The 71,732-nt window shown below is 36.5% G+C and overlaps 5 protein-coding genes across 12 annotated transcripts; 4 read left to right on the top strand and 1 right to left on the bottom strand.

Moving 5' to 3' along the window:
- Positions 1 to 8,484: 8,484 nt before the first annotated feature.
- Positions 8,485 to 12,245, top strand: LOC140830878 (3-ketoacyl CoA thiolase 1, peroxisomal-like). 6 transcript variants are annotated; one of them, XM_073194461.1, is made up of 15 exons: positions 8,485 to 8,671; positions 8,763 to 8,865; positions 9,429 to 9,487; positions 9,565 to 9,649; positions 9,734 to 9,860; positions 9,976 to 10,074; positions 10,152 to 10,219; positions 10,303 to 10,410; positions 10,492 to 10,569; positions 10,652 to 10,784; positions 10,879 to 10,975; positions 11,404 to 11,527; positions 11,609 to 11,717; positions 11,813 to 11,896; positions 11,974 to 12,245. In XM_073194461.1, the coding sequence occupies exons 2-15, from the start codon at positions 8,770 to 8,772 to the stop codon at positions 12,081 to 12,083; spliced, it is 1,377 nt and encodes a 458-aa protein (XP_073050562.1). In that variant the 5' UTR covers positions 8,485 to 8,671; positions 8,763 to 8,769; the 3' UTR covers positions 12,084 to 12,245. The 6 variants fall into 6 exon arrangements, with proteins under 6 accessions (XP_073050562.1, XP_073050555.1, XP_073050527.1 ...); XM_073194454.1 differs by having other exon boundaries at positions 8,760 to 8,865; XM_073194426.1 differs by having other exon boundaries at positions 8,743 to 8,865.
- A 110-nt stretch (positions 12,246 to 12,355) lies between these two features.
- LOC140830904 (uncharacterized) lies at positions 12,356 to 14,156 on the top strand. Of its 2 annotated transcripts, none has more exons than XM_073194479.1 (4): positions 12,356 to 12,876; positions 12,966 to 13,376; positions 13,448 to 13,670; positions 13,946 to 14,156. In XM_073194479.1, exons 2-4 carry the CDS (start codon positions 13,083 to 13,085, stop codon positions 13,963 to 13,965), a joined length of 537 nt encoding a protein of 178 aa, XP_073050580.1. In that variant the 5' UTR covers positions 12,356 to 12,876; positions 12,966 to 13,082; the 3' UTR covers positions 13,966 to 14,156. The 2 variants fall into 2 exon arrangements, with proteins under 2 accessions (XP_073050580.1, XP_073050569.1); XM_073194468.1 differs by having other exon boundaries at positions 12,957 to 13,376.
- A 23,251-nt stretch (positions 14,157 to 37,407) lies between these two features.
- Positions 37,408 to 39,978, top strand: LOC140812432 (uncharacterized). The gene is made up of 8 exons (XM_073170696.1): positions 37,408 to 37,664; positions 38,176 to 38,256; positions 38,355 to 38,443; positions 38,582 to 38,656; positions 38,982 to 39,094; positions 39,179 to 39,256; positions 39,351 to 39,410; positions 39,498 to 39,978. The coding sequence occupies exons 1-8, from the start codon at positions 37,542 to 37,544 to the stop codon at positions 39,599 to 39,601; spliced, it is 723 nt and encodes a 240-aa protein (XP_073026797.1). The 5' UTR covers positions 37,408 to 37,541; the 3' UTR covers positions 39,602 to 39,978.
- A 1,599-nt stretch (positions 39,979 to 41,577) lies between these two features.
- LOC140812419 (protein SULFUR DEFICIENCY-INDUCED 1-like) lies at positions 41,578 to 52,737 on the top strand. 2 transcript variants are annotated; one of them, XM_073170679.1, is made up of 4 exons: positions 41,580 to 41,813; positions 42,218 to 42,430; positions 51,709 to 51,864; positions 52,125 to 52,733. In XM_073170679.1, exons 1-4 carry the CDS (start codon positions 41,694 to 41,696, stop codon positions 52,518 to 52,520), a joined length of 885 nt encoding a protein of 294 aa, XP_073026780.1. In that variant the 5' UTR covers positions 41,580 to 41,693; the 3' UTR covers positions 52,521 to 52,733. The 2 variants fall into 2 exon arrangements, with proteins under 2 accessions (XP_073026786.1, XP_073026780.1); XM_073170685.1 differs by lacking the exon at positions 51,709 to 51,864 and having other exon boundaries at positions 41,578 to 41,813; positions 52,125 to 52,737.
- Positions 52,738 to 54,869: 2,132 nt separating this feature from the next.
- LOC140830869 (vesicle-associated membrane protein 721-like) lies at positions 54,870 to 57,237 on the bottom strand. The gene is made up of 5 exons (XM_073194406.1): positions 56,896 to 57,237; positions 55,734 to 55,875; positions 55,509 to 55,629; positions 55,309 to 55,371; positions 54,870 to 55,227 (listed from the first exon to the last, which is right to left on the bottom strand). The coding sequence occupies exons 1-5, from the start codon at positions 57,083 to 57,085 to the stop codon at positions 55,081 to 55,083; spliced, it is 663 nt and encodes a 220-aa protein (XP_073050507.1). The 5' UTR covers positions 57,086 to 57,237; the 3' UTR covers positions 54,870 to 55,080.
- Between the last annotated feature and the right edge of the window lie 14,495 nt (positions 57,238 to 71,732).

Raw genomic sequence — 71,732 nt, 5'->3', positions numbered from 1 at the left:
TTTGAAATATCTGTGGTGAATTAGCCAATCCCATTGGTAATACCTCCCAGATATAATGTCCTTGAGGTGTGGAGAAAGTTGTGAATTTCTTGCTTCCTTCCTCCATCCGAATCTGATAAAATCCGGACTTACAATCAAATTTAGAGAATATCTTTGCATTGCGTATGCAACTGATTAGATGTTCTCTACTTGGTATAAAATACCCATCAAACTCCAGGATTTTATTAATTTCTTGATAATTAATAACCAATCTGGGTTTTCCTCGTTTTATTTCACCATGATTTCTTACCAAGAAACCTGGACTGCTATATGGTGACATACCTGCCTTAATCAAACCAAGGTCCAAATGTTCCTTGATTATAATCTGCATATCCCTTTGATCAATAATGTTCATTGGGATGGGTTTACAACGGACAAATTCATACTCTTTGCCTTCCTTGAACTTAAGGCAAGCCCTGAGTTGATTTCTGTCCCACCATGCCAAGGGATCTTCATTGTAATTCTCTTTGATCCTCTTCTTGACATCTTCCAATGATACCTTTGATTCAAACTCTACTTCATTTGTTTGTAGAGTTATCTTAAGGCATTCTATATCATCTGGTTGAAGTTTTTTATCTGCTCTCAACTGGAGCATTGTTTCTCCAAACCGTCTAGAATCCTTCATTTTTGGGTTCAGAAGTTGTCCTGAATCACCACGCTTGCTGCGAAAGTGGATCGGCAATTTTCTGTAAAATGCCTCCCGAAGTCTCTGGACTATGATTTTGTGAGCACATGGTGTTGTGAACCCTAATCTTCTAGTCTCATTTTCTTGTGTATAGGACTTGAACATTTGTAGGAAATTATTTCCTAACAATATGTCAGCTCCTGTATCATGAAAATAAATTGGTGGTGTCTTCACCTTATACCAAGGTGTTTGTCCAGCACCGCCAATCATGATTTCAGTCATCTTAATCCCTTTACATAATATTAAGATTCTTCTGGAAAAATATCTTCCAGCAATCTTGGGTAATTCTTCTTCCAATTCATTTGGAAAAACTCCTCGTTTTGCTGTACAGATTCCAGCACCTGAATCAATATAAGCAGCAAAGTATTCTGCCTTATATTGTTCATATAACATTCCTATTGGAATGTATATGGAGAATGGACTTGTGGTCATTGGATTTTCCACATTTTATCCTCTGCCATAAACTCCATTCCAAACTCTAGACGTTTCCAAGGTTTGTGTTCCTCGAGAAACTCTAATCCAAGAATCAGTCGATCTGATTCTTTCCCTGGAATTCCTTGAATGTGAACCTCCAATTCTCCGATATTAATCAGACCTTGGTAAGTTCCTATCGTAGGCTGTTCCAAATAGTATATTGAATTACAAGGAAATTGATTCATTTGCTTTGTAATGTCAAATACTATTTCTACCTCCTTCCACCCTTCTGGGCATCTAAGCTTTCCTATCGTAGAAAAACTTTTCAATTCCTGTTGGGTTTCTATGATAGGCTTTTTATCCCATCTATAGCTTGTGATTCTATCCCCTTGAAAAGATAGTCTTCTTGATTCCAATCTAAGACTCTGATTCCTTTGTAGAATCGGTTTGTCTTGGATCTGGATATCTGTTTCCTGTATTAAAGGAAACTCGACTCTTTCTGGATAAATTGCCTGAGCAACTTTTCCAAATATCTCAGGGATTTCAATAAACTCATTTCTAATAAACAGTTCAGAATGATGTGTATTAGATAGAGCATATGAAATTTGTTAGGTAATAGAGTATGGCCTATTACCTTCTTTCATCAGCCTTTTTTCCTTGAAGTTCTGATGCAAGGTCAAGGCTCGGCTGAAATCTCGATCTGCCAGATTGTAGGCTATCCTTGGATAGATTACTCCTACAATTTTTCCTGCACAGAGGTTTCCTGAGATGGTTCCCAGTATTGAATCTTGTAGATTCCCCATTCTTTTATCGCATATAGCAATATCGATTGGTGAATCTATCCCTTCTTTGAAAGTAGCCTTTATCATAATTTGGATTGCCCCGATATGAATCCAGGACATGGTCCTTGCTACTTCTATCTTGAGTTTTTGTAATTCCTCCTTGATTTCTTCGGAAGGAATTAACTGCATCTCCATTCTATTTCCTGTAAGTTCCATCGGGATTGCCATTTCCCTTCGAGAAACTTTATAGATTAGATGATGCTTTCTATTTCTTAGGCCAAGACTTCCTAAGAACTTTTCTACCTGCCCTGCAGAGAAACCTTGATATCTCTGTAGACTTGGATTTTCTCTCATGATTCTTTGAACCATGTTATGAGATATAGTTGTCTGGCTGAAAAATCCAGACAGATCTTCATGTGTTTCGTGTCGAAACACCTCGTCTTCAGTCAGATTCCGATTCTGTTCCATCAGATTCTTCTTGACTTAAGACTTCTTCTTCTTCATATATACTTTCATCTGAGGCGATATCCTCAAATCGGTATACTTGAATAAGATCTTGGTAATAAACTGCTTCTTCAATATCTGGAGTAGGATCAAAGCGTTTAATACCTCTTTTCTCGTTTTCTGGACAATTGGTCGAGATATGACCTCTTGCTCCACATGTCCAGCAATTACAATCCTTGAAACTTTCATTGGCTCTAGTATGAGCTCTTCTGAAAGTTTTCTTTGTAGGTGTTCTTCCTGTGCTTCGAGATGAACTCGATGCTTGGGATGATATCCTACTTCTTGATGGTCTACTTCTTTGTCCAGATTTATAAGATCTGGCTTTCTGTCTAGACCATATTGTTCTTGGTTTCCAAGAACTCTTGCCACTTCTAGCATAATGATGAGTTCTTCTCCTTTTATGCTTTTGTGGTTTACTTCCAATAATTGTTGGAAGATCATTTTCTTTACAACACAAAGGAGTTCTTTTGTTGATACCCCTTAAGCGTTTGTAATTCTTTTGTAATGCTGCCATGTGACACCATTCTGCCAATTTTCCTTTGAGGAAAGAGGCTCTTCTTGCCAATGTATCTGGATTACCAGGTACGTATTCCCTTATGAGCATTTCTCTCCAAGGACTTGGCATTTTTGCGAAGAAAAGCTGCATAGCTATATCTTCTTCGACTCCTGAATTCCATCTATATTTGGTGAATAACATAATGTATTCATCTACCAAACATATATCATGTAATTCAAGACTATACAGAGCTTGAGTATATTTTTTCTTCTTCTCTGTGTCTTGACTATTGAAATAGTCTACCCCTATAAAGTGTGCTTTGAATAGGGTAGCCATCTTTCCAGCGATCTCACTAAGAGATTACCCAACTAGGACTGACTCTTTCATGTCTGATGAAGTCATGTCCCAAGCAATTTTCACTGATCCCATGAGACTCATTTCCAAAAGTTTAATGAATCCTTCTTTGTTGAGATCAAGTGTTCCTGCTGCAATCCTCATAGCAGATGTCCAATCGTCTATGAGATCTTCTCTGTTTTTGAAGTCCAATACATCAAGGTTAAGCATAACCCCGTAAGGATGTATAGGATCTAAAACAGTTTTTCCATAGGGTGTTTGGTGCAAAGGAATTTGAGTTCTCCTTGCCCTTGTTCCCGCTGGGTGTGATCCTCCACCAGTATGGAAATCAGTTTGAGATTCTCTCATATTTACATTATGAGATCCCATACTTTCCCTTGGTGGTTCCTGAGAAGATGACCAGGTTATTGCAGGTGGTGTTTCACCTACTGCTGTGTTCATCTTTAGATCTACTACCTTGAGATTTGCGAAAGATTCCGCAAGCTCTTGTAGATCCTCCAAACCAATCCTTTCTAAAGTTGTCATCAGATGAATTTCTTTTCTGAGACAGACTTAATTAGATTGATCATCTTTTCTTCTTCAGTCAAAGGTTTTGACACCACTCTGGCCTTCCCTTGTTGATGTAACAAAGGTTCAGTACCAAAAGATGGTGGTAACCAACCTCCTGAAGTTCTTCTACTAGAACTCGGTTGTTGTTCTAGTTTCTGAATTCTTGTTTGAATATCCTTTATTAATCCCAGAATTTCTTCTTGGGTTTCAAGGATTTTCTCAACTCGTTGCGGTACAAAATATAGCATATTGCCATAATTTTGGACTGTCTTTTGAATTTCTCTAAGATCTAAAGAGAGCTTAGAGGAGTCTGGAACTATTTCCAGAAACTTATTATTTTGAATCATAAGTTTACCTGAGATTTTACCTGAGGGTATAGTAGCTTCCCTTCGTAAATCTTCTGTTTATACAGATCCATTGTTCTCTGAAGAATTTCTTCTGAGTAGATTTTGAAGTATGTTTTTCCGGTTTTTTAGACCTTGTAAACGCATACCTTTTGTGCTGAGTTCAGTGAAGCATGTACTTCGCTGTAATTCTTGCTCTAATTGAATTATTTCTAGCGAAATAAGTTCAATTTCGAACTGGATGGTAGTTCCTGGCATATTTAACAGATCGATGAAGATCTGGTTTTTTCGGCCCGTAAGAGTCTACCCTTTGTGTATGCAAGGTTTTGCAAACACTGCTGTCTTTCATCAGGAGATGAGTTTCCTCTGTTCTCCCGTTTCTGATATCTAACAATAGTTAGATAAATTTGTGTATATTCCAAAATATTGGAATATTTCTTGTGAATTATTTTTCTCGAACTAAAGTTCGGATTCATAATTTTCGAAATTCTCCTTCTCATACATTTAGTTGCTAGTAATAATAAAATTTGTGTTTGAAATAAATCAACCTAAGGCTCTGATACCATTTTCGGAGCGCGATGATCATTTTAAATAAAATAGGGAATAAGGGTAATATGGGTATTAGGATAAGCATTTTCTCTCACCAGGGAGTTGAGACTAAAATGGGTTTGATTGGGGACTGTCCTCCAATTCTCCCTTGATGGAAACACTTCTGTCTCAGACATTATTTGTGAAAGAAATCATGATGGAGCAATCGTTGACTCAAATATTTTCAGGCTACGTTTGGTTGGAAAGATAAGATAAACTAATGATTAGTATGTAAATGATAAAGAAAATGATTGTGGTAGGATTGTAATATATGGTGTAAAATAATATTATGTTTGGTACGATTTTTAAGTGTAGGATAATTTTGAATTTTTTGATGAAAAGACAAAATTGCCCTTTCCCTTCGCGGCGGCGGCGACAGTGGCGGCGGCGACCGGCCGGAAAAATCGACCGGCGTCGGCGCCGGTGGTCGGACAGTGGCGGCGGCGGCGGTCGGTGACGGGAAGTGGTGGTGAGTTTGAATATAAGAGAAGGGTAAAATTGGAAAAATAGGAGGTATTAAGAGTGGGATAAATAATCCTAGGGGGTGAGGAAGTATTATTTTAACCTACCTAATATAACCTAATCATTCATAGGAGGGATTGACTTGGTTTAATAAAAATCGAACCAAACGAGTGATTAGGTGGGTTTAAAAAAAATAAACACACCTAATCAAGCAAACCAAACACTCCCTAAATATATAAATGATCTGAAAGCATGTCAATTTTGGAAGATCTAGATCAATTCATAAAACTAGAGATTACTTGTGTCAATCGATCATTAAAAAAATATGAGCTAAAAATATTATATAAACGAGTTTATGCCTTGTTCTTTAAAAGCATATTCAGGTGAAATTGTTTTGATCAGAAAATGGTTGTTCTGGAATATGTGCGACAAAAAATCGAATTACAGACATATTCACTAAGACGCTTGATTCTATGAGGTTTGAAATATTTAGAAAAGTCTCGAGTGTATGTGTCATATAAATCTCTCTTGTGATACAATTGCTACATTTTTGAGTATTTGAGCTTACAAAATTAGAAAATTGATATTTGACTTTAATTGAGCTAGGTTGTGAGGTGATACATACAGCATACTATTGACTATTGAGGATTGTGACTAGGCATCCTTGACTTAGATAAACTGCATAAATATATTCTGACTCGAGATTTAGCCTTGGCCAAAGTTTGATTTAATTTTGATGTACGGAAGAAATTTTGATTTTAAAAAATATGAGAAGGAACTTAAAGATGTTAATATGTTGAGTAATATAAGATATGATAATGAATTAATGTAAGTATTTTAGTATTTTAAAAATAAATCTATTTTATAGTAATGTTTAGAAAAAATTATGTTCTTTGGAGAAAAATATTTAATATTATTTTAAATATTTTTTGGTTAATAATTTACTCAATAAAGTATTAACACTTTTGTTTTTCATATTATAATAAAAAGATATAACAAAATTGTATTTTAAATTTGATTTAAAAAATGATAAACTGGGGATTAAAGAATAGTATAATACGGGTATTTAAGAAGACATACAAGGTTGGAAAAGAGAAATATAAAAATAAGATATTTTTGAGAAAAAGTGAGGCATCCCAATTCTTTTAAAATAACTTATAAGCTTTCAAACCGCTTATTTTGACAGTTTAAATAAGTTCTTTGTAATTTTTTTTATAAAATAAATTATGAGAACTTATAAGCTATTTTTAGGAACTTATAAACTTTGTCAAACACCCTCTAAGATGATATGAAGCCTAGATGAGGCTTGAATTTTTTCGGTTGAATATATTGGAAAAACAACATACAAGAAATATAATATAAAGTAAATTAAGAACAAATGATGCAAGGAAAAATTACAACATAAAAAAATAGTTTTAAAAAAATAAAATTTAAAATTTGAAAAAAGGGTGAATTTTTTGAAAATCCTTTTATCAATGTTTGAATTAAGATTCAGTATGTAACAACAATTTTTTTTAAAATTTTGTACCTGAAAATACAATAATTTTATTTTTAACTCTATATAAACCCAAATTTATATTTTTGTCCTTTTATTATTTAAATAAATATATAATTTTATTCACAAAATGACACATGTCTTCTCCATCTAAAATATAATTTTAAAAAAAAATGTTGTTTCTAAATTATCATGGAATAATGGTAAATACTTATTTTAATATACAAAGAACCTATTATGAGTTTTATATATTTAATTTCGCTATTTGAATACTCTAAATGTATAAGAAAATATTATATTTTCAAGTAATCACCACAAATTCAGTCGTTGTTAGTCTTTTCATAAAAAAAAATGCATTATGATAACTTATTCATGTCAATTTTATTTTTAAAAAAACATAGTTTATCTCTCATCTTGAAATAAGATTAAATATTTATTTTGACCTACAAAGTACCTATTTTGGAGATCCAGATGCTTGATTTAGCTATTTGAATACTTCAAATGTGTAAGAAAATACTAGATTTTCGAGTGATCACCCGAAACTCAGTAATTGTTGGTCTTTCATTGAAAATACATTAAGATGACTTATTCATGTCATATAATTTTTGGAAAAAAAAAACCAATTTTTCACTCATCATGAAATTAGAAAAAATACTAATTTTGACCCCATAACTCATAAAGTGATTTTGCTATTTGGATACTTCAAATGTGTAGGAAAATACTTGTGTTTCAAGTAATATTAAGTGACTTTGATGATGTCATTTGTGAAGTTAAAATGCGATACTTAAATTAGTACATAAGTTGTTTCAAGAACTTGTAAGCTATTTTAGGAGCTTATAAGATGTGATGCCTTATTTTATATTGTTTGAATGAACTTATTTTAAACATTTTAAAGATGTTAATGTGTTGAGTATTATATGATCTTTTTATTGTCAAAATTACCCAAAATATATAAAACTATGAGTTAATGTAAGTAGTTATATATACGAAAATAGTTTTATAATTTTAAAAGATAAATCTATTTTATATTTATGTATAGAAAAAATAATGTTTTTGGAGAAAAAATATTTAATATTATTTTTAATGTTTATAAATATTATAAAATAAAATGTTGATTAAAAAAAATTGTAGTTAAAAATATACTCAATAAAGTATTAACAATTTGTTTTTTTATATTATAATAAAAAGATAGAATAAAATCGTATTTTAAATTAATAAAAAAGAAAATTATAAAGTTGAGATTTAAAGAGTGATCATAAAATGGATATTTAAGAAGATGTGTAAAAATAATTTGGAGAAGTGAAATATAAAAATAAGATACTGACAGCTTCAATAAACTGTTTGCAATTTTTTACCAAATAAATTATGAGAGATTATACGCTCTGAAATAATTTTTAAGATATTCTTTAGAACTTATAATTTTGTCAAACCCCTTCCAAGATTGATATTAAATTTGATAGCCTAGATAAGGCTTGAAAGTTTTTGATTGAATCCGGTGAAAAAACTGGATAGAATAAATATAATATAAAAATATAAATTATATCAAGAAAAATTAATACAAGGAAAAATGATTTATAAAAAATAGTTTTTTAAAAAAGAAAATAAAGAATTAAAATATGAAAAAAAAACAATTCTTTTTTAAAAAAGAATTAAAAAATAAAAAAATTATATATAAAAAAATTGCTTGTGAATCAAAAAGAAAAACAAAACTAAAAAAATAAATGAAAGAAAAAGCCAAAAATATATATTTAAAAAAAAAAAACAAAAAAATTGATTGTGTACCCGACAGCAGGGGATCCGTTCGGGGACGGAGAGGATGATATCATCAATTGTCCCTACTGCACCACACTCCCACTGGTGAAAATCGTGGAAGGGAAGTTTCTCAGCAATCGTTGCCCACTTTCACCGGCCAAAAGCGTGGCACAATAATTCAATTTGATTTCCTTTAAATTTCCTCGAGTAAATTTCTCGGTATTTCTTCTTGGAATTACTGAAAAGTTTCTCGATAATCCCTTTAAATTCTCGTTCAGGTTTGGTTTGATTACAGCAGGTCGAAAATGGAGAAAGCTGTGAACAGACAGAGGGTTTTGCTGGAACACCTACGACCCACAGTCACTTCTTTTTCTCATCAGTCCCCTGAATCTTCTCTATACGTGAGTGTTTTCTTTTATTTTCTCTGGTGCTTTCATTTCGTTAGCACTCGTGATTTCATTCATGTTTGGACATCACTGCTTGCTAGCCTTGTAGCATCTTCAAAAAAATATTAAATTATAGCTGGCTGTGAATGATGTTTTACACTATAAAGCCTGGTGACAAATCTAATTCCTCTGCTTCATTTGTGGTGGATTCATTTTTTTGCCCAAATTTGGTTGAGAGATGATTCAATGATCCACCTCGGTATCTTGGTCAAAATAATTATTTGTTCTGTTTTTTCAGTCTGGATCTCCAACTTTTTTTATTGTTGTTCCGCTTATCTTTCACCAGCATGCATGAAAAAGATACGGGAGGCATCGATTTAAGAAATCTATGAGTCAACTCTGTCTTGTTGTTTCAGGTTATAGCATTTTGCCAAACCAGCATAAATACTTGCCCATGATGAGGCTCCCACGATCCTTTGCTTTTTAGAATTCCTCGCAAAAAATAAATTCTTTAAACTTTTGATATTGGTTGTTTTTATCCTTATCATTTATTTATTGCTTATTGATTTCATTGATAGCGTTCGCTTTGCTTGTCTGGGGAAAATTCTGCTTTCGGAGATGACATAGTCATTGTAGCGTGAGTCACCTCAAGCACTCATTTCTTCGTTTGCAAACAATACAATTGAATTGTACAATTATGTATGTGCCTTGCAGAGCTTATCGAACCGCCATTTGCAAATCTAAACGAGGGGGATTCAAGGACACCCTTCCAGATGATTTACTCGCTTCCGTGCTAAAGGTTAGTTTTTCAGTCCCAAATTCCACAGAACAGTTCTGTTGGCGATATTTGCTTATTTTTTATTGTATCATTACCCAATTTCAGGCTTTGATGGAGAAAACAAACCTAAATCCTGCTGAGGTTGGAGATATAGTTGTAGGCACAGTTCTTGCTCCAGGTTCACTGAGAGGTATTGAGTGCCGGATGGCTGCCTTATATGCCGGTTTTCCTGGTAGTCATTGATTCTCTAGTTTCTTTTTATTTAAACATTTGGAGGGCTTTATTCGTTTACACGTTCTGGTTTTGTAGCTTGTACCTTACCCATCCAAATTCTCCACTCTCATCAGATACTGTACCTATCAGAACAGTGAATAGACAATGTTCCTCTGGTCTCCAGGCTGTGGCTGATGTCGCTGCCTTCATAAGAGCCGGATATTATGATATCGGTAAGTGTGAATTTTGCTAACATATCACGATGATAAATTTTTTGCCTCTGCCCTTGATTATTATAACGTTGACAAAGGTGTTGCGGCTGGATTGGAGTCCATGACTGTCGACCGTATGGACAAACTGGAGACAGTAAACCCAAAAGTAAGATAATTTTGAAATTTCTTTCATTGTCCACAAACAATGTTTGTATGGTCACAATTTCAACATGGTCATGTTCTTAACAGGTGGAGAGTTTTGCTCAGGCTCGTGATTGTCTTCTTCCAATGGGTATTACTTCTGAAAATGTTGCAGAAAGCTATGGAATTACCCGGAAAGAACAAGATAATGCTGCTGTGAGTTTTTTCCTTTGTTATTACATTCGCCCTGATATGGAATTTAAGGAAAATAATTTCTCCTTGGAATTGTATCAATAGGTTATCTCTCATCGACGTGCAGCTGCTGCAAGTGCATCAGGAAAATTTAAAGATGAAATAATTCCTGTTTTCACGAAGGTAAGGAATATACCTTAAACAACTCCATGTCTATTATTGTGGCTGAATCTTGTTATGGTTCTGGAATTAACACTCTCTGAAGATTGTGGATCCCAAAAGTGGCGAGACGAAGCCTGTTACGATCTCTGTTGATGATGGTATTCGGCCTAACACCAATATGAATGATCTGGCAAAGTTGAAGCCTGCATTCAAGAAGAATGGATCGACAACTGCCGGTAGTAAATAAAACAACAGCATCGTGTAAAATACTCTGATGGACGAGGACAACAATTATTTAGGGACTTATGAGTGAAACTTTCATTTATTTAGGTAATGCGAGCCAAATAAGTGATGGTGCTGCAGCTGTTCTTCTCATGAAAAGAAGTTTAGCTATGCAAAAGGGACTTCCAATTCTTGGCGTATTCAGGTAAAGAAAACATACTCGAAATGTTTTTGCATGCATGTTGTGAAGGAAATTTAATTTCTAGTTCTCATTTACTTGGAGTCGTTTTTTATTCTTGGAGAGGCATTGGTTCAAAATAGGAACATTTATGAGAAACACCATTCCAGTAACATTGGTTGCTTAATCTATTATGCCCCTACCACCTGGGTTCTTGCAAGCGAGACTGCAAAAAATAGACCATTGTTATAATTGTCGTATGTCATCCTAAAAACATTAACTCAAATTGCCAGATAAATCAGTAAATTTTAATCTTACTAACATTTATAAACTAGGCATACAATCTGATGTGGTAGAGGAGTATAACAACATTCTAGTTGACAAATATGTAGCCTAATAATGTGAGACAAGGATATTACACAATCTTACTCATCTTTTGTATGAAACACATGCAGGAGTTTTGCTGCAGTAGGGGTGGATCCTCGTGTTATGGGTATCGGTCCCGCTGTTGCCATACCAGCTGCAGTGAACTCAGCTAATCTCAATCTCAAAGACATTAACTTGTTTGAAATAAACGAGGTGATGAGTAAAGATATCATGGATGTTCAACTTGTTTAGACCAACTATTGAAACATGCAAACTTTGGTATCCTACTTTCAGGCCTTTGCTTCCCAGTATGTATATTGCTGCAAGAAATTGGACCTTGATCCTGAAAAAGTGAATGTGAATGGAGGAGCAATGGCACTCGGGCATCCCTTGGGAGCTACAGGTGAATGACTCACAGTTCTCCTTACCCTTGAATTATTATGAATGAATCTCATGTATTCACGAGTCATTAAGCTCGCTTCCTTAACATCAATATAGGCGCCCGTTGTATTGCCACGCTACTTCATGAGATGAAACGTCGTGGAAGAGACTGTCGTTTTGGTGTCATATCTATGTGCATCGGTATATCTACTTGCTATATACCGGTACCATATGATGTCCTTGAAAATAAACATCTGCTATGTATCTTGTATTTGCAGGCTCGGGCATGGGTGCAGCCGCTGTTCTCGAGCGAGGGGATTGTGCAGACGACTTGTGTAATGCACGAGTGGCCAGTGAAAACAATTTCTTATCTAAAGACCCAATGTAACTATACTTACATACTACACCGGCAATAAATGGCCAGTTTGCTTGTTAAAATTGCATTGAATGAGTTGAACACATTGGAGTTTTAGCTTGTCAAAATAAACAAATAACTCTATGATTAGCAACGTTATTGTATGTTAATCGATTTACTGGTTGGCTTTGGATTTCTCAATTATTCACTAGACTTGACCTCCGGTTAGTGTCGGCTTTGGCTTTGTCTGATCCACAAAAGTAAAATACATAATTAATGGACCCAATAAATATATAGAACCAAAATATTTAACATCTTCAAACATATGTATGTGTATGTATGTGTGTGAATTAAAATCCAAGACGCTGACATATTCTACCTTCAACGTGGAACTGACAACTAAACAAGTTACAAATTATGAATAAAACTATTTATTTTTTTGATAGAATTTTGATGTAAATTTTCACGTCCAGGTCCAGATAATTTGCTTATAAAGCAAACCATTTTGATCTCATCGCCTTGTTGTCTTACGATTTTGTAGATTCAGTCTCAGTACCCCACATGCAAATATTCCTAGCCGAGGATTAAGAATCTTTAAAGAAATTGGGTGGTTGTCCATTTGACCAAGAACATATTCTCTCGTGTTCGAATAATATACACAGGGATAACATGCAGGTGAGCTAGCCATGTAATTTCATCCAATAACAAATTAATCATTTCACATGAAAATAGAGTGGTCCCTCGTTTGCTTTCAGTTTATAATTTGACAGATTCTTCAGTGGCTCTCCAAAGGCAGATCGATCAGTGATGTGCTACAAGTAAGATGGTATGGCCCATTAAAACTCTATCTGGGATCTATTTGTTTCTTCATCGTGTACTGAATTTGAAGTTTTTGTTTCTTGTAAGATAAAACAGTGAAGCGTGCGGTGATATCCAGTCAAGTTTGCAGATTGTGCCGCAAGAAATTGAATCTTTTCTGTTTTTTCACGAAAAAAATACACAATTCTGTTACTGTCTCGCCTTGACTCTACAATGAATTCTATCCAATCGACGAAGAAAAAAGGAGAAGACATCATCATCGTTAAGGGATTAGGCATTACGCATGACGCGGATACTTCAATTCATGTGGGAAACAAGGTGTTACCTATTACTGATACGACTCATCAATCATCGATAGCAAACGAAATGGATCTATTAACAAGTTTAGACATGAAAGAAAAGACAAAGGGCGATAAAACGAAGGCCGTTTCAAGGATGAAAGAGTTGCTGAGATGGGCAGCAGCAGCAGCCAAGGCTGAGAAAGGAGGAAAATACATTGGTAGAAAGGTAATGTATGCACAGTAACTCTCACCCTTTAATTTTTGTGTATATATTCGTATGACCTTTTCCCCCCTCAGGTGTTACATTTTAGGAGTAAATCAGCTTCAAAAGCAATAGCAGATGATGATAAACTCAGCAATGAGTCTCCCAAAATCAGTTTTAGGTGGGAAGAGGAGAGCTGCTCCACCATTTCGTCCACATATTTCGCTATCTCTGTGGCCTCTGTGAACTCTACTCCTTTCCATGTTAGAGACCATTGTGTTGCAAGAACAGGAAACTGGATCACCACAGATTCAGAATGTAAGATAACTTTGCACTCACACACACATACACACTTATATATATATATATATATATATATATATATATATATATATATATATATATATATATATATTTTAATTACTTAGACACCATTTGTTGCGAAGGACGAAACATTCGTTCACTTCACATCTTTGTTTCATGACGTATTTGTCTTAAATTCTACAAAAGATTATAATAATAAATAATTATGTTATCCATATACATCCCACGAGCCAAACAATCTCTAATGCTTGGTTATGATAATTTGACAGTTGTGGTGCTGGAGTTGTGAAGATTGTAGTCAAGAATGTCAAAGTGGGACGAAACAATTACTATGATGAGCCAAATGTATGAGTGATATTTGTGACACTTGAGGATGAAAATTAAGATGATTGAAACTAATGAATTTGATTATATTGTTTGTGTTGATGGCACATTAGTGGTGTACTAATCAAGTTTCTTTAACCCTCTGATATATAGTATGATGCGGTAATTACATTTATCTGAACATATTCAAGAAATCACTAAAATTATATATTGAATGATCTAAAAAAAAACAAGGAACTTTTCAACTTTATATTTTATATAACAACCGTAAATGTGTAATAATGTAAATAGTTCAACATATATGTTGTATGTGTAAAAATAGACCGAGTATATATATTGATTTAATATTGGGAAAATTTGAAATCACTCTCCTTTTCCAAACTCAACTTTCTCCTTACTCCCAACCCCTCTAAATCTTTGTTTTAACTCCCCCTTTTCCCATAATTTTCAAATACATCCTTAATTCTTATGATTTTGATACGTGAAATTATTATACCTATCGAGTCTGTTCTTGAAAGCATATAGCCCCAAGACATGCAGCTACACAAAGTTTCCAGCCTATATACTATTCTCAAATGATAGATTTTTTTTAAAGGTCCATCATGCTTCCGTATAATAACTTGAACAGTTTACCTTTTTGACCATAATGCCGTCGGGTTATATCTACCGGGTTTTACAGACTACTCCTCACAACCTAATCACGCAGTCGCAACAGATGGTTCCTGATGCAGATTCTTTCAACAACATTTAGCACAACCCTATTTTGTTTCCTACCTTAGGGTGTATAGTAAAATGTTCAAATTGAAACTAATACACGAGAAGGTCAAAAGCTTTAGTTCTTTTATTCAAACATACGAAATATTATTACATAGTAACCTCCTGTAGAGGAGGAGAAACTTGTTTTGATACTAATAGTAACTGAACTTACAGCACACATAAACTTGAAAGAAAATATTACAAATATTTTGAAGAAAAACGAAGAGGTTGAGTGATGCCTTCATCTTCCTTCTGTCTTCTTATTTATAGAAGCCCTTTGCAGATTTGATTCGCGGACTTCCACTCTTGCCATAGCTTTTCTTTTTTGCCATCCACCTGTGTTTGACATTATCTTTTGAGTGGGTGTGTAACGTACCGTATTTTCATACTTAAAAATTTGCGGAAAAATTAAAAATTTTCTTAAATGTAAACATCCATACGGTCGTCACTCAACATTCATAAAAATAAATCTCAAAATCAACCGTCACAAATAAAATTTGCTAAAAGCAAAGCTGTCTCAAAAGGTCTCACATCCAAATCATAAAATCAGAGTATAAATGTTTTCATGCTTAAAATCTTAAAATAACGTGGGCGGTCCTCGGGTCTAGCCTCCCGCTCAGTCCAATCCTGCCCCTTGGTCGCCACCTCCTGTCTCCTCAACAACATAGTCACCTGCATCGATCAAGTCTAGTGAGTCTAAAGACTCAACACGTATAAATTGGGATAACGAGTACTACGTAATAAAATCACATGCAACTTTAAAAATAGGACATACATAACTTGAGGCTTGAACTTGCATAATAAACTTGGACATACGTACGTACATAACTAGACGTGCCATCAACATAAACTTTCATAAACATACTGCATACTTGAACATACGTAACTTCATCATTTTCGTAGGGGAAGTTTCAAAGCAAGTGACCCATACATAATAAACGCCTGATCAGACAAACCACAGTACTGGGTTGACAGGGACGTATCCACTGCCACATACATGAGATCCCCGTTCATAATTTAACGGGCTGGTTGGTCCCCGTTCATAATTTAACGCTTTCCAACCATGATCTAACCCGTTCATAATTTAACGGGGTTGAGAGGTCCTCGGCCACGTTCACCGACTTCCAAACCCATTCATAATTTGGTCACGAGACATTTAGCATACCCCAAAAACTTAAAATATTTTCTTGCACGTCATACATACTTACTTGGTGTTGAGGGATTCGTTGGACTTCGATCGGGGCCGTCGCTGCGACATACTAACATGAAATTGCATACTTAACTTGCATAACTTAGACGTAGGTAATCATGCTTACTTACGAGTTCGTTCAATTACCTAGAACGTTCTAAAATTCCCATGGCTCGACCTTTTAAATCGTTGTACTAAACCATGACATCGAACCTCAAACATGTTATAATATTTTTCCCAAAATATGAAGGACACCCCGTGCCTACCTCCGTGTAGGGGTCCATGTAGACTCTGGTGAAAGGTTCGGACAGAAGGGTGGACACGGACCCCGTGTCAGGGTCCGTGTGGGGATCCGTGTAGACTCTGGAAAAATGCACTCCGGAAGGAACAAAGGCACGGACCCTGTGCCAGGGCCCGTCCGTGGGTCCGTGTACCTGCGGGACAAGTAAAGTTCGGAAATTCTAAACAGGTTTCCTTAACAGTCTAGATTCGATTGCACGGACCACAATTCGACACCCCAAGACTCATCCTAGCATGCCATAGCATCAAACCATATTCGTACAAAATCCCAAAGCGACGATGTTTACCCTACGACACATACCATTCAAAACGTAGCAATTGCCACCAATTCGTTTCCTACGACTTCTAATGCATTCTAGTGCCTATCGACGCTAAACGACGTATCAATTAACATCCCAACATCATACTAATCATACCTAGACGCAGCAACGATCACCCGTCGATCCCCACGAAGCCTGCAACATAAAAACTTCAAGAACACAATTTTCGTAAAAGTCGCAGTTTGAGCAGTTCCACGAAAAACGCCATAACTCACTCAATTTTCATCCAAAAATCTCGAATTTTATATCAAATCGAAGGCGTCGAAAAGTTCTACAATTTGCTTGTTTAAAGTATTCTCAAAATCTCGACCACAAATTCGCAGATTCAACCAGAACAGTAAAAACGTGATTTTTAGATCTAAAAAGGGCTCCAAAAGCGATTTAAACATGATTGCTCAAACTTCTACACAACATACACATGATTTTACGTATAAATAACAACGCACGCATAATATGACATGATCGATGCATCAAGAAGAATATACGTGCCTTTTGATATCAAACGTTACCGAAACGGCGTTACCGAAGCGGAGATGGAAGCGAGGTTGATCCAGGACGATCGTGGCACCGTTTTCTTGCAATAAAATCCACCAAAAACTCAATGGAAAGATAAGGGGAAGGGGGCGGCTACTTTCTACATTAGAACCCTAGGTTTTCTTTCTCTTAAAATTTGAAAATGAGATGTGTAGGGTGTGTTGTGTGTTTAAAAATGTGTAAGTGTGTGTGAGTGTGTGTAACGTGTGTGGATTTTTAATTAGGAGAAATTGGTGCTCAATTAACTAATTAAAGTACTAATTAAAATTAACACACACTAATCCAATCAAACTCCTCATTTAGAATAATTACCCACTAATTTTAAAATTTTCAAACTCTTACATTACTAAAGACATAAATAAGGTTTTAAAATGCTTAAAACTAAATAAATCATCTAAAACGCCCCGTCCTTAATTTAAAATAAAATACCATCTTTTGAAATTGCCAAAAAATCGTCACCGGGTCTTTTCCTCAATCCCGCCTCGAATAAACGCCTGAAACATGAAACTCGAAAAAGCCATTTTAACGTGCATCACCTAAACATGAATAATTTAAAATAATACATTTAAATAAATTATGCACTACTAAGACTCATTTTAAAATTAACTACATGCTTCAATAATCAAATAAATGCATGGGTTATACGTGTACTGAATTTGGGCACTATAGTTCCTCCCCCACTTATAAAAATTTCGTCCTCGAAATTAAGTCTTACCAAACAACTCCGGGTATCGAAGTCTCATATCTGCTTCTGACTCCTATGTGGCTTCTCCCACTGATTGGTTTAGCCACCTAACTTTGACTAGCTTAGTCACTTTGTTCCGAAGCCTACGCTCTTGCCTGTCTAGGATTTGGACTGGTTTCTCCTCATAAGACAGGTCTGGAGCCAGCTGCAACGGCTCATAACTCAGAATATGCGAAGGATTCGCCAGATATTTCGTCAGCATCGAGACGTGGAACACATTGTGTACCCCGGCCAGATTCGGCGGAAGGGCAACACGATAGGCTAGTGTCCCAACTCTGTCCAAAATCTCAAAAGGTCCAATAAACCTCGGACTCAGCTTGCCTCTTTTCCCAAATCTCATAACACCCTTCATGGGTGCTATCTTCACAAAGACGTGGTCACCAACGGCAAACTCGAGATCTCTCCTCTTCTTATCTGCATAGCTCTTCTGACGGCTTTGGGCGGTCTTCATTCTGTCACGAATCTTGGCCACCACGTCTGCAGTCTATTGAACTATCTCTGGACCAAGTTCTGTTCTCTCACCAACTTCATCCCAATGAACTGGTGATCTGCACTTCCTCCCGTACAACGCCTCATAGGGAGCCATACCAATAGATGCTTGGAAGCTGTTGTTGTATGTGAACTCCACTAGAGGTAGTCTAGACTCCTAAGTTCCTTGAAAATCAATCATGCACGCTCTCAGCAAATCCTCTAAAATCTGAATCACTCGCTCAGACTAACCATCTGTCTGCGGGTGAAAAGATGTACTGAAAAGCAACTTCGTCCCCATGGCCGCATGTAAGCTCTTCCAGAAGGACGACGTAAACCTTGGGTCCCTGTCGGATACAATTGAAACTGGAAATCCATGTAAACGAACTATCTCTCCGAGATAAAGCTCCGCATACTGCGTCATGGAGAAATTCGTCTTCACTGGTAGAAAATGCGCTGATTTAGTGAGTCGGTCCACTATAACCCAAATGGAATTCGATCCTCTGACTGATCTCAGCAACCCAACCACAAAATCCATAGTAATGTTCTCCCACTTCCACTCGAGAATGGGGAGTGGTTTAACCAATCATGCTGGTCTCTGATGTTCAGCTTTCACTTGCTGACAAGTGAGACATTCTCATACAAATCTACGGATGTCTCGCTTCATCCCTGGCCACCAATACAATAACTGTAGGTCTTTGTACATCTTGGTGCCTCCTGGGTGAATGGAATACAGAGATGCGTGTGCCTCTGTCAAAATATCCTGTCTGATCGAACCAACACTAGGCACCCACATTCTGCCTCTGTATCTCACAATGCCGTCTGAAACTGTGTACAACACGCTGCCCTTGGCTTCATCTTTCAGTCTCCATTTCTGTAACTGCTCATCTGAAGACTGACCTGCTCGGATACGGTCTAGCAAACCAGATTTGACTATCAGATTAGACAGTCTAGGATCTCTGCCCTCTCGATAAATCTCTAGACCAAATCTCTGAATCTCCGACTGAAGCGGTGTCTGAGCTGACAACCGAGCGACAACTGCCACTTTTCTATTCAAAGCATATGCGACAACATTAGCCTTCCCCGGATGATAGCTAATTTCGCAGTCGTAATCTTTCACAAGTTCCAATCACCGCCTGTGTCTCATATTCAACTCTTTCTGCGTGAAGAAATATTTGAAACTCTTGTGGTCGGTGAAAATCTGACATTTCTCTCCGTATAGATAGTGTCTCCAAATCTTCAGTGTGAAGACAACGGCGGCTAACTCAAGGTCATGCGTTGGGTAGTTCTTCTCGTGCACTTTCAACTGCCTGGAGGCATAAGCTATGACCCGACTTTGCTGCATCAACACTGCGCCTAATCCGAGCTTAGATGAATCGGTATAAAGCACAAACTCACCTTGCCCTGACGGCATGGCTAACACTGGCGCTGAAATAAGAGCTTGCTTCAAGGTGTCGAAGCTCCTCTGGCATTCCTCACTCCACACAAACTTAGCATTTTTCTTGATTAGTGAAGTGAGCGGCACTGCTATGGACGAAAATCCCTTAATGAACTTACGGTAGTAACCGGCTAAACCCAAAAAGCTGCGGATTTCTGATGCGTTCTTTGGCTCAACCCATTCCTTAACGGCTGCTACCTTCGCTGGGTCCACCTCAATACCACAGCTGGATACTATATGCCCCAAAAATGCAACTTTCTGCAGCCAAAATTCACACTTACTGAACTTCGCAAATAGCTTGCGACTCTGCAAGGTCTGCAAAACTGTCCTCAAATGCTGGTTGTGCTCCTCATGGCTCTTCGAGTATATGAGAATGTCGTCAATAAACACTATGACAAACTGATCAAGGTAGGGCTGAAACACTCGATTCATGAGGTCCATGAAAATTGCTGGAGCATTCGTCAAACCGAATGGCATTACTAAGAACTCGAAATGCCCATACTTGGTTCTGAAGGCCGTCTTGTGGACATCTGCATCCTTCACTTTCAGCTGATGATACCCTGATCGAAGATCTATCTTAGAGAACACGGTAGCTCCCTGCAACTGATCGAACAAGTCTTCGATTCTAGGCAACGGGTACTTATTCTTGATCGTTACCTTGTTCAGCTCACGGTAATCGATGCACAGTCTCATGCTTCCGTATTTCTTTTTCACAAAGAACAATGGTGCGCCCCACGGTGACCAACTCGGGCGGATAAACTCCTTGTCTAAGAGCTCCTGAATCTGCTGCTTAAGTTCTAACATCTCTGCTGGAGCTAATCTATACAGTGCCTTAGAGATTGGCACTGTACCTGGCATGAGATCGATTGCAAACTCCACCTCTCTATTTGGTGGAAGGCCTGTGACGTCATCCGGGAAGACGTCTGGAAATTCTTTGACTACAGCTACCTCTGATATAGAAGGAGTGGGCACGTCAGGTGCTGAGATAATACTGACCAAGAAAGCCTGACACCCCTTGGAAATCAACCTCCTGTCCTGCATGCACGAAATCATGCGAGGGAAACTCCTCCATCTAGCTGGTTCAAATAGAAACTGCACCATGCCCAACGGTCTGACCAACACTGATCTCTTCTGAAAATCTATCAGAACTCTATTCTTAGTCAGCCAGTCCATGCCCAAGATAATGTCGAATTCTGGCATCGGCAATAGGATTAAATCTGCATATACCAGGTGGCCATGTAGTTCTAGATCAATGTCTCTGATCACACTGGTAGCCAACAGCTCTTCCTCTGACGGGACTGTCACCGAAAAGTTCACGTCTAGGCCAATGGACTTAAGGTCCAAATGATTAGCAAACGTCTCCGAATGAAGGAGTGAGTGGCTCCTGAGTCTATCAGTGCAGTTGTGGATAATCTCTTAATAAAAATGTTTCCTGAGAGACGTTAGCACACAAACTAACTTGTATCCCCAAAATTACTAACATAAACCTTAAGCACAATAGAACTCAATAACCCTAGGCACACAAAATATTACTAGTACGCTAATAATCCCAAGTAAAAATTCCACATACAAGGCAAAATAATATTGAGCTTAGGTAGAAAAGTTTACTAGTCAGTAAGGTGGTGTCTGGGTCCGCCTCCTGTGCATGCATGGCGAATATCCTGCCCTGGGTTGGCTGCTTCCACTGTGGGCACTCTTTCAGCACGTGATCTGTAGCACCACATTTAAAACATTTCCTGGATCCCCATAGGCAATGTCCGGGATGCTGGCGATTGCACTTCTGGCACACTGGGAAGTTACCGGGCTTCTGAGGCGTCCCTTGCTGCTGAATTGGACCCTTGCCCTTTGGCGGTCCTGGATATGGCTTTTTCCCAGGCAGCCCCTGAAACGGCCTCTTAAACTGGGGTCTCTGCTGTTGTTGCAGCTGGTGTTGCGGTGGTGCCTGATAGGGCCTCTTGCCCTGCCCGTCCATCTCGATATCTCTCAGATCTTGCTCTGCAGCCAATGCTCTAGATACTGCGACCATCGGGTCAGTGGTACCCGAAAACTACTTAGGACTCATCCTCCTAAACCTTTCATATACCGCCTCTGGTTGGGGCCTCGCCCCTGCAACTACCGCTGCAGCCTGGTTCCCCGCAAACTGTGCGAAGAACTGCGTCATACCCGCAAGCATCTGCGCCTGCATATCTGGAGGTGGTGGTGGTGGAGGATTGGCCCTCTCCTCAACTCGAGGCTCTCTGTCCTCCTCCCTTGTTTCACGGTCGATCACACGTCTAGGAGGCATACTGTTCTAATAAATTACCCAACACGTAAACCCAATATGCATGAACATATATCAATATTTTATGATGCACGTAAATCAAACTTAAAACATGCACATACTGAAATCATAACTTGATGCTTACTACATAACCTAATGCAAAACTTTAAACTTACAGACTTGAGGTGTGACTTCGTGAGCTTCTTGCGACTGGCAGTAGGCGTGACCCTTAACAAGAACACGGCTCTGATACCAACTGTAAATGTAGGGACCCGGACGCTGATCTTTTTCTTAATCTTCTTTTGGGATTTAATTATAAATTAAGATAAAACAGGGTCTAAAAATTTTTCTTTTAAAATACAAGTGCGGAAGGTAATGGCATCTAAATAATATACATATCTGTATAAAAGTACAATAACGTACAACAGTCTTTCAATTAATCTAAGGTTCAACTACTAAAGTTCCAGTAATGACACCTATCTATATCCAAGTCCGGAATCACCACGCTAACTCGTCTTCTCTCATCATCTTCTGACCCCGATCATGTCCCACCTGTTGTCATGCACACATACAAAACAAGACAACAGCCGGATAACTCCGGTGAGAATAAATCCCAGTATAAAACATGGTAAACATGCATATACATGAAGTAAATCATGAAATATTCTATCATAAATAAACTTAAAAACAATAGATTTCATGATCTGTGAAATCAACTCAAAATAAGCATGCAACTCAACTCAGATAAACATGCTATTCAAATCAAATCATAAAAACATGCTATCACGACTGAAAGCAATACCAATGGGTTTCATAGTCTATGAAACCACATCCATAAACACATGCAGTTCTAGTCAAATCATGTCTAGACTCGACTCAACTATAACTCTAGGGATCCCGGTGTGAATAAGACGTCACTGATCTGCCACCTACCCTCCCAATCGGGGTGTCGTATGTCTTATTCCTAGACTTCGGTCTGATCTATATCGACATCTACAATAGGAGAGGTGATCTTCCCCTAAGCTGCGATATCACCGAACGTCTAGAAGTTTGACTGTTCTGTCAAGACTCCCTATCTTAAATGCAATGAATAACAATCTGTAAACAAAGCATAATCATCTCAAAAGATATGAATATATCATCTATAAACATATCATACAATAAACAACAATAATTCTAGTATGTGATTTTGTCGGGAAACTCAAATAGGATCTTATTTGAGTTTTATCTTCCCGAATATCACATGAATTATACCTTTGTCGTCCCTGTCTGACGAAGACGAGGTCTGGTATTCCAATCTGTCCATACCTGATCTGGCAATGACAATATCGAATACACTGTATCAGTGAATAACTCAATACACAATCTGTTCTGATCAATACTCAAAGCAGTACATAATCTGATCAATGTCTGAACAAAATACAATTCAATTCATATCATAGACATCACAATATAATCGAAGTCATATCTGAATCTGATTAATCTAAATCAACTGATGTTTCGACGGCATAACAATACAATCTGAATAACCCCGTCAGTGTCAACATCACAGATATAATTACTAGAACTCATAATCAATACTGATATAACTCATAATCTCAACGATAACATAATCTGATATCGAATCTCCGTCAATATCTTTTAAAAATCATAACAATTACAGAAACAGTCTTTTCTTCAATCCGACTTCAATTCTACCCTGTCTACGGTAGTAGAAACACCATATCTAAATCATATTCAGTTCTGACAACATCTTATTTTCAAAACATCTCAAAACGTAACAAAACTTACGTCTTTGTGTAGCTCGTGTCAAGAGGAACTCAGAACTGAAGTCGGATTTGAATTCTGACGGGCGGATTTCTCACAATCGCAACTTTAAAAGGCGTAAGGATTTTTCTCTCAAAAGCCTCGCCTCTTTCTGAATTTTCTGAGAAATTAATGTGTCCTTCGTCTATATATATTGCATGCAAAAGCTGGGAAACGTGGCTTATTTTTCAGCAACCACGCATGACCGCGGGTGCGGTGTGTTCAGCAGCGCGGGTGCGCTCATGCTTCGGCATGCTTATCATTTTCTAAAATGCCCGACCGCGGGTGCGGTACATCTTAGACCGTGGGTGCGGTAACACCACCGCGGGTGCGGTCTTGTTCTTACCGCAGGTGCGGTGTGGCTTCTGTAAAATTCCCCAACTTTCTGTCCATGCAACGCGGGTGCGGTAACACCACCGCTGGTGCGGTCTTGTTCTTACCGCAGGTGCGGTGTGGCTTCTGTAAAATTCCCAAACTTTCTGTCCATGCACCGCGGGTGCGGTCTTGGTTGCACCGCAGGTGCGGTGATGCTTCGGCCTCACCTTCAAAATTCCATAATTGCGTGACCGCGGGTGCACTCTTGTTCTGAGCGCGGGTGTGGTCTTGCAAACCCTATTTTCTCATGTCTTCTCTGCCCTCATTGCATGTCATGCATTCCCATATCTTCCGAGTCTCATATTAATGAAGATTAATAATCTTGATTTATCAATTCTATAATTCTTGGGCCTTACAGTAACGTACCGTATTTTCATACTTAAAAATTTGCGGAAAAATTAAAAATTTTCTTAAATGTAAACATCCATACGGTCGTCACTCAACATTCATAAAAATAAATCTCAAAATCAACCGTCACAAATAAAATTTGCTAAAAGCAAAGCTGTCTCAAAAGGTTCACATCCAAATCATAAAATCAGAGTATAAATGTTTTCATGCTTAAAATCTTAAAATAACATGGGCGGTCCTCGGGTCTAGCCTACCGCTCAGTCCAAGCCTGCCCCTTGGTCGCCACCTCCTGTCTCCTCAACAACATAGTCACCTGCATCGATCAAGTCTAGTGAGTCTAAAGACTCAACACGTATAAATTGGGATAACGAGTACTACGTAATAAAATCACATGCAACTTTAAAAATAGGACATACATAACTTGAGGCTTGAACTTGCATAATAAACTTGGACATACGTACGTACATAACTAGACGTGCCATCAACATAAACTTTCATAAACATACTGCATACTTGAACATACGTAACTTCATCATTTTCGTAGGGGATGTTTCAAAGCAAGTGACCCATACATAATAAACGCCTGATCAGACAAACCACAGTACTAGGCTGACAGGGACGTATCCACTGCCACATACATGAGATCCCCGTTCATAATTTAACGGGCTGGTTGGTCCCCGTTCATAATTTAACGCTTTCCAACCATGATCTAACCCGTTCATAATTTAATGGGGTGGAGAGGTCCTCGGCCACGTTCACCGACTTCCATACCCATTCATAATTTGGTCACGAGACATTTAGCATACCCCAAAAACTTAAAATATTTTCTTGCACGTCATACATACTTACTTGGTGTTGAGGGATTCGTTGGACTTCGATCGGGGCCGTCGCTGCGACATACTAACATGAAATTGCATACTTAACTTGCATAACTTAGACGTAGGTAATCATGCTTACTTACGAGTTCGTTCAATTACCTAGAACGTTCTAAAATTCCCATGGCTCGACCTTGTAAATCGTTGTACTAAACCATGACATCGAACCTCAAACATGTTATAATATTTTTCCCAAAATATGAAGGACACCCCGTGCCTACCTCCGTGTAGGGGTCCATGTAGACTCTGGTGAAAGGTTCGGACAGAAGGGTGCACACGGACCCCGTGTCAGGGTCCGTGTGGGGATCCGTGTAGACTCTGGAAAAATGCACTCCGGAAGGAACAAAGGCACGGACCCTGTGCCAGGGCCCGTCCGTGGGTCCGTGTACCTGCGGGACAAGTAAAGTTCGGAAATTCTAAACAGGTTTCCTTAACAGTCTAGATTCGATTGCACGGACCACAATTCGACACCCCAAGACTCATCCTAGCATGCCATAGCATCAAACCATATTCGTACAAAATCCCAAAGCGATGATGTTCACCCTACGACACATACCATTCAAAACGTAGCAATTGCCACCAATTCGTTTCCTACGACTTCTAATGCATTCTAGTGCCTATCGACGCTAAACGACGTATCAATTAACATCCCAACATCATACTAATCATACCTAGATGCAGCAACGATCACCCGTCGATCCACACGAAGCCTGCAACATAAAAACATCAAGAACACAATTTTCGTAAAAGTCGCAGTTTGAGCAGTCCCACGAAAAACGCCATAACTCACTCAATTTTCATCCAAAAATCTCGAATTTTAAATTAAATCGAAGGCGTCAAAAAGTTCTACAATTTTCTAGTTGAAAGTTTTCTCAAAATCTCGATCAAAAATTTGAAGTTTCAACCAGAACAGTAAAAACGTGATTTTTAAATCTAAAATGGGCTCCAAAAGCGATTTAAACATGATTGCTCAATCTTCTACACAACATGCACATGGTTTTACGCATAAATAACAACGCACACATAATATGACATGATCGATGCATCAAGAACAGAATATACGTGCCTTTAGATATCAAACGTTACCGAAACGGCGTTACCGAAGCGGAGATGGAAGCGAGGTTGATCCGGGACGATCGTGGCACCGTTTTCTTGCAATAAAATCCACCAAAAACTCGATGGAAAGATAAGGGGAAGGGGGCGGCTGCTTTATACCTTAGAACCCTAGGTTTTCTTTCTCTTAAAATCTGAAAATGAGACGTGTAGGGTGTGTTGTGTGTTTAAAAACATGTAAGTGTGTGTGAGCGTGTGTAACGTGTGTGTGGATTTTTAATTAGGAGAAATTGGTGCTCAATTAACTAATTAAAGTACTAATTAAAATTAACACACACTAATCCAATCAAACTCCTCATTTAGAATAATTACCCACTAATTTTAAAAGTTTCAAACTCTTACATTACTAAAGACATAAATAAGGTTTTAAAATGCTTAAAACTAAATAAATCATCTAAAACGCCCCGTCCTTAATTTAAAATAAAATACCATCTTTTGAAATTGCCCAAAAATCGTCACCGGGTCTTTTCCTCAATCTCGCCTCGAATAAACGCCTGAAACATGAAACTCGAAAAAGCCATTTTAACGCGCATCACCTAAACATGAATAATTTAAAATAATGCATTTAAATAAATTATGCACTACTAAGACTCGTTTTAAAATTAACTACATGCTTCAATAATCAAATAAATGCATGGGTTATACGTGTACTGAATTTGGGCACTACAGAGTGGTTGAATGGTCCCTCCACCTTTTCATGATTTTTCCCTTTCTAGATCATTAATCTAGCAATTGCTTGTTCTTCTAATTTTATCTCCTGGCATAACTAATGGATATGCCTCTGTATTATATTAGTTGAGATCTCGTTCTCTTCTTCTTTTAATAGTTTGCAGAGATCTTTAAAATATTTCAGCTGCTTTCTTATTTATTTAATCCGTCTTTTGGAAACCTTAAGATATGTAGCATACATTTTTTTTGGTTCCAAATTTCGGTTTAACTCTTGTGTGAATTTTCTTGTTCTCATTTACTCTTTATTTATAGTCATTTGGGTCCAAGTTTTCTTGGTCATTTAGTGGGTTTATCACATGCCCACTACTTCCTGTCGGTGAATTTTTTAGCTTTTGTTATTCCCAAGTAAAAGTGATGGTAGTCACATGTCAACTTATTTTTGTCGAAGAATCTTAAACTTTTGGCTTCCTCGAAAAAAAATGTGGTTGTGGTCCTTCACCACTTGGTCCTTTCTCTGCAAGATGCTTCTTGTCTGATCGAGGTCTGAACCCCTTGCCAAATTCTGGCTCCTTTTGATTTGGGCATTCTAGGCATATCTGTTCTGACCATCTTCCCAGATGAGCCATATTGCAGAATTTCCGACGAGTTCCGGCAGCTTGTTATTCCACAGAAGATTTCTTTTCTTTTCAGTAGATCTTCTGCAAAACTTGTGGTTTTTCCTGTCATAATATTTACAGGAATGATCCGTTTATCGAATTATGATAAAATTTAAACGGAAACTTGACTTTGTCCATCTCAGTTAGACAGACCCATAAACCTCATGTTCTTCTGGAAGAAATATCGTCTTCAGTAATTGAAACAATAAGGGATGTTTCTTCTGACAGAGGATTCTTGATAAATTTCTGAACATTTGTATCTGGCCTCCTTAACTTGATAAAATGAAAGGCTTCGTGAGAGCCTTTTCCTGCTGGTTCTGGTGATGTACTGAAAATTATAGTTCCAAAATGTCTCCTCTGGACAAATAATCATTATTTGCCCAAGTTTCATGAACAACTTCCTGGATCCATTTTGGTAGACCTGAGATTTCTGGGAAGCTTGGGATATGGTATAAACTGCGGCAAAAGCCCCGAATTCATACCAGCTTTGACCAATTTTAGATATGAATTTGGTTTCATCCATACCCTAGGATATTTTCCTACAACATCAACCCTGCTAGTAGCTGGGTTAATGCCTACTCTGTTTTTCAATTTCTCCCAATTTTGTTGGTAAATCTGAAATGGAGAAATTATAGCTTCATTAGTATCAATCTTATATTTACCCTTGTCAGTATTAGGTCTAAAGTTGATCTTTCCCTTTTCAATATCCGAAATGAAGGGTTGACTTGAGGACTCGAGATAAAGATCTGGAGTCTCAATTTTTGTTTCAGCTGACTCATCTGGAAATGATTCCGATTTAACACTTGTGCTAGGGATATTAGAATTCTATGCTCCAGGTATAGAGTCCTGTACTCAAAAACTTTCCATTCGGGAAACCAATGGCTTCTCAATGCCTTGGAGGATATGCCTTTGCATTACAAACCATAACTGAGTATAAGCCTGTAAACATCATATGATTCGATCAGAAACAATTCTCTTATTGACTTGTATGTAGTCTTCTTGCAACTTCTGCGTTTAAGACCAACTTGTTAAACTCGTTTTGAAGCATTTCAAGGTGTTCCCTCAAAATGTCTCTGAATCTTGAAGATGTCATCCATGATCCATATCACCGATGTTCATCTCTTGTTAAAAAATCTGTAAGAATATTTCATGAGATTTAATTATCACAATATCAAAAATATAATTCTGACATACTGCTTGTCATCTTAATAATCTGGCATTCTCATGTTTAGACTCAATTCTATTCCTTAAAAAAGCTTTAACATGTGTATTATCAATTTTTAAAGTGAATTTCTTTGCGAATAAAAATAATGACCATTTTTCAAAAGCCTTTTTTACTGCATAGAATTCCTTTTTGTCGATATGTCATCTTATGGCTTCTGCATCTGAGAATAGTCTACTGCAATATCGACATGGTTGTTCTCCTTCTGGTGTGAGCTTGGTTAAAACTGCCGCCACCAATGATTACCGGCATTTGTATACAATACCAGATCATCTTTATCCTGAGGAATTAGCCATTTTTGGAATATTTTTACAAATCTCCTTTAATTGGCTAAGTTCATGTGTGTGTTCTTCCGTCCATATAAATTTTGCATCTTTTTTCAGTAATGGACTAAACATTTTGCTGTGTTTTGCTAGGTTTTTAATAAACATCCCAGCAAAATTAACAACTTCTAGAAAACTTTGAAGTTGTTTCTTTTCTTTTATTTCATTTGGAAAAATTTGCACTTTTCTACTATATGATCCTGCAAAATTATTCATGACTCATCGATTTCTATTCCAAGGAATTCAATCTTTCTTGTGGCAATGAGTGCTTTCTTTTCTAATAGAACCAGTCTTTTTTTGCAAACATCAAATAAAATCTCTAAATGTTTAATATGTTCCTCCAAATTTTTAGATGCAATTAACACATCGCCAATATAAACAAACATAAACTTAAAATAATCTTTAAATAGATTATTCATTTTCCTTTGAAATATCTGGGGTGAATTATCCAATCTCATTGGTAATACTTCCCAAATATAGTGTCTTTGTAGTGTAGAGAAAGCTGTGAATTTCTTGCTTTCTTCCTGCATTCAAATCTGGTAAAACACAGACTTACAATCGAATTTATAGAATAACTTTGCGTTGCGTATGAAACTGATTATATGTTCTCTGCTAGGTATAAATACCCTACAAACTCCAGAATCTTATTAATTTATTGATAATTAATAACTAATTTGGGTTTGTTTCTTTTTATTTTACAATGATTTCTTACCAGGAATCATGTGCTGCTGTATGGTGAAATTCATGTTTTGATCAAACCAAGGTCCAAATGTTCTTTGATTATAATATGCATATCTCTTTGATCAATTATATTCATTGGGATAGATTTGCAACGGAAAAATTCATACTCTTTGTCTTTCTTAATTTTAATGCAAGCTTTGAGTTGATTTTTGTCCCACCATGCCAAGAAATCTTCATTGTATTTTTCTTTGATCCTTTTCTTGACATCTTCTAATGATACCTTAGATTCAAACTCTACCTCATTCTTATGTAGAGCTATCTTAAGGCATTCTATTTCTTCAGGTTGGAGCTATTTATCTGCTCTTAGTTGGAGTATTGTTTCTCCAAACCGTCTAGAATCCTTCATTTTTGGGTTCAGATGTTTTCCTTCATCACCACGCTTGCGGCGAAATTGAATAGGCAATTTTCTGTAAAATGCCTCTCTTAATCGATGGGCTATGATTTTGTGATCATAGGGTGTTGTGAACACTAATCGTCTAGTCTCATTTTCTTGAGTATAGGACTTGAACATTTGCAGGAAATTATTTCCTAGCAAAATGTCAGCTCATGTATAATGAAAATAAATTGGTGGTGTTTTTACTTTGTACCAAGGTGTTTTTCCAGTCCTCCAATGACGATTTCAGTCATCTTAATCCCTTTGCATAAGATTAAGATTCTTCTAGAGAAATCCCTTCCAGCAAATTTTTGGTAGGTTTTCTTCCAAATTATTTGGAAAAACTTCTCTTTTTGTTGTACAGATTCTAGCTTCTGAATCGATATAAGCAACAAAATATTATGTCTTATATTGTTCGTATAACATTCCTACTGGAATGTATATCGAGAAAGGACTTGTGGTCATTGGATTTTCCACATCCTATCTTCCGCCATAAACTTCATTCCATATTCTAGACGTTCCCAAGGTTTATGTTCCTCGAAAAACTCTAGTCCAAGAACCAATCGATCTGGTTCTTTCCCTGGAATTCATTGGATATGAACTTCTAATTCTTCGATATTGATCATACATCGGTAAGTTCCTATCATAGGTTGTTCTAAATAGTATATGGTATTACAAGTAAATTGATTTATTTGTTTCGTAATATCAAATATTATTTCTACTTTCTTCCACCCTTCTGGGCATCTAAGCTTTCCTATGGTAGAAAAGATTTTTAGTTCATGTTGGGTTTCTTGGACAAGCGCTTTTCCCTATATGTAGCTTGTAATTCTATCTCCCTGAAAAGATAGTCTCCTTGATTCCAAATCGAAGACTTTGATTCCTTTGTAGAATCGGTTTGTCTTGTATTTGGATATATGTTTCATGTATTAAAGAAAACTTAATTCTTTCTGGATAAATTGTTTGGGCAACTTTTTCTAATATATCAGGTATTCAATGAACTCATTTCTAATAAATAATTCTGAATGATGTGTAATTAGATAGTGCATATGAAATCTGATAGGTAATAGAATATAGTCTATTACCTTCTTTCATCAGCCTTTTTTCTTTGAAATTATGATGTAATGTCAAAGCTCGGCTAAAATCTCGATATGTCAGGTTGTAGGCTATTCTTGGATAGATTACTCCTACAATATTTCCTGCGCAGAGATTTCCTGAGATAGTTCCCAATACTGAATCTTGAAGGTTCCCCCTTCTTTTATCACATATTGCAATATCAATGGGTGAATATATTCTTTATTTGAAAGTAGCTTTTATCATAATCTGGATTGCTCCGATATGAATCCAAGACATATTCCTTGCTACTTCTATCTTGAGTTTTTGTAATTCCTCCTTAATTTCTTCAGAAGGAATTAATTGCATCTCTATGCTATTTCCTGTAAGTTCCATAGGAATTGTCATTTCTCTCCTGGAAACTTTATAGATTAGATGATGCTTTAAGTTTCTAGGCTAAGACTTCCTAAAAACTTTTCTACATGTCCTGCAGAGACTCCTTGAGATCTCTGAAGACTAGGATTTTCTCTCATGATCCTTTGGACCATGTTATGAGATATTTTTGTCTGACTAAAGAAACTGAAACGTCTGCTTATTCGTTTTCTTAAAATGTGCTATAATTTTTTTCCTCTTATATATATATATATATATATATATATATATATATATATATATATATATATATATATATATATATATATATATATATATAGTTTAGCATAAAATCGTCAAATGTTAAACCAACCTAAACGCAATAAATTTTAAAAGTATCATCCTCTCAAAAACCACTCAAAAGTTTAAATAAAAAATCGTAAAAGTCTTTTAGCATAATCGTAAACTTAAATGCGGAAAGTAAAAGCGCTGGTCCTCGGGTTATGTGCATCTTCAGTCCAGTCAGGTCAACCATCAAGACCTCCATGAAACTCATCTGCATCAAACACACTTAGTGAGTCTAAAGACTCAACACATCATATCCTTGATAACGAGTAATACCTAATACAGTTCTATATAACATTGAAAAATACTTGTACTTGAAATAACATTTTCATAATAATGCATAAACTTTAAACTTAAACATTTTTATAAACATAATCATATCAATATAAACATATTCATATTCGTATTCATATTCATGTTCGTGTTTGTTGAGTTCAGATCGTGATCGTGACGTATTCTTAATCGTATTGGGCGATGGATCCATCTAGAGAAAACCACAGTACTGGGCAGCGGGGACACCAGCGACACTCTCACCGGTCAACTGGGCCTTGGCCAACGTATATATTCGTATTCGTATTCGTATCTGTATCTAAAGAAACACGATCGTCGGGCTCCCACTGGGACCATAACCCTCACGACATTTCCAACATATTTAGTCACAATCCCTTCACGTCCTTCAACATTGCGTATTTCCATCACTTAATAAAAACATGCCTAATAATATTGTTTTATTTTGAAACCAAGCATGCAACATGTCTTTTAAATGCCCATTTTTAAAATCATAGACATTTAAAAATCTTACTTTAACATATAAAATTTTATAAACATTCATAACCATTGAAAATAATCATATTAACATATAAAACAGCATTTAGGACACTGCCATGACGTTTACTAGTTTTTAGGTGTAAAAAGATCATTTTACCGCTAGACGTAAAATTTCACGCTTTTGACTTTTTCGTAATTTTTTTGACTCTAACATATCCCAAATATTTATTTAAGCCTAAATTAAAATTCTCATAATTTTATTTTGCTTAAAACTAGGCTTTTTAATTAACTCGTAATTAGTCGTTTTGATGGCATTTTAATCCCGAAAAAATCTCAAACTTTACTATAAAATTCTTAAATTCAAAACTTAGTCGTTTTATATTATTTTAGTCCTTTTGAAACAAGATTCGACCCCGTGAGCGGTGTTTCGATTTATTTTAGCAATTAAAATCCTAACTTGACCCTTGAAGGTTACACCCGAGCCGTGTCTCGAATTCCTCGAGCCACCCTCAAGCCATACTAAACCAAACCATGACCAACACCCTTAGACACCCTACTGGACCCTTGGAACCATCCCAAACCAAAAGCCGAAACCCCAACCCCAGCTCCTATGCATGGCCGAGAACTTCACTTAGGTGTAGGACTCTTCTTGCTTCTTTAGGATTTAGCCAACCGACCTAGCCCCTGAACCAAAATATTGTGCACTCACATAGGACCCTAACGACGCACCCTAGCCCAGCCTAATCCCATTTGGCCGAGCCCACAACCCCTGCACAAGCGCTGAACTTGTGCGCAACTTGACACTTTTCTCGGGTAGGAGTCCTTGATGGATAGGACTCCTCCCAGCCCACTTGTTTCGAATCCTAGCATGGCTAGGACCCTGCCCTTGACTCCCCCATGTCCCTGGCTAGCCCTAGAACCAAGCCAAGACCAAGCCTAACCGTGAAGACCCCAAAGTTGAACCCTTAAACTCTCATGAGAGCAAGTTGTTTTTCCGATTGCTTCTTGATCGTGTGTGTTGTTTAGTTGATGTATTAGGACTCTAATTTCATGTAAAACAATGTTTGATCAATACCTATATCATGGCAGCCTCCTACCACAATTAAAACATGAATTTGGAAACAAAAGACCCAAGTTTAGAACACATGTACATGCAAATTCGAAAATAAATCATATGCTACTTGTTCTTCATACAAAACATGCATAAAATCTTAATATCGTGTGACGATGTTTGAAGGAAAGGATAGGCGTGCCTTTGCGTTTTAAACGCATCATTATTCGTTGACGATTTGAGAAGAACGGGGCAAGAACCTTGGCTTGAATTCCTTGAGCTTTTCTCGATTTTTTCCTTCTTCAATATGTGGTGTGTGTTGTCGTGTATATGAGTGAGTTTTGGGAGAACAAAATTTTGATTTGAGGCGTGTAAGTGTGAAGGTTTGGGGGAGGGTTTATTACTTTAAATACTTAATTAATCCCTTAAACAAGCTTAAGCCCATTAAGAGTGTAATTAGGCCCATTAGTGCTTGATTAGAGTTTAATTAAAATAGTTTTTGTAAAAATAAGTTTGTGAATTTATTAGTCGGGTTGCCAAAAAGTTTGTATTTTTGTTGAAAAACCAACACCGATAAAATTTACGTCCCGGTGTATAAAATCACATCAAAACTCCTTATTTTCAAAAATATGAAAAACCATCAATCATATTTTAAACAAATAAAAATAATTGTTTAATAAAATATTTTACGTTTGTCAGCCCTCGGTCTCCGTTCTTCGATCGCAACTTGAATAATCCTTTAAAATACAGTTTTATGCACAATGACAATAAAATCCTATTTAACATATAGTCATGCATGTCACATAATTAATTAAGCAATTAAATCAATTAATTACTTATTTTTCATATTTCCTAGATTTGCATGCAGTTGGATTACGTCGTCTTAATTTTTGGACCTTACAGAAACCACACAAATCTTCATGTGTTTGTTGTCGAAGCTCCTCGTCTTTAGTTAGATTCTGATTCAGTTCCATCAGATTCTTCCTGACTCAAGACTTCTTCTTCTTCATATATACTTTCCTCTGAGGCGATATCCTCAAATCGGTATACTTGAATAAGATCTTGGTAATAAACTGTTTTTTCAATATCCGGGGTGAGATCGAAGCTTTTAATACCTCTTTTTTTATTTTATGGACAGTTGATTGAGATATGCCCTCTTGCTCCACATGTCCAGCAATTACAATCCTTGAAACTTTCATTGGCTCGAGTATGAGCTCTTCTAAAAGTTTTCTTCGTAGATGTTCTTCATGTACTTCGAGATGTACTCGATGCTTGGAATGATATCTACTTCTTGATGGTCCACTCCTTTGTCCAGATTTATAAGATCTGGCTTTTTGTCTAGACCAGACTGTTCTTGGTTTCCAAAAACTTTTTCCACTTCTAGCATAAAGATGAGTCCTAAAACCTTTCTTCTTATGCTTTTGTGGTTTGCTTCCAATAATTGTTGGACGATCATTTTCTTTACAAAACAAAGTAGTTCTTTTATTGATACTCGTTAAGCGTTTGTAATTCTTTTGTAATGCTACCATATGACATCATTCTGTCAATTTTCCTTTGACAAAAGAGGCTCTTCGTGCCAACGTATCTGGATTACCAGAGACATATTCCCTTATAAGCATTTTCTCTCCAGGGACTCAGCATTTTGGCGAAGAAAAGCTGCATACATAGCTATATTTTCTTCGACTCCTAATTTCATCTATATTTAGTGAATAATATAATATATTAATCCACTAAATATATGTCATGTAATTCAAGGCTATACAGAGCTTGAGTATATTTCTTCATCTTCTCTGTATCTTGACTGTTAAAATAGTCTACCCCTATAAATTGTGCTTTAAATAAGGTAGCCATTTTTCCAGCTATCTCACTAAGAGATTCTCTAGGTATGACTGACTCTTTGGTTATTAATGAAGTCATGTCTCAAGCAATTTTAAATGATCCCATAATACTCATTTCTAGGAGTTTAATGAATCATTTTCTGTTGAAATCAAGTGTTCCTGCAGCGATTATCATAGAAGATGCCAGTCATCTATGAGATCTTCTCTGTTTTTGAAATCTAATACATCAAGGTTAAGCATAACCCCATAAGGATGTATAAGTTCTAAAAAAGTTTTCCCATAGGGTGTTTGGTGCAAGGAAATTTGATTTCTCCTTGTCCTTATTTCTGCTGGGTGTGATTCTCCACCTGTATGAAAATCATGTTGAGATTCTCTCATATTTATATTATCAGACCTCACACTTTCCCTTGGTGATTTCTGAGAAGATGACCAGATTATAGAAGGTGATTCCCCTCCCGTTGTATTCATCTTCAAATCTACGATTTCGAGATTTGCGAAAGATTCCGCAAGCTCTTATGGATCCTTTAGACCAATCCTTTCTAAAGTTGTCATCAGATTAATTTCTTTTATGAGACAGATTTAATTAGATTGATCATCTTTTTTTTTCAGTCAAAGATTTTAACACTACTTTGGTCTTCCCTTGTTGATGTAATAAGAGTTCAGTATCAAAGGATGGTGGTAACCTTCCTTCTGAAGTTCTTTTACTAGAACTTGGTTGTTGTTTTAAGATTTGAATTCTTATTCGAATATCCTTTAATATTCCAAGAATTTCTTCCTGTTTTCAAGGATTTTCTCCATATTTTGTGGTACATAATATAACATATTGCCATAATTCTGTACCGTTTTTTGAATTTCCCTAAGATCTCTCGAGAGTTTAGAGGAATCCGGTACTATTTCTAATAACCTGTTATTTTGAATCATAAATTTACCTCATGACTCTGATTAGTTCCTTCTTGATATCTAACCTTTTTTAGATCTTCTTGTTTCAAATATTCCAGAGTTTTGGAATAAATCCTATAAATAATTAATCTCGAACATGGGTCCAGATTCATGTTATTTGAGAAAATTTTCCTCCTCAAACATTTAATTACTTCATAATAATAAATTCTTATGTTTGAAATAATTTAACCTAAGCTCTGATACCATTTTACCCAAGAAAATCAATCAAAATTTATGTAAGAGTATTTTTGTCAATTTTAAACTATTTAGGGAGTTTGGACAAAATTTTATAAGTATAGAGAGTCAGGATAAAGATAAGTTTGGTTTTGGAATTTAAAACCAATTTTTCCTTTAATATTTATAATAAAAAATTATTATTCTAAAAAAGTATATATTATGTGAAATAAATATAAATTTAAAATGATGGATAAATTTTGTTTTAGAAAAAAATTTCTTGAAAGCCCAATAAATATTTGGGCTCCAATCTACTCAAAACGGGAATTTAAGCCCAGATTACGATTTAAGAGGGAATTCATGAACGCGAGAGCAGAGGGTTTCTCTTTTTCCACTCCACTCTCCCAAAAACACTTCATTCGTACACACATAAATCTATCAAAATAAAGGTTGTAATACATTCTCTAGGGTTCCTGTTTCCCCCAAATCTGTAATGGATAGGTACCACAAGGTGGAGAAGCCGAAGCCTGGATCTCCTGTTAACGAGAATGAGATTCGAATCACTTCTCAGGGTTTGGTTCGTAATTATATCACCTATGCTACCACCCTTCTTCAGGTACTTGTATCCGACGTCCTTTTTCTTGAGCTTATCTTCTTTGTTACTATTGTATTCATGTGTTGTTTCTTATTGTGCTTTTGATGTGACTTCCTTTTGCTTTTTTGGTTTCGTTTTTTTTAAAAGAAAATATTTTTACGGATGGCTATTGTTTCATTGCGTGGCTGCGATTGGAAGTTTTTTCCGCAGCGGATTTATCTTTGCTACTCCCGCTTCCAGGAGAGAAATGTGATATATAATAGGATATTTGGATTAATGTGTTTTCATTTATATGTATAACGCATACATGTATTAATAGATAGAGATGACATTGTATTATGATATATGATATAATACTAGAGTTTTTGGGGAAAGGTGAAAATAATTAAATAGTTACTCTTTGTATTATGGTATACAATAGTTACTCTTTGTATGCCATGTTTAATTCTTGACTATTGTGGACCAATAGAAATGTCTTTGATTGCCTAAAACTGAACTGTTAATGTGATTTTATTGTTAATCTATTTCTCAGGAGGGACGAGTGAAGGAGATTGTCTTGAAAGCAATGGGTCAAGCTATTAGCAAGACAGTAGCTATTGCAGAGATCATTAAGGTAGGTTTGTTATGCAGATTCTGTTTTCGTGTTGCTTTCTTTTCTCCCTTTTGTTTTCAATGCAATGCTAAAAAATTATTGCGTTTCTTTGGAAATAGAGAAGGATTCCTCGATTACATCAGGACACTGCCATCAGTTCAGTGAGCATAACTGACACTTTTGAACCCATTGAAGAGGGTCTACAGATGTAAGTTTATCGGTTTCTCCCTATTTGTCCTCTGCAATTAACACTCACCAGTTATTATGTTCTATTGGATAAATCTTGTACAATTGTACGTGTTAGAGTGGGATTTCTTCTCTCTAATTCGTTTAATTTTTAGTACAGTGTGGAGCAGACCCGCCATGTCTCCATGATTTCAATCACCCTGTCTTTGAAGGAGCTTAACAAGAATTCTCCCGGGTAATTGCTCTGCTCCGTTTGTCTAAGTAAAACATCTGCCGTGGTAGGAAGGCACACATGATAATATGGCAATATTTCTATATGATGCAAACAAGTTAAGGTTTTTTTTTTTGCGACTATTGGTTTTTCTTTTCGCGATGTTCGTGTGCAAGCTTTTTCTCGTGCTTTCCAATTTTTTTTTATCATTGTCGCAGCTATTTTGGTTTTGTAAGCATGCAGAAACAAGTATAATTTTTCCCATTAACGGGTACTAGCATCTGAATACTTTCTGCAGATGTTTGTTCCTTGATGTGAAGTAACCTTCTCTAGATTATGTTTTATTTAGGTATCAAGCTCCATCTCATGTGGATCAATCTAGACAACAGAACAGTTATCAGTCGCAGCAACAACCTCCAAGACAACAACAAGCGCACAGGGTGTACAACACGAGTTACAGAGGTAATAAGTAACTGGAAATTGATCTGTTCCATGTAATACCCATTGCCATCTCAAACCATTAAGTTGGTGTTTTTTTATGTTTAGACACTTATGAACGAGGAAGAGGTCGTGGTAGGGGGAGGGGTCGTGGTTGGAACAGAGGTGGATACACAAACTACCAAGGTTTTTCCTTCAATTGCTCATGATATCTTATGATTTGAGCAACCAGATTATCCTTAGTATTCGTCATTCATATACTGCACATTCTTTTTTATAGATAATGGCAGATATTCTAACTGGGATCGAGGTGGTGGACGTGGTGATTGGGGTTATCATGGTCGGTATATTTTTCCTTTTTGACTTCAAAATACTGTTGATCTGATGTTCTGAAACTGGATAGTTTTTCATATCGATATATTGACAGGTGCTGGATATGGAAGAGGAAGAGGCGGGGTTGGTGGACGAGGTTATGGCCGGGATCGTGGAAGGATGGGTGTCCGCCCGGGGGGTGGTGGCAACCAAGCGTAGTTGGGATGTTGGTTTTCTGTTTTGCTCAAGACAGATGCTTGGCTAGGCTTCAGTTGGTACTGTGTTGAAAGCTTGTTTTGCATTTCATAAAAGTGTGGCTTCTTTACTTAAAAATGTTAGCAGCTGAGATATATGTTTGTTTATGTCTGTGAGCAAGCTTTGTTCAGACAGTATGTGTGATAATGAGCCAGAATCAACCATTCTGAGAACTGTTTGTTTTCTTGGGTAAAGTCAATTTCCCTCTAGATATAATGTTAGACCTGTAGTTATACTGCTAGGAAACATTCTTTCATTTTATATTGTGTTTCAATCTTCGAAGAGAAAATACTTCTGAGTAAATTGATGCTTGGTTGAGTGTTTCTTGATTTTTTACGTTCGAAACGGACTTAGCGTTAAGTTTCAATTTTAGCATCTGTGAATGTTTTTCTCATTAGTGTCACAGTAGTTTAATTTGTCTCATTTACATACAATATCCTTTGATAAAATTATTATAATTTTCTGTTGTTTCTCTGCCCCTTATCCATTCATGGGTGGGGATTGCACTTCTGTCATTTTTCTATTCACCAATAAGTTCAATGATCACGTCTAGATTCGTTCTTTCTCACGAGAATACAAATTTATGGACAAATGTTACCCATTTATGAGGATAAAATGGTATTAGTTGGGATTTAAGTCCAGGTTCAATCTTTGAATGTGACTCTTTGCTTCTATATGGACACACATATAGATACGGTGTTATGCATAAAATAGTTGATAAATGTTAATTTCTAGTACTTGGAAAATTATATATTATTAATTCATTATAGCTAGTTTCCAATTTCTTTATTAATCTCTCTGTAATTGAAACTTAAAGGAGAAAAAGGTTATTTGGGAAAAGTCAAAAAGGATTTACCTAAAAGATCATTAATTTGCTGTCTTGCAAGTGGTATAATCATGAAAAATTTGAAGGTTCAAAATAATATATCATTAAAAAAAGCATACGATGTAATAAAATATTAAAAGAAACATGTACCTTGAAATTTACTGCAAGAAAATATCCTAATGTAGACTATTTCGTGTTTAGAATTCGTGGCATTTGCCCGAGTCAAGAAGACGTGGAACGAAGAAAGGTGAAATTCTTTTTGCTTTGTTATATGTGGACGATGAATTTAAAATATATGGATTTTTGATTATATTTTATTATTAACAAGAAATAAGATATGAAATATTAAATTTATACATTATTTATTTATATATTAGTTATAGAAAATAGAAATTTTAAATATCTTCGTTATTGGATGAATTTAAAATCGATATTAACATAAAATGCTATATAAACATGCAACTTGTAGATTTGAAATATATAGTAATATTTTTCTAAAATGACAAGAATACAAACTGAATACATTTGAAATACTTGTATTTCTTTAGTGACATTTTTGACAAATTTCTCTAATTTATAACTTAAAATGCAAACTTCGTTTTCCCTTTTTGTTTTGGGAAAAAAAAACTATTAGATGTATGGTTTTGACCAAAACGATTTCGAAATATTTTACAACTTAATAAATGTTATTTGTGATTTAATTACATTATACGTACATTAAATCAATTAGTTTGGTGGAAGAGATCATTTGGAAAACTATGAATCTATTACTTTCAAGAAAAAGATTTCCATGCTATTTAATTATATACCGGCAAATCGAAAGACATTGTGAGAATTCTAAATATTAAAACATCGTATAATAATGGCATTTGTAAAATAATTAAATAACTGATTGAGCATATTAAAAAAATGATTTCCTTAATTATGCAGCAGTTAGAAGTCTGCATCAAAATAAATTTTATCTTTTTTTTTACGTACGAGTATTCCAGCCAAAAACTGACACGTGCGAGCCAAGATACGTGGCAACAGTCTTTGGGCCAGATTTATACTGAATCAGGCTCAAAAAACTGAACTTAGACGACCCAGCGTCCACGTTCACTTCCGTTTTCATAATAATTGGTTCGCGCCGTACGTTTATATAGAATAATGGACTCAAATAATTTTCTCCATCTCCATCTGCATCTACCTGCTGTAAGATTCTTGGCATCTGCCGATTCAGAGAAAGAATAAATGGAAATTGGTGCGACGAAGATTAGTTTACTACAGGAGAAATTAGAGAAGGATCTATTTCATGTTGTGTACAAGGTTCCTTCTGGTGATGGCCCCTATGTCCGAGCCAAACATGCTCAGGTCTGTAAAGTTTTCCTTAGTACTTCACGTACATGTTCAGAAGTCTAGAGCTAACAGTAAACAGTACCACCGAGTTTTAATTTCTTGAAACAATAGGGTTTCTTTGAGTGATTCTGCATGTTATTTCCAAGAACCATCTTTGTTTTCGTTTTTTTTTTACTAGACTTGTTATAACTATGTATCCTTGTTAGTTTTACATCTCATCGGTAAATACTGTGGCTTAGTCCAGAGATGGGTTTATATATATTTATATATATATATACACGTCTGGAAGTAACCCTAGCTTATATACGTCAATCGAAGCAGATAAATTTTCGAAAAATGCGCCTGGGTAATAAGTCTCCTAAATCTCATTTACACAGGCCAGTATGATAATTGATTATTTGGTTTGTCGATGCATGCAGCTAGTTTACAAAGATCCGGAGTCGGCGGTCGTGTGGTTTTGGACAGCTATCAATAGTGGGGATAGAGTGTGCAGTGCGCTCAAAGACATGGCGGTGGTTTTGAAACAACTCGACAGAAGTGAACAAGCTATCGAAGCCATCAAATCTTTTCGAGGATTCTGCCCCAAAAATGCCCAAGAATCACTCGACAATGTGCTCATCGACTTGTACAAGGTACAACATATATATATATATATATATATATATATATATATATATATATATATATATATGTCTCTGTGTGTGTCTGCAAAAGGATCTTATTGGACTCTCTGTGATTTGGGTTGAATTTACTACATTAACAAATTTGGGTTTGCTTAAAATTTATTTGGGCAGGCATTAAGGATCTCGTACATTCAACAACATTTGATATCGATCGAGCTTGGATAAATGTTTCTTATAAAAAAATTGTTAAAATGGTACTCTTAAGTTTATCTATTTTGGTTGTTTAAGTAGTTAAAATTTGTTCAAATAAGTTTGGCATTTTCGCAACTATATCCCGATCGAGCTAGAAATTTTTTGGCTAGGGGGCGAAATCGCATTTTTTAAAAATGTTAAAAGGATAAATATAGCATTTTAATAATTAATCACAAAACAATAGTACTTGTATTAATAGTAATGAATAATATGTTGGGAATTCGGTTTTCTCGTGTCCAAAACATAGCAGAAGTTTTAAATTTGTTATTTTGACGTTCAAATAACGTTTTTTGACACTCATATGGTTTAAACAAATTGAAACATTCATAGGATGTTAATGATTATACTTTTAGGTATAGTTTGGTACATGGGATAAGAGAGAGATTGATAAATAATCATCTCTTATCCCATGTTTGTTACATTTTTAGAAAGCTCATGATATTATCATGAGCCCGTGATAAATAATTTTATATAGGGATAAAGTATCTCTTTTATGAGATGTGATAATTTTAATCTAATGATAAAAACACAACAAATGACTTAATTGCCCTCAATATATAAAAATCCTAAACCCTATTGTTCTCTCATTTTACTTGTAGATAGAAATTAAAATTAAATAAATATTTTTATTTATTTTTATATATTATATAATATGATAAATATATAAATGAACTCGAGACAATTATATAAATTATTTGTATGAATCTCAATAAAATTATTAGTATCACTCGATTAACTTTAAAAATTTATATTTGACTTGGCTCACAAAATTAAGGGCTCAATTATCATATTATATAATATATAAAATTAGGTAAAATAAAAATAAATCATGCAAACAATGTCGGCGCATGAACAAATAAGAAATATGAACTCAAGCAACAAATTTGAAATTATAAAATTTATTATGATAAGGTTAATTTTGTCATTATAATCTAATATATAAATTTAATCACTCTTATTAAAATCATACCAAACATTAAATATAATATCCTACATCTTATTTATCCTTAATTTATCCTTATATTATATATCACATGTTTATCCTATCATGTGTACCAAACTATGCCTTAATGAATTAATCACTTGATACCAACTATTTCGAGATTAACGGTGATAGCTCATGTAGTATTTCTTACGAACAATCTTCTTGAAGCTTTTCTTCAATTATCCTATCAAGTCAACGACTAAAACGTTTGCTCCTCATCTAAATTACACTAGAAAGTTTATAAGAGATTTTATGTTTGAGATAAAAAATTATTTGACGGCTTAAACCCTAAAACAAAAGGAGGTGAATTTTCGAAATTTACATGTAGTGGAGGCTAGGGTTTGTGGTCTTCTTACTTAAAATTGAATCCTTAACCTAATTTCTTTAATTATAGGTTTAGATTCTTAATTAAACTTAATGAGTTTAGTTAATTAATTTGACTAGTTGAGCTCGTTTAATTAATTAATACATTATAGTCCATTAAGAACTTTATGATTTAGTATGTTGGACTTGTACTCCTACAAGCACATTATATATATTTCTCACTAAATTTAATTTAATATTTTATAAACTGAACCTTTGAGTTTAATATTTTAAACTCTCAATTTTCATAAATTCAACTCCTAGAATTTATTTTATTCAAATTTTAATCATAATAAATGCAACTCCTTGAATTTATTATATCATAATTTTTTATAAATTCAACTCCTTGAATTTTTTGTCTCAACGAGAACAAATGATCTATTATTTGTATGATTTTCAATTGTTCATGGATATAATTAACCATGGGTTCACAACTCTTTGTGATTCATGACATTTTCTTTTATTCGTGCTTATCCTAATTTGCTCCATTCCATGCACCAACATTTGATCATGAGAATGTCAGAAATCATTTTCTGATAAACCCGTCGAATCATAGTAAGAGCGTCTAGTAGCATCGCCTCATGATTCCCTAGGTATCACTGATAGTGCCTCCAAGAACCAATTGGTTATGATTAACGTATAGTACGATCCCTTCATCTCGTATATCCCGATCAAATTTGCAACCATTGGTTTATCGAGGGTTTCATATTAGATTCGATAGCTATGTGATAATCATGAAATATTCATTTTGTCATCGCATGCACAACTAGAGAACCTTTATCCCTAATGTGCATCTTACACTCCGGAAAAATATTTAATGCACTACTATTTTGTTAGCTCACATAGGATATCTACATCCGTAGGTGAGCAGTGAATTCCCGACTACAATGCAATGGTTCATAAACATGTCTCAATTGCACCCAACCTCGCCACTTTGTGACCCTCGTGGAGTCGGTAAACGAGTCAAATTAGAATCTTAATATGTAGAGTTTCAGTGTTGTCCCAAGTCGTAAAGACTAATGATGTACAATCACAACCACAGACCTTTTCTCTCCATAAATGATAACCACTTGGAAAGTCTGAGGGAGGGTTGTTCGGTACTTCGTCATATGATTACTCATCTGCATGATTGAACATCTCTATGACTTTAGCATAAAAAACGGTACACAAACATCACATATGCTAGTCTTAAGCTCAAGCGGCCTTTATCCTTGTTTTTAGACGGCTGAATGGAATAAAAATGAATTTAGAATATACAGTGTTTGCAAAGGAGTTTTGAGATCGAATCATTTGTATTAAAGTATAGTAAAGGTATTTATCTATGTCGATTATATAGATATACAGATAAAGTAAAAAAGAAACCATGAAACGTAAATTTTATCAAAATAAAGACTGTTTATTACAATTGAGTTAATAAATTCCTTAGTCAACTGTTGGATTACTGGACATCTATTCTAACAATCTCCCACTTGCCCTAGAGCTAGCTACCCATAAATTTTAATCTCATTGTTTCGTGATGTTTCTCAAACAAATTTCCTGACAAGGGCTTTGTAATTGGACCAGCCACGTTATCTTCAGAGACGACTCTCTCGACTGAAATATCTCTTTTTCCCACAATATCCTGGATGATGTGGAATTTTCTCAGTATATGTTTGGATCGCTGATGAGATCTTAGTTGCTTTGCTTGTGCAACGACACCAATGTTGCCGCAGTACACCAGGACTTGATCAACTTAGAAATAACTCCAAACTCTTGGACGTAATTCCTCATCCAAACTGCCTCTTTAGTTGTATCAGATGCAACAATGTATTCAGCTTCAGTGGTGGAATACAAAATGGTGTCTTCCAAGAGATAGCCGTACCATTGAGCATGAATATAAAACTAGATGTTGACTTCGAATCATCTACGTCACTTTGGAAGCTAAAATCAGTGTAGCCTTTCAATTTTAATTCTCCACTCCTATAGACCATGAACAAGTTCTTTGTCCTCCTTAGCTACTTAAGAATATATTTCACAACCTTCCAATACATTAGATCAGGGTTCCCATGATATCTTCTTATAACACTCTGCGCGTAAGCAACATCAGGGCATGTTTATATATTACCGTTAATGATACTACCAATGGCTTACAGATATAAAATACGTGTCATCATCTCTATCTTTTCATCAGTTTTGGGACACATTGTTTTAGATAGAGTACTAGCATGATGCATTGGTAAGTATCATCTCTTGGATTCTTCCATAGATAATCTTTTTAGAATGGTAATCAATATAAGTCGTTTGGATGAGCCCCAACATCTTCTTTGATTTATCTCTATAAATCTTGTATTTCTAATATATTGGATGCTTCACTCATGTCTTTTATGGTCAATTTACTTGCTAACCATAGTTTAATTGATTGCAGTAATCCTACATTATTCTCAGTGAGTAGGATATCATCAATATAAAGTACTAAGAATGTCATTGCACTCCCACAGCCCCACTAACTTTCTTGTACACACATGGTTCTTCAGGATTCTCAGCAAACCGAATTCCTTGATAGTGTTGTTGTGACACCTTAAAAATTAAAATGAGTTTATAATTAGCTACAATAGAGTGTTGTTGTGCAACTTGGGTTAATCATTTTCTTGATAGTGTTGTTGTGCAACTTGAGTTAATCATTTTCTTAAAGCGAAGACGAATACGAAGTAGTTGCTATAGGGGCTCATTGTGGAGTCACGCAGCCGCGGGCCTGGGCTTGGGCTCGAGAAGTTTCAATGGTATCAGAGCTAGTCACCGGAATGAAAAACCGGAAAATAAGTGTTATGCGGGGCAAAGTGCTACGTGCATGGGAGCCACCTTTTGAACATGTGGGCAAAGTGCTACAAGACAGGAGCCATCTCTTGAACCCGTAGGAGCCATCTCTCGATTCTCGACGCTGGTGGATCCAGTGGTCAAGCCGCGACGAGGACATTTCATTCTGAAGGAGGGGTGATTGTGATACTCTTGTCCCACATCTTAAAAATTAAAGATTTAAAATGAGTTTATAATGAGCTACAATGGACTTTTATAGCAACTTGGGTTAATCATTTTCGTAAAGCGAAGACAAATACGAAGTAGTTGCTATATGGGCTCATTGTGGAGTCACGCAGCCGCGGGCCCGGGCTCGGGGCGCGACGTTTGTTAACTCTGAGGTTCCAACTTCTTGACATCTGCTTGAGACCACATATTGATTTCTGAAGCTTGCATACCTTATGCTCGTTTCCTACTGATGTGTATCCTTCAGGTGATAAATATCTTTTTCAATGTCTCTATTTAAAATGTTGTCTTTACATCCATTTTCATATTTCATAGTCATACATGCTGGTATGGATAGTATTATTGAATGGATTTAAACATAGCAACTGGTAAAAAAGTTTCGTAATAGTCAATCCCTTGTCTTTGAGTATGACATTTTTCTACCAGTCTTGCTTTGAAGGTCAATACCTTCCCATCCGCCACTAAGATTTCTTTTGTAGATCCATTTACATCATATGGGAACGATTCTCTCAAGTGGATCCACTAATGTTCAGACTTGTTTTGAATACATAGAGTCAATTTCAGACTGCATGTCTTCAGGACACTTGGATGAATCATAATCAGATATCGCTTCTTTGAAATTCATTGTATCACATCCATCACAAAGATCATCTTGGCCTTGTTCATGAAGAAGCGTGTATCTAGTAGGTTTTCTAATAATCCTGTCAGACCTTCTAGGTGTGTGTATTTCAACTATTGGCTGTCAGGGATTAAGTTCAACTTCTAGTGTTGAGAGAGTATCTTGAATTTTTTCAAGTTCTATCATCTCATCTCTTCTATCTAATATAAATTCCTGCTCTAGAAAGGTGTTATTTCTTGCAACAAACACTTTTGCTTCCTTGGGATAATAAAAATAGTATCCAACTGAATTCTTTGGATATCCCACAAAGTAGCACAAAATGGATCTACTATCCAATTTGTCTCACATTGTCTACTTTACGTAAGCAGAAGATCCCCATATTCTTAATTAAGAATATTTGGGAGTTTTCTCATCTATATCTCATATGGTGTTTTATCCACTCTTTTGTATGGACATTATTAAAAAACATCGCCGCAATTTCAAGCGCAAAGCTCCAAAACGATGTAAGCAATTTAGATCGAACCATGTCCATCAAAGTTTGATTACGACATTCAGAAATACCATTCAATTGTGGTGTCGCTCGTGGATTCCATTGTGAGAGAATCTCATTATCTTTTAGATAATCCAAGAATTCAATATTTAAGTATTCTCCACCTCGATCAGATCGAAGTGTCTTAATATTCCTTTCTAATTGTTTATCTACTTCTGATCTGAATTTTTTGAACTTTCAAATGCTTCATATTTGTGTCTCATCAGATAGACATCCATACTTCGAAAAATCATAAGTAAAAGTAATGAAGTAGGATTGCTCATATTTTGTATTAACACTTAGCGGGTCACAAATGCCTGTGTGGATCAGATCCAGTCGACCATGTGCATGTTCCAAATTTTCATTATAAGGAGTCTTGGTCATTTTTCTTTTTAGACAGGATTCATAAGTAGATAGAGAATTTAGGCCTGACAAGTCAGACATGTTTTCTCCCACTAGTTTGTGCATCATTCTTTGGAAATATGACCTAGTCTAGTGTGTCATATTTGTGCGAGATTTGGATAATCTAATTTTCTTTTGTTTGTTGTTTTCATATTTTCTTGGATACTATTCAATGGAATATCTTTTAATTTTAAGTTATAGAAATCGTTCATTAATTCGTCGGTTCCTATAAACATTTATTCTTGTAAATATTGCAAATACCTTGAAAAAAACACAAGAATAATCATGCCTATCAATCATAGAAATAGAAATACTGTTTTTAACCAACTCATGAACATATAAAACATCTCTCAAAAGTAAGTTAAAAATATTGTCTAAAATCAAAGTAACATTTCTAATAGCAGTTGCAGCAACCCTTGCTCCATTCCCTAATCTTAGAAATGTCTCACCATCTCTAAGTCTCCTGTTTCTTGCCATCACCTGCAAATCATTGCATATATGAGAACCACATCCGATATCCAATACCCAAGAAGAAGAATTATTTGAGACATTTATTTCTATGCAAAACATACCATGGCCAAAATGCTTCTGGGAAAGATACTCCGTGCAGGTACGACTCCAATGTCCAGGATTGTTGCAGTAGAAACAGATATGTTATGACTTGTCGGGATTTGTTGGCTCGAGAGTGGGTTTCTTGTATGGATTTTTGTTGGGCTCATTCTTCTTCGGTGGGGCAGAACTTTTCTTCCCCTCTATTTTGGGCTCTCTTTTTCATACCGGACGACGAGCCCACTAGAAGAACATGCTTTTCTTTCTTGATTGTAGCCTCATAAGTAGTAAGCATGTTGATCAATTCTTCAAGGGTAGCCTCAAGCTTGTTCATATTAAAATTGACCACAAATCCATCGAATGAGGGGACAATGACAGCTAGAGAATATCAGTCGAGTGCTCACTAGGATAAACCACATCGAGTCCCACCAACTTCTCAATGAACCCGATCTTCATAACACTATGCTCATGGACCGAAGTCTCATCGTGCAGACGTGTAGTCATGAGTTCTTTAACAGTAGCATATCTCTTTGAGCGAGTTTGTACACCATATAGCTCTTTCAGATGAAGGTGAATGTCGGTAGTATTTACCGCCTCCTCGAACCTCCTTTGAAGTTCATTCGACATAGAAGCTAACATGTAGCTTTCAGCTTGAAGATCACGGTGGTTGCTTCTTATCAAGCACATACGCAATCCTTACCGAGTTCAGAGCAATCTTCAAATTTCGAAACCAGTCATTATAGTTAGAGCCATTCAACTTTTTCTTTTATCAAGAATGATTGAAAGCGGGTTACGAGACGTCACCTTAAATATACTGAAAACGAAAATATATAATGTTTATTAATTATTTTAAAATCATTTTAAGTTATAAAATATGGATTTTTATTTTATAGTTTTCTCTTCCACTATTTTGACATTTTCGCCGCTCTCTGATGAAAAAGGAAAATTATATTTCTTTACTAGGCCTGTAGAGCCCAATTAGACAAGTATGTTCCCGAATAATATCAGCTAATTATAATTTCTAAAAAGTAGAATTCAATTGCAACTCTATGAATTCTCTCTGTGTTTTGCCTCACGTTTAGTAAAGACCCAATAGTATGGCGTCGTTTATTTTTACGTGTCAAACTGACCCATCAGTATTGTGTGACCCTCAATGATTCAGAGATACAGATAGCCGTTGGTTCATAACAGTTTGTGATTCAGGACATTTTCATTTATTCAGGCTCACCCTAATTGTCACATTCCATGCACCAACATTTGATCATGAGAATATCAGAAATCATATTGTTATTAAACCCATGAAATCTAGTAAGAGTGTTTAGTAGCATCGCACCATGATTCCTTAGGTATCACTAATAATGTTTGCAAGAACCAATCGGTTATGATTAACGTACAGTACGGTCCCTTCATCTCATATATCAAGGTCTAATCTGCAACCATTGGTTCATCGAGGATTGCATATTAGATTCGATAGTTATTTGATACATTCATGAAATATTTATAGTGTCATCGCATGTACAACTAGAGAACCTTGTCCATAATGTGCATCATACACTACTATTTCGTTAGATCACATAGGATATCCACATCTGTAGGTGTTCCCGACTATAATGCACTGGTTCTTACACATGTCGCAATTGCATCCAACCTCGCCATCTTGTGACCTTCGCGGAGTCGATAAACGAGTCAAAGAACAATCCTAGTATGTAGAGCCTCGGTGTTGTCCCGGGTTGTAAGGACTAATGATGTATAATCACAACCACAGACTTTTCCTCTCGATGAATGATAACTTCTTGGAAAGTTTGAGGGAGGATTGTTCGGTACAATCATCATATGATTACTCATCTACATGATTGGACATCTTTATGTCCTTGCCATTCTTTATACCTTTACCATGAAACACAGGCACACAACATCACAGATGCTAGTATCAACCTCAAGTAGCTTTTATCCTTGTTTTTAGGCGGTTAAATTGACTAGGAACGAATTTAGACTATATAGTTGTTACAAATGAGTTTCAAGATAAAATTACGATTCATTTATATTAAAGTATAATCAATGTTTTTATCTATGTCGATTGCATGAACATACAGATAAAGCAAAACGAAACCTATATAACGTAATATATCAAAATAAAAACTGTTTATTACAACTGAGTAAATAAATTTTTTAGTCAGCTGTTGTCTTACAAGACATATACTCTAATATAATATTTTGTATATATTATAATTAAGAAAGTTAATTGTAAGAAATTTATTTCTAATCGAAAGTATTAATTTTTATATATTTATGGAATAAAATTTATATGTAAAAAATTTGAGGCTCTGTCACTATGTGTCATTATTTTTCAGTGTCATATTACCTCGTCAATTCTTTGGTAAAATAGAATCAACTGCTAAGTTATATGTACAAAACTCAATTTTGACTAGTTAAAAAATAAAAACTCAAAGTAAAATTGGGAGATATTCAAATAAGTTCATTCTCTTTTTAGGGGAGATATGATGTATAATTATTTATTTTCATGGTTATATTTATTTGACTTGTATGTTATTTAATATGATGATTTTCAGAAATGTGGGAAATATGATGAACAAATAGTGCTGATAAAGCGTAAGCTGAAATCAATATACTTAGGAGAAGCTTTCAATGGGAAACCCACAAAAAGTGGTCGTTCTCATGGCAAGAAGATTCAGGTTTCTATCAAACAAGAAACCTCGAGATTACTGGTAAATATATACACATTACATTTGTATAGGGTTGATTTTCTATAATAATAAATTTATCGGTTTGTTTGGACAAATTTACTCGACTACGAATTTAAAATCTCAAATTGTTATTTTCTGAGTCATAATCGTGATGGATTTCAAATTCAATAATTTCGAATTTTTCCATCAGATACTTCCTCAAATTAAATACTTTAGCACAAACACAATCTAATGTTTGTTCAATCTATTGAATATGGACGCTCAATTGTTCATTGTGACAGGGAAATCTTGGATGGGCTTACATGAAAAAGCCCAATTACATGGCAGCCGAGGTTGTGTATCGTAAGGCCCAAATGATAGACCCCGATACCAACAAGGCCTTAAACCTAGGCTATTGCCTCATCAAACAGGCCCGATATGAAGAAGCCTATTTATTCCTTCAAGATGTCTTGCAATGCAAACTTCCAGGATCTGATGATTTAAAATCAAGAAATAGAGCCGAAGAGTTGCTGCTCGAATTGGAATCAAAGCATCCGTCTCTTCCTACATTTTCAAATTCTCCTCAACTGAATTTCGAAAACGATTTCGTCGAGGCCCTCGAACGAATGATGATGAACGAATGGGCGACGACTAGATCGAGGAGGCTGCCCATTTTTGAAGAGATTTCTCAGTTTTAAGATAAGCAACGTTAATTTCGTCGAAAAGAGTGGATAGAGGTTGAAGATTCAAAAATTCTTGGATGTAGATTATGTTGAATAATAGTGTGTTAGAATTATGTGTATATGTATGGAGTTTGGGGACTTGACTTCAATGTGGAGAGAAGGGCAAGTTATTAGTCCGTGGGGCTTCGTTTATAAAACTCATTTGTTTTGTTTCGATGTATAAAAATATTATAATGTTTGTAAATATTTTTTTAAAAAATTGATTATTGATGGAATTTTTTTTACGAAATTTTAAATCGATAATGATTTTTTAGAAAACTTTTAAAAACACTACATATATGAGTTATGGGGACAGATACGGGGTACCATGGTTATTTGATGATGGCAAAAACTTGTGTGAGACGGTCTCACGGATCTTATTTGTGAGACGGATCTCTTATTTGGGTCACCCATGAAAAAGTATCACTTTTTATGCTAAGAGTATTACTTTTTATTGTGAATATGGGTAGGGTTGACCCGTCTCACAGATTATGATCCGTGAGACGGTCTCACATGAGACTCACTCTTTGATGATAAATTTAAATATACGTAAAGATATATTTTATTGGTGTTTATACATTTAAATTACAAACAGTTGCTTCGTTCATGCCTAGGCCTTAATATTTTTTAAGTTCTTTTGAAATTTTAGGGAGAGTGTGTCACGCCCCCAGACCAGGGTTAGTCGACATCGGCGTTGTTTTACAACTTGGAAAACAACAAGCCTCGTAGCACAGTATAAACCAAAACCAGTCTATTATTCATAAAATCATCGTCTTTACAACTTAAATAAAAATATGCGGAAGCGATAAACATAAACTAAGCTTTAAAACTTCTGGAATAACTCGAGATCTCCTACCATCCCCAAAATTTGCTCTTGCTCATCTTCATCCATTTGCTCTTCTTTCTTATCTGGGTGGGAATGAAGTAAGGGGTGAGTATTTTGGGAAATACTCAGCAAGTGGGGGCCGATCGTGCATAACAAATATCGAGGATATACATACGAATAAATTATCGAATCTCAATATTAAGCATGTTGAATCAAATACTAACACAAATACGAATATAGCACTGAAAATCATCTCATTTTCTATGGTTTTTACTGATCAGTCCCCTATATGTTACTCCTCTAAGGGGCGAGGCCAAAGGAACGGTTATTATAACCCACCGCATCAGGGCCTAAACAAAGCATATCAACATGCTTTCAAATATTATAACTGATATCGAAAAACGAATAATTCAGGGGATTTCATACCAAAAAGAAATGAATATATCATGCCGATCGAATTTTCAAAGTCATATTTAATTTGTTTTCGAAATATATCATGCTCACTTAAAAAGAAAATAAGTGTGCCAAATCTTTTATATAATAATACATATATATTCAAAAGTCCACTTTAAAAATAATTAAACAAGTGAACCGTATTTATCAAAAGAATATAAATATCGAGAGTCACTTAAAATAAACATAAGTGTGCAATTTTATATAATAATATCAAAAATCCGCTTACAAAGGAATACATATCAAAAGCCCACTTACAGTATTCTGACTGCTCAAGGAAACGTGAATGGTGAGATTGCGGCAGAGCTTCGCTACTTGAGGATGAAAGCTTCGAAAATACGGTGATGCTAGAGAGGATTTCGAGATTTGGGAGTGCAAGTTCTGAATGAAGAGTCCTCCTATTTATAGGCACGGAAAATCAACTTACAAGGTAAGCTCTGAAGTCGCTCCACGAATGACGCTGATGGCTAATCAAATGTGTGATTGCACTAATCTCTCTCGGATGAACGTAGACTGCTTTCTTGTACAGGTTCGTGACGTATCTGGACTGTATTACAAATTTGCTAGCTTCCTTATTGAGAAAACTTCCTTATATACAATATAATATTTCCAATTAGGTGGATATCCAGCATTAATTTACTGTGTAACTTGCACTGGATTTCGATTTCCATGTATTATTTATATTTTCAAATTTATTATAACTCGAAAATAAATTCTTATACATGTCTATATTTAATTAATTATGTGCCCAAAAATGTGGGTTCTCACAGAGTGTGTATAAGAGACGTTGGGAATATTTTTGTATGAGAATTTTGGATGGACTTGGAGAGGGTGGTAATAATGTGTTCTAATTCGTGCATCGGACGGAGGTGATATTGCGGCCACAAATATGCACAAATCAACTCACAAATTCTCCTATTAAAAAAACAAACCACTTCAAAAATTACGTTCCTGCTTGAGAGAATAAAATGTGATAAATGCTGAATGGAAAGATCTCTCAAGCACCAGAGACAACCTGCAGTAAATTTTGATTGAGCAACAAAACGGAACTTCTCAATCTATCACACGCACAATTTCCGACTCTTCATAGTAATATACTCTGAGGATTCTCAAGTACAGACTATACAAACATCGCCTCACGAATTTTAGATAATACCATAGGGGCAAAACAGGTCACCAAAAAAATTTATTGGAAACAAACTATTCGAGTGACTAGGCAACACCATCGCCATGCATGACCAGCTTATGAAACACATGCTAATGACATTTGAATCCACCGCAAACCGACAAAACTATAATGAGGATCAAAGCAATGATAATTCCTAGAACAATCAGCTTTATCTTCATATTCTGCAGCCACATCTTTCTCCTCATCTGGGTTCCTTGGGTTCTAAAGTCTTGTGCCTGTCACACACATCAGGATGCTATTTTCCATACTTGAGAGAGTGATAATAATAATTAATGACAAATGGCGTTTTTACATACCTGAGAGCGAAGATTCTCGGTTTTATCAACCAGAAGCTCAATTTTCTCTCCACGGTCAAGAACCTGCAGACATGGAAAGCTTCATGTTAAGTCACGCGATTAATCGAAACTCAGATTAATATCAGATTATCTGATGATGAATTTCAATTTTTCTAAGAAATAAAATAACAATCAGGTATGTAATGTTAAAAATGTGTCACCTTTTCAATGTTCTCCATCATCACCCCTTTGACTTCTGAAACCTGAGCTTTCACCTTTGCCAGCTTGCTGATCTCCTCTGGATGATCCACACAGTACTGCATTTGCTCCTTCATTTTGGGCCTAGGTTGAGATCATTGGATTAAGAAACAAAAAAGACTGGTTGACAAAAGAATGAATCTATTGATATAGAAAGACAAGAGAAGCAGTCAGCGAAAAAATAATACCCAAACTCTCTATTCAGGCTGTTGGCCACAGCCGTAGCAGCCTTCCCTCCGCTATATTTCTTGGTAAATTCCTCCTTCACTCTTTCTAAAAATGCAATAGGAATCTGTCTCCCAATGGATTCAACAGCCACGACACAATATGCTGTTATTCACAACCACAGACTGTTAGTCCACAAAAACAAAATTAAGATAAACAAGAAAAGTATAGAGCACAACAAGCTAGGCTTTATAAACATGCACATATTGAACAGTATATGGCTACACATTAATAAGTGTCCCCGGTAAAAGTAAAAGATGCCAAAAAATCTTGGATAAATTTATTCTATGAAAATTTAATCAAACCAATTAAAAGTTTCCACCATTCCATAGAAAGAATTCATAAGTTGACGCAAACTGCAAACTAGTGCAAAAAGATCTTCTCAACTCTATAGCCCATACAATCAGATTTATAATCTCCCCAAAGCAAAAAGCTCACAATCAATGAGGAAGAACCACGCTTCATTAGCTAAATAATATAATATGTAGGAGAGTCCATTAGCATGTGTCAAGCAACATAATTACATTACTAACTGACTCACTGTAACAAACAATGTTTTCGCATAACATAGGGTACAATCAAAACATTGTGCAGCATTGCATTATTCTATGGTTCATGCAACCTGTCATACAAAAAATGGTCAGTTACATCAAAGCCAGATTACAGGTCCATTATACCACCATAACTGGAAAACCTGAAACACAAGATTAGTGACTTGCTCATCGTCAACTATGCATGCTCTCATAATCAACCTGATAAGATTATAACTAATGGGTTGGTACAAAAGCTTGTAAAGAATAAAAAAGGCCACAAGCAAGGGATTGAACTAAAACTTCATACCTGAAGTCCTAAACCACAGAGTACTATGCATGATAATAATAAATCCCCAACTTGACACAAAATGACTGTTAAATGATTAAACCATCAAACACCTAATCCCCAATCAAGATGATCAACAAGACGCAGTTTGTTTACAAACATCAGAACAAGTTATCATAATTTGGTAAGCTACCCGAAATCAACAATTACTCATAATAACCAAGCAAAGAAAGTACCAAAAACCAAACAACATTCGAAAACAAAAACAAATAACAGAACAAACAGATCAGATATGCGGGAGCTTACTGAATCCATCCTCAACGAGATAATTGAAGGTGTGGCCATCGCAGTTGTAGGTGAACTTATTGTTAGTAGCAGGGAGTTTCTGAAGGCACTGCGCCGCGATTCCTGTGAAATTCCCCGTGAACTCGGTGTACTCCGCCAGGATCACCGTTCCACGCGCTACGAAGCTGTAGATCAACGATTGCTGCCCCATTTCTCTTCCTCTTTCCACCCAGCGATAAACCCTAAACCTACCCACTTTAGTCTCGGTACAATTTCGAGTTTGAAAAGGAGAGAGAGAGAGAGAGGAAAGAGAATACAGGAGAGTCGAGTCTAGAGAGAGAAAGGGACCGTAGATGGGACTACCCTGTGCATTTCGAATAAACAAATAGCTTTGCACGCACGAATATTCTAAATTTGGATTATTTTATATAATAAAATTTAAATATCTTTATATATATATATTGATATACGATATTATGATTAAATCATAAATTTGTATTTGATATATGATTTGATAAATTAATTTATATTATCACATCACTCTAAAATTAATTACTAATTTTTTATAGTTAAAACTTAAAACAACGTTCCTTTCAAAATAACCACTCCATTATTTGTTAATTATATATTGTGATTGATTTAAAAATTATATTTTTTAAGTTAAAAAATATTAAGAAATGATGTAAAAATTAAGAATTAAACATCACTTAGTTTCAAAATCGTATAAATTATTGGTAAGTCCAAATCTAAGTCAACCCCAAGGGACTTTGGGCCAAATAATTCGAGACTCCGACCCCACCTATTTTACTCTCCACAGGCCCAACCCAGTTATATTCATTTCGTATGTCCAAATCATTTTGATCGTGTTTCACTAGAGGATAAAAGATTACATGTGCTAAGTTGTGTATTTATATGCAAACTAAACCACAATAAACCCAGCTATATATTTTCCTCACTAACAAGAGTTCCAATATTTTTTTTTCATGAAGTTACTTTTATAAATATTGTTTGAGTTCGAAACTAGCATATGTTATTTAAATGTCACGTTTCATTGGTAATAACATCGACATGTTTGTTCATATAGATGAGCGGTAATTGGATTAGTCACATAACAACTCTCTCTTGGACTTTCCAAGTTGTTATCACTTATCGAGTGGATTATTCTATGGTTATAGTTGTACATAATTGGTTTATTTTATCCAATACAACAAGGGTCACGTCTCGAGACCACGGTTAGTCGACACTGACGTTATTTAACAATCACATAATCGAAAACAATAAACCCCATAGTATAGTATAAATCAAAACTATTTATATCATAATTTACATAGAAAATATCATTGTCTTTACAACAGAATAACTTAAACGATATAAATAATGCGGAAGCGTTTTACAATTTTAATAAAACATAAAATTAAATTAAATGTTTTCGTGTGTCCCTCACCAGCCCCAAAACTGGTCTGAATCTTCTTCCTCGATCTATTCTTCGGTCTTATCTAGAGAGGATAGAGTAAGGAGGTGACTGATATGATATGATCGTCACTCGATAATGAGGGTCGTTCGAGCACATACATAACAAATATACTTGAATTTCGAAAACACATACCATGCATAACATTATTTATATCATCAACATATTTTTGACTTAGGCAATGAGATTCCTCTACTTTTTTATAGTTACTTGTCACGCCCCGAGCCCAGGCCCGCGCCTGCGTGACTGCACAAGGGGCCCCTATAGCAACTACTTCGTATTCATCCTCGCTTTACGAAAATGATTAACCCAAGTTGCTATAGAACTCCATTGTAAGCCATTATAAACTCATTTTAAATGTTTGATTTTTTCGATGTGGGACAAGGGTATCACAATCACCCCTCCTTCAGAACGCGACGTCCTCGTCGCGGTCTGACCCCTCGATCCACCAGCACCGAGAATCTAGAGGTGGCTCCTACAAGTTCAAGAGGTGGCTCTCGTCATGTAGCACTTTGCCCCGCAGGTTCAAGAGGTGGCTCTCATGCACGTAGCACTTTGCCTCGCATAGCACTTATTTCCCGGTGTTCCATGCCGGTGACTGGCTCTGATACCATTCTGTCACGCCCCGAGCCCGAGTCCGGGCCCGTGCCTGCGTGACTGCACAAGGGGCCCCTATAGCAACTACTTCGTATTCGTCCTCGCTTTACGAAAATGATTAACCAAAGTTGCTATAGAAGTTCATTGTAAGCCATTATAAACTCATTTTAAATGTTTGATTTTTTCGATGTGGGATAAGGTATCACATAAGATATCAGTCCCTAATTTTTACTCCTCTAATGGGCGATGCCATATAACGGTTATAATCTCACCGTGTAATGGCCGTACTTATCATGTTTTTGGAGTCTCACCAATATCCAGTTGAATTCTCGCAGTGTCAAAACATATAACGTACGATAATCGTACGAAGAAGGGGGTAGAAGAAGAATTACACTCGATCAATTTTTTTTAAAAAAAATTGACATAAACGACAATTATACTTTTAAAACAAGCTCACTTACCTCATATTTTGATGAAAAACGTAGATGTGTTTCGTGTACTAGTATTTTCGAATTTTCCTAGGATCTGGGCTACAGCAGAGGTACGCTACTCGACAGAATTTGGAAATTTTGGAGTGCACAATTTCGAAATTATGGAGTGATTGAATGGTGTGAAATTTCGAATGGTATAGGATAGTATTTATAGTGGTGATGTGAAAATCTTACCATAATTCGGTTTATATTCATTCCAAAATTTCGAAATACTTCATCAATAATATTCGAGATAATTATTCCATAATTCTATATGCTTCTTCCATACATAATATCATGTCATAATTTAAAAAAAATTGTATATCATGCATTAAATTTTGAAATTTACTCCTGGACTGGATGGTTGAACGTGGACTACTATCTTGTACATATTCATAATGTATCTGGATTTTTAGAATTCAAATCTTCGATCACGAACTTAATTTGGATAATTGAAGAAAGACGTTTGATCCAGTAGATCGTTCGTAAGAACTTACAAAAAGAACAATATACGCTTAAAATCCGGAATAGTTTGGTATCCAACTTTTAGAATGCAATTAAATAACTCTAAATACCATATGCATGTATTTGAATCATATGAACTTAAAGTATTTTTTTGTCCAAATAAAATTTATTTGAAAATTTTAAACTCTCATTATGTTTGTTGTGCGAAAAAACGGTATTTCAACATACGTGGACATATATGCTTTTGATATTAAAAAATGAAATAAAAACTTGATAAATCGAAATTGATTTTAAATGAAAACTCGTTAATACCATAAGGCTCCGTTTGGTACGTGTGATAGGATAAGTAAATGATTAACAACTAAAGTGATTAAAAAATGAGATATATGGATTAATAGTGAAATGCCCCAGATTCGACGACTGTCCTCAATGTATCAAGACGAGTCTTTCCAGCGTGCTTATGTCATCACTCACACGCATTCTAGGAAACTTCCCAGGAGGTCACCCATCCCAAAATTGCCCTAAGTCAAGCACGCTTAACTTTGAAGTTCTTATGTGATGAGCTACCGAAAAGAAGATGCACCTTCGTGATATGAGTAGTACAAATCAAATCTTTTAAGTCCTCTTCAACTGTATAGTCCACTACATTGAACAGTCTCGAAATCCTTCTCATTCCCGTGTGGGTCGGTTCATTCATGTTCCATGTTGCGTGTTTTCTTGATTGCTCGCAAGCGCACGACGTCAAGTTATAGTAAAATGTAATTTTGAGTACAAGTGTCGATCCCACGAGGAATGTATTTCTAAATTTATATTAATGCTTGTAATTAAAATAGTCTCGATTTTATTTAGAATATTCAATTAACAGATTTGTTCACCTCAATAACTAGATTGAAAAAATTTAATTGTATTACCAAACAAAGTTGAACAACAATGGAAATAAAGATCTAGAGGTCCGATTTCACGCAACTATCCACCATGTGCTATTTTGTGTAACTATATTATAAATGTCCTTCTTATTCATTAGCCAAGAATTCTATAATTATCTACTCCCTCTCCCGAGTGCTAAGTAGATACTAATTATCTAACAAAAGATTGTAACGTCCCCATCAACAATCTATAATTAAATAACACAATAAGCACTAACTTCTTTTTATGGCTTCAATAGCAATAGATGTCCTCCCGAACTATATGAATACCATTGATGTATTTTTCCATTTCTTGTTTATAAATTCCCTTTTCCAAGTGATAATTTATAAACATAAGAATCATTCAAGATATGGCCAATAAATTGAAAGCATCAAGATTGGAAAAACACAAATGAACAATAAGAAAACTTATATAGCATAAATCATAAATCCCAACACATGGTTTCTAGTTTTGTTCCATCATTCCTCTAGAAATAAAAATTAGTTCATAATAAAAATAACACAACAATACATGAATCTTAAACCAAACATATCAAATAAGAGTAAAAATAAAGAAAGAAAAACTTAGAACAAGAGTTTTGGAGTGTAATGAAATTTCTGTCCAAAATTGTGCAAGAACTTTCCCAAGATCTTCAATCTCTTCTTTGTAGCCTCCACCCTTTTCCTTTGCTCCTCTATGACCTAGATGATGAATAATAGAGACCTTTTATAGTCCTAGACAAATCTTATACGCAAAACATCAAAGTCAGCAACTCCCATGCGCAGCACACCAAAGTTTCAGAATTTCTGGACTCTGTCTGTGCATGACCGCGGGTGCGGTGTAAGTAGGACCGCGGGTGCGGTCGTGCTTCGCAACAAAAATCATTCTTCAAACATGTGAGACCGCGGGTGCGGTGCTAGGAGGGACCGCGGGTGCGGTGCTGCTTCGGCAGAAAAATCCTTTGCACCTTCTGATTCATCACTATACTACTCCAAATTCTCATTTCTAAGCTTCCAAACTACAATAACAAAAACAACAACAAATCAAATAAAACCTGCTCAAGAATCACAAAATTCCAAGTTAAAAACAAGTAATAAAAGTACAATAAATTGCACTTATCAAATTCACCCAAACTTAAGATTTTGCTAGTCCCGAGCAAAACAAAACAACAAAAAACAACCAAACAAATCATGAAATATTTTATAGAACTTGGCCTCAAGATAAATTTAAAACGTTTCATGCATTCACAATTCACATCAATTCAACCACTTGTTCATCCGGATAAAATCATGTGATCGGTTAATTCTCTTAACTTCTAATCTCTTCAACCATGTTTCAAATCATTTTCAATTGATTTCAAATTTTTTACAAACACACATCACAAGGTCTTTTTCGGTAAAAATTGGGTTCAACGCAATATTCATTCAAGAAAGGGATACCCAATAAATATTTGATGCAATGAGGTGTGTGTAAAATTGATCAATGATTCTTACTCAATGAAAGTGTTTATCGATTGTCCATAAGCTAGATCCTCCCAATCACTCTCCACTAGTATATTGGACAACTATGACTAGGTTAATAGGATTTTAAATGGTTATAATGTTAGGCCTCGGTTCATGGTTATAAATAAAGATTAAGAGTTCAAATAAGGGAGTAAATTGAATTTCATCTCTTTTTGCAAACTCCACTATTTCTTTTATCTCCATTTTTTTTCTTTATTCATTTCATCTCTTTTTCTCCCCTTTTTCTCCAACTTCATCAATGTAAAATCATTCACTTTTCTTTTGTTTTCTTTTGTAGGAGAATATCACTTGCTTTAATCTTTTGAATTCTTACTCCCTTGAGAAGGTAGGAAATAATTGTAAGATATTCAAAAGGTTGGTAATTGTGGGATACTTGAAAAAAATATTCGAATGGAGGTCTTTTACACATATTTACGTGTGTCATTCAAATTCATATAATCTCAAAGAGGTGACAAATGATAAATTAATTTTATTTGGTAGCTTGAAAGGCTCAATCGATCCAAAAATCACCTAAATCATTCCTAAATCATAATTTGTCCGTATTTCGCCTCGAGTGATGTTTGGATAGTTCTAGACAAAATCTCAATTCACCAACACAGAGTAGAATCTAATCCGCGTGAAAATGGTGTCTCAATGCATCAACCAAATACATATATATTCAAAAAGAAAAGTGTTTGGCTTCCAAGGAATTTCAAAAACACAATTCTTTGTTCATATTGGCTCAAAAGGGCTTCAAATGAATGTTTATGAACAATATACATAGCCCAAATAAAATCAAAGATTGCCTCAATCATTTATGTGTTTGCAAAAAATTTATTTCAATATTCAATGAAAATCACAAAGTTTTATAGAAATTATAAGTCTCAAACTTACCAATTCTCATGATTATTCTCTAAATTTTTCAAATTGATCGATTAACATGAATATAATGCATGACCTTTCTTTTCAAAATATTTTCATCATTGGCCAATTCATAAAAAAATTTCATGACTAAAAACACACAAAATAACCTAAATAAATAAACACACCAAATAAAATAAAACACAAAAAATTTAAACACACCAAATAAAATAAACTAAATCTCCCCCAAACTTAAACATGTGCATCGTCCTCGATGTAAATAAGCATGATAAATAGGAGAATGAATACAAATACACTGGGCAACAATCGTCAGTGGTCATTGCCATCATCCTCATCTTCGTCGTCGTGGGGTGGTTGGAACTCCGGCGGGTGGTAAACGGGTGGCCACTGTGGAGGAGGTGGAAATGGATGACCAGAAGTGGAAGCAGATGGAAATTGCTGAGCCAACACCGATGTGAAATCCATCATGTACCCCATGAATGTATCGGTTCTATACCGAAACACATCCATCTCTTGGCGTTGAACTCGCATGTCCTCTTCCAACATAGTCAATCTGTCTCTCCTGTGCCTTTGTTGCGGCGGTTGTTCTTGAGCCTGGGCTTGGTCACGTCTCTCTGCAGCTCTCCTATTGAATTCCCTTTCAGCTCTACGTGCTGCAGCTTGGTCATTTCTGACTCCCACAAATGGTTGAATAACCAAAATTTCATTCTTTGGCTTCAACAACTCTTCATTCGTAGCCCAAGTAACTCCCGCATGTTGGCATAAAACAGTGATGAGAGAGGGGTGGAGAAGTCCACTCGGAGAGTTACCTCTTGCATAGTCGAGAATCGAATTCTGAAGCAATTGACCTAGATCAATTGTCTTCCCTGTCATAATGCAAAAAGTGAGGATGGCCCTCTCCTTGATGACAGTAGTGGTGTGTTCGGTAGGCTTGATCCTAGCAGAAATGAATGAATACCAATGTTTCGCAACAGTCTTCAGATCAGACTTTGCTAGGCTCAAGTGCACATCGTCCCTCATTCTCCATTCAGCTCCCTGTATGCAAATTGTTTGAAGAATATCGTTATATTCAACATGCTCATACCTGTATTCTTCATATTCATCGTGCATAACCTGAGGGATACCATATAACGTATTGATCGTATGTGCATCAAAAGCTACCGATTTTCCTCGCACAAAAACCGTCAACCGATCATACCTAACCTTGAGGTTAGCATAGAACTCTCTCACCAATGAAATGACAACGTCCTGTGGCTGCCTGCCAAACTCCTCCCACTGCCGAGCCCTAATCATTTGTCCAATTTCAGTATGAGGGGCACTAAGATCAAATCCCCTTTCTTTTATAATGCTTCTATTCAAAATCTTGCCATATTGCTCCTCCGCCTTCTCATCATAAAACCGACTTGCATCGTAATTCACATTTGATGAGGATGATGCACCCTTAGATAGTTTTCTTCTTGGAGGCATTGTATCGAACACCTTTCAAACAACAACTTCACTTCAACCCACTTCTCAAAATACAAGGATTCTTGCACTCCCCCAAACTACTACTCACAATATCCACAACTCAACAATGTACACAACAATCAATCACAATATCCCCAAAATTAAGAATGTGCTTCACCAAATGAATTTTTCTTCCAAAGCAACTATCACCAACAATTTTCGAATTTATCAACAAATTTGCAATGAATTTGCTCACCTTGGGTGTGTTGAATTGTTTCTTGAAGAACAAAATCAAAGTTTCCTTCAAATTCTTGAAGAAATATTCGAGCCCCTTTTCAACCCTACGTTTGATGTTGAATTTGGTGGAAAGGAATGTGATATTTGATGGAATGAATGAAGCTTTCGGTTTGTAGTGGTAACTTTTGTTGAAGGAATATAAAAATTTAGTGTGAAGAGTGTTTGTTGGAGTGAAGATTTCGAAATGGAAGAGGGAATTGTGAGAAGTGTTCTTCGTTTATGTGTGTTTCTGCCCGATTCTTTCTTTAAATGGTGCGACCGCGGGTGCGGTATACGTTCGGGGCTGCAGCACAATTTTCAATTTAATTGACCACGGGTGCGGTGTTAGGCATACCGCGGGGGCGGTGATTCTTCGGGCTGTGCAACGCGGGTTCAGCGTGTGTAAGACCGCGGGTGCGGTGCATGTTCGGCATTTCATGCATTTGTTCGACACTGCAAGACTGCGGGTGCGGTTGTGTTAGCACCGCGGGTGCGGTGGTGCTTCGGCACACCTAGCGCAGGGGCGGTGTCTTTGTACTGCGGGTGCACTCCTGCTTCGAATTTTCTTGTATTTTGAATGCACCTCAAGCACAGGTGCAGTGCACATGAGACCGCAGGGGCACTCCTGTTTCGTCAAAATATTTTCTTCTCAATTTTCAGTCCTGAAAAGAAAACAATTGGGATTCATTAAATTTGGAAAGATTTAAGCACACACTATATTAAAAATACACGACAAAAAATAACATGATACAAAACTAAAATCAACACCGAAATCAAAATGCAAGAGAAAAACAAAAATTTGGGTTGCCTCCCAATAAGCGCTTGGTTTAACGTCATCAGCCTGACTACCATCAGTCTATATCAAGTTGATTCGCCCAAAGGAATGTTGTCAAGGTGCCTTACTTCATTTCCATAGTATGGCTTAACTCTTTGCCCGTTCACCTTGAAAGTTCGTCCATCATTGCACTTCAACTCAATTGCCCCGTGTGGGTACACTGTTTCGACTGTGAATGGTCCAGACCATCGTGATTTTAACTTACCAGGAAACAATCTCAGTCGAGAATTGAATAGTAACACCTGTTGTCCTGGTTCGAAGTCTCGTCTAAGAATCTGCTTGTCGTGCCATTTCTTGGTCTTTTCCTTGTATATCTTGGCATTTTCGTAAGCATCATTCCTGAATTCTCCCATCTCATTCAACTGCAACAGTCGTTGCTCTCCCGATGCTCCCATATCAAAATTGAGCTTTTTGACAGCCCAAAATGCTTTGTGCTCCAGTTCCAAAGGTAGATGGCAAGCTTTCCCAAAGACCAACCTATACGGTGACATCCCAATAGGGGTCTTGTATGCAGTCCTGTACGCCCATAATGCATCATCTAGCTTGATCGCCCAATCCTTCCGGTTTGTCTTCACGGTTTTTTCTAGTATTTGCTTGATCTCCCGGTTGGATATTTCTGCTTGCCCATTAGCTTGCGGGTGGTATGCCAGTGTCACCCTGTGCTTCACATCATACTTGGCCAATAGTGAGTTAAAAATTTTGTTACAGAAATGCGTACCTTCATCACTGATAATGGCTCTAGGCGTTCCGAATCTTGTGAAGATGTTCCTGTGGACAAACTTAACAACAACTCTAGCATCATTTGTACTGGTGGCGATTGCTTCCACCCACTTTGACACATAATCAACAGCAAGTAAAATGTAAGATTGACCAAAAGAGGATGGAAATGGACCCATAAAATCAATACCCCAGACATCAAAAAGTTCCACCTCCAAAATATTTGTTAGTGGTAATTCATGTCGTCTAGAAATATTGCCAACTCTTTGGCATTTATCACATGACTTGACTAAAGTATAACTGTCTTTAAATAAATTAGGCCAATAGAAACCTGACTGTAATACCTTAGCTGGTGTTCTAGATGCTCCAAAGTGTCCACCGTAGGGTGAGGAATGACACTGCTCTAGAATCATACCCGCTTCTTCTTCTGCTACACATCGTCTGATTATCTGATCAGCGCATCTCTTGAACAAGAACGGATCGTCCCACAGATAAAACTTGGCATCATGAAGAAATTTCTTCTTTTGATGATAAGTTAAATCTGAAGGTAATTCTCCTGCAGTAAGGAAATTAGCTATATCTGCAAACCATGGATGTGTAACACTTATCTTGAAAATTTGTTCATCTGGAAACGACTCGTTGATAGCTCCACCTTAAGTTCTTTCTTCAAGCTCTAGTCGTGACAAGTGATCTGCTACTTGGTTCTCACAACCCTTCTTGTCTTTGACTTCAAAGTCAAATTCTGGAAGTAGGAGTATCCATCGTATCAACCTGGGCTTGGCATCCTTTTTGGCAAATAAATAGCGAAGAGCTGCATGGTCAGTGAAAACAGTTACCTTAGTGCCAATAAGATATGTTCTGAACTTGTCAAATGTAAACACCACTGCTAGCATCTCTTTCTCAGTAGTTGTATAGTTCAGTTGGGCTGCATTAAGTGTACGACTTGCATAGTAAATAGCCTTGAACATCTTGTCTCGCCTCTGTCCCAATGCTGCTCCCACAGCATAGTCGCTAGCATCACACATAAGCTCAAATGGCTCCTTCCAATCAGGTACTATCATAATGGGAGCAGAAATCAGTGCTTTCTTGATCCTGTTAAACGCCTGCAAACAATCATCGTTAAAAATAAATGTCGAATCTTTCTCTAACAAATTACATAAAGGTCTAGTAATTTTAGAGAAATCTTTAATATAACGACGATAAAACCCAGCATGTCCCAAGAAGCTTCTGATCCCTTTAACATTCTTTGGTGGTGGAAAATTTTCAATTGCCACAACTTTGGCCCTGTCAACTTCTATTCCTTTAGCCGAAATTTTATGGCCAAGCACAATATCTTCTGGAACCATGAAGTGACATTTTTCCCAATTTAAAACTAGATTCTTCGCCTGACATCTCTGCAAAACAAGCATCAGATTTTGCAAACAGTGATCAAAAGATGAACCAAACACAGAAATATCATCCATAAAAACCTCCATTATTTTCTCAACCATGTCAGAAAATATGGCCATCATACACCTCTGAAAAGTAGCAGGTGCATTGCACAGTCCAAATGGCATTCTCCTGAAAGCAAATGTACCGTAAGGGCAAGTGAAGGTAGTCTTCTCCTGATCCTCCGGTGCTATGACAATCTGATTGTAACCTGAATAACCATCTAGAAAGCAATAATAATGATAACCACCAACTCTATCAAGCATTTGGTCAATAAATGGAAGTGGGAAGTGATCTTTCCTAGTAGCATCATTCAATTTCCTGTAGTCTATGCATACTCGCCAACCAGTCACTGGACGAGTTGAAATCAATTCATTGCTCTCATTTCTCACTACAGTTATTCCTCCCTTCTTAGGCACTACTTGTACTGGTGAAACCCACGAGCTATCAGATATAGCATAAATAACACCAGCATTTAGCAATTTTAATACCTCAGCCCTCACAACTTCTTTCATTGCTGAATTAAGCCTTCTCTGATGATCAACATATGATGAATATGACTCCTGCATCAAGATTTTATGCATACAAATAGTAGGGCTAATTCCCCTTATATCAGCAATTGTCCATCCCAAAGCAGATTTGAATTCCCTCAACACCCTCAACAATTTCTCTTTTTCAGTACAAGTAAGTAAAGAAGAGATGATTACCGGATATGTTGAATTTTCACCTAAAAATGCATAACAAAGGTGACTTGGAAGTTCCTTCAATTCAGGGGATACTTTTGGTACCTCTATACTTGCATCTTCAAGTAGCTCTACATGATGCACATCAATCTTTTCTTTAGGCACTGTATCGAGAGCAAGTAACTCCTCTTGCACGTCCCAATTATCTTCATCTAGTATAGACGCGGATTCCAACAAGCATCTCTCCAAGGAATCTTTTGTCAATCTACCTGCACCAACATGAGATACACATGAATCAATTACATCAATGCTATTACAAGTACTTACATCATTTGGTTCTTTGATTGTGTTGTAGATGTTGAACATGACTTCTTCTCCACCTATTCTCAATGTAAGCTCACCCTTGTGCACATCAATCAAAGCTTTTCCAGTGGCCAAGAATGGCCTTCCAAAGTTAAGTGGAGTGTCCTGATCTTCTTCCATATCTAGAATGACAAAGTCAGCAGGAAATATAAATTTGTCTACCTTTACCAGAACATCCTCCACTATACCCCGTGGATATGTAAGTGATCTGTCCGCCAGCTGCAAGGTAATAGTGCTAGGCTTCACCTCGCCAAGCTCTAAAGTCATGTAAATAGAAAAAGTCATTAAATTAATACTGGCACCTAAATCACATAAAGCTTTATTTATTCTAGAACCACCAATAACACAAGGAATAGTAAAACTGTAGTATCCCGATGCCTAATTTGAGTTAATTATTGGATTAATTATATTTCGTTGGGATCGGAAGGACCGAACCGGGTTCGGATCGTCTGAAGAGGGTTCGGATCGTCCGATCAGGGTTCGGATCGTCCGAAGACAGGTGGCTGGACACGTGGAAGACATGCAAGGTTCGGATCGTCCGATCAAGGTTCGGATCGTCCGAAGACAGGTGTCTGGACACGTGGAAGACATGCAAGGTTCGGAGCGTCCGATCAGGGTTCGGATCGTCCGAAGTGTGCCGGATCGGATCGTCCGAAGTGGATCGGATCTACCGATCGTTGTCTATAAATAGAGGCGCGAGGCTTCATTTGTTACTCGCCAATTCCGAGTGTTCCAGAGCGTTTTAGTCGTTTCTGATGGGTTTCTAGTCTTTTCCCGAGGTTTAGGCACTAGCGGGGAGCTACTGGTTTTGTAGCGGAGCTGTGCTCTAGTTGGGAGCTAGCAGCATCAGTGGGCTGACTACGGACGCAGGCTTGATTCTAGGGCTGATTGCTAGGATCTACTGATTTGAGGTACGAAAGTACTATCCGAGATAGCAGGATTGAGTATGCTTTACTATGTGTTGCATGTTTATATGTTGCATTATTATCTGTCATATGATGCATGGTTTATTATGCGGCATTTGCATAATCATGTTGAGCCTGACTATTTTTGAGATAGCCTGTTGAGAGGGTGCTCAGCCCTCGTTTGTTGTGGATGGTTGGACCCCGTTGGCCAACGGTGGTCAGGTCACCGGTATATCCACAGGTTTATTTTGGTATGGGAGCCACCTCCTGGTGCGACGGCGCAGAGTGCTACATACCTTGACGTCATTTACCTGAGCAGTATTTCGTTATACCCAGATCCTGGTATCCAGTACATTTTGCATACATGCATGTCATAGTCTTGTATACTCATGCTTTCGGTGCTGAGCGTTTTATGCTCACGTCCTCGGTTTATCTCTGTTTTGGACACCCTATTCGATGGGGCAGGTCTCAGGTTGGACGGTCCAGGAGGGAGTGGATAGGGAGCTGGCAGAGGTTGACTTGTAGTTATTGGTATTCGTTCTTGGTATTTAGTTCGATCTGGTTGTTTAAGTAGTTTGTACTTACAGATTCGATTGGGTTGTATTACTGTTTTTCCGCTGTATTACCTGATTCAGTTTTAAATGTTAATTTTGCATGCTTAAGTTCTGATTAGTAGGTGATTCTGGAACGGGTCACTACATTTATGGTATCAGAGCATGCATTAAGATTTTGGGATTAGGAACTGTTCTTTTGGGTTTAATCTCTGGTAACTTTTGTAGCTAAGAGATGTCTGGTTTTGACGACGATGCTAGTAGTCATGGCAGCATTGGACGCTGGGGAGATCGCGACGATCGGGAGCGTCGCCGAGAGCATCGAGAACGTCGTCAACACCGTCGTGATGAGCCTCGGAGTTTTAGTATGCATCGGTTCTTGCAGATGGGGCCGAAACCTCTTTCGGGCGGTGAGACTCCGGATGTTGCGGAGAACTGGCTCGAGAGGATGGAGAGCTGCTTCAAGACTTTTAAGTGCTCGGCGGAGCAGCAGATTGATACCCTTGATTTCTTGCTGGAGGGTGGTGCGCGTAAGTGGTGGAGGTCTACCTCTGCACCGATAGTTCAACGACAGGGTCGAGTTCTTTGGGCCGATTTCCGAGCCGCTTTCATGCTGCTTTACTTTCCGCCAGCTCTTCTGCAGACCAAGGCGATTGAGTTGATCAATCTGAAGCAGGGAAGTTTGTCTGTTGATGAGTATCAGCAGAAGTTCTTTGAGTTGCTTCCGTATGTTCCACATGTCAGTGACAATGCTAGTGCCAAGTATAACCATTTTCTTCAGGGCCTCAATCAGGAGATTTTTGATCGGGTTGTTGTCTGCGATGATCCGACATCGTATGAGGGCCTTGTGAATCGTTGTCGCCAGGCTGAGGGCAGTTTGCTGAGAGGTCGAGCCATGCAGTCTGCTCGTCCTACTAGTTCTTTGGGTCCCTGCGCCCAAGCATTCAAGAAAGCTGGATCTACTTCTTCTTCCTCTGGATCTGGAGGAGTTCACCATTTTGGGAAGAAGAAGGGCCCGTGTCAGCATTGCGGGAAGTATCATCCGACGGAGCGTTGTCGCAAAGTTGCGGGTGCTTGTTACAAATGCGGTGAGATGGGCCATATGAAGAGAGACTGTCCACAGACGGGCGGAGGATCAGGATCTGGTTCTCAGGCTTCAGTTCATCAGAGGCCACAGCAAGGACAGTCTACTCAGGGTTCTAACCTCCGACCGCGTACTCAAGGGCAGGTCTTTGCTCTTAACCAGGATCAGGCTGCTGAGGAGAACGAGAGAGTTATCGCAGGTGTTTTTATATTATGTGGATTACCTGCTTACGTTCTCATTGATACTGGTGCATCACATTCATTCATATCTGCGAGAT

Source organism: Primulina eburnea, chromosome 1 (genome assembly GCF_022965805.1).
Source record: "Primulina eburnea isolate SZY01 chromosome 1, ASM2296580v1, whole genome shotgun sequence".
Classification (NCBI taxonomy): Eukaryota; Viridiplantae; Streptophyta; class Magnoliopsida; order Lamiales; family Gesneriaceae; genus Primulina; species Primulina eburnea.
Note: the sequence above shows the minus strand (reverse complement) of the source record. Positions and strands in the feature narration are given on the sequence as shown.

What these genes read in the sequence shown, in the direction of transcription:
- LOC140830904 (XM_073194479.1), top strand. Translation starts at nt 13,083, where the DNA reads ATGAATTCTATCCAATCGACGAAGAAAAAAGGAGAAGACATCATCATC. An exon ending in GAAAATACATTGGTAGAAAG is followed by an intron (nt 13,377 to 13,447) that starts GTAATGTATGCA and finishes TTCCCCCCTCAG; the next exon opens with GTGTTACATTTTAGGAGTAA. An exon ending in GATCACCACAGATTCAGAAT is followed by an intron (nt 13,671 to 13,945) that starts GTAAGATAACTT and finishes ATAATTTGACAG; the next exon opens with TTGTGGTGCTGGAGTTGTGA.
- LOC140830869 (XM_073194406.1), bottom strand. Translation starts at nt 57,085, where the DNA reads ATGGGGCAGCAATCGTTGATCTACAGCTTCGTAGCGCGTGGAACGGTG. An exon ending in TCTCGTTGAGGATGGATTCA is followed by an intron (nt 55,876 to 56,895) that starts GTAAGCTCCCGC and finishes TGTGAATAACAG; the next exon opens with CATATTGTGTCGTGGCTGTT. An exon ending in CCGAGAATCTTCGCTCTCAG is followed by an intron (nt 55,228 to 55,308) that starts GTATGTAAAAAC and finishes TGTGTGTGACAG; the next exon opens with GCACAAGACTTTAGAACCCA.
- LOC140812432 (XM_073170696.1), top strand. Translation starts at nt 37,542, where the DNA reads ATGGATAGGTACCACAAGGTGGAGAAGCCGAAGCCTGGATCTCCTGTT. An exon ending in ATGCTACCACCCTTCTTCAG is followed by an intron (nt 37,665 to 38,175) that starts GTACTTGTATCC and finishes TCTATTTCTCAG; the next exon opens with GAGGGACGAGTGAAGGAGAT. An exon ending in TGGTGATTGGGGTTATCATG is followed by an intron (nt 39,411 to 39,497) that starts GTCGGTATATTT and finishes ATATATTGACAG; the next exon opens with GTGCTGGATATGGAAGAGGA.
- LOC140830878 (XM_073194461.1), top strand. Translation starts at nt 8,770, where the DNA reads ATGGAGAAAGCTGTGAACAGACAGAGGGTTTTGCTGGAACACCTACGA. An exon ending in CTTATATGCCGGTTTTCCTG is followed by an intron (nt 9,861 to 9,975) that starts GTAGTCATTGAT and finishes CACTCTCATCAG; the next exon opens with ATACTGTACCTATCAGAACA. An exon ending in TAATTCCTGTTTTCACGAAG is followed by an intron (nt 10,570 to 10,651) that starts GTAAGGAATATA and finishes CACTCTCTGAAG; the next exon opens with ATTGTGGATCCCAAAAGTGG.
- LOC140812419 (XM_073170679.1), top strand. Translation starts at nt 41,694, where the DNA reads ATGGAAATTGGTGCGACGAAGATTAGTTTACTACAGGAGAAATTAGAG. An exon ending in TGCTCATCGACTTGTACAAG is followed by an intron (nt 42,431 to 51,708) that starts GTACAACATATA and finishes GATGATTTTCAG; the next exon opens with AAATGTGGGAAATATGATGA. An exon ending in AAGAAACCTCGAGATTACTG is followed by an intron (nt 51,865 to 52,124) that starts GTAAATATATAC and finishes TCATTGTGACAG; the next exon opens with GGAAATCTTGGATGGGCTTA.